Consider the following 72,089-nt stretch of genomic DNA (forward strand, 5'->3'; position numbering starts at 1 on the left):
GTTAGACATGACCTCTCATGTACGAAGCCATGTCTATCCAAATATTTATACATCCGGTCCCTTCCAATTACATCCCCACTGCTGACGGCAGGCTCGCCGACCTACAATTTCCTGGCTTATTCTTAGAGCCCTTCTTAAACAATAGATCAACCTTGGTGATCCTCCAGCCCTCAGGCTCCTCTCCTGTCACTAAGGATGATTTAAATAACTCTGCCAGGCCCCTGCAATTGCTGCACTTTCCTCCGCAGGGTCCGAGGGGACACATTGTCGGGCCCGGGGGATCTATCCACCCTAATTTGCCACAAGACAGCAAACACCTCCTCCTCAGTAATCTGTTTGGGCCTATGACCTTGCTGCTGCCTTGCCTCACTTCGATAGAATCTATGTCTGTCTCCCAAGTAAATACTGATGGGGAAAATCCATTTAAGATCTCCCCCAAAATCTCTTTTGGTTTCACTCATAGCTAACCGTTCTGATCTTTCAGAATCGGAATCAAGATTAATATCATTGGCATATGTTGTGAAACAGCAGCAGAACAATGCATAATTAATCAGCCAATCATGTGACAGCAACTCAATGCATTAAAGCATGCAGACATGGTCAAGAATGGGGAAGTAATGCGTTCTAAGTGACTTTGATTGTGAAATGATTGTTGGTACCAGACCAGGTGGTTTGAATATCTCAGAAACTGTTGTTCCCCTGGGGTTTTCAGGCACAACAGTCTCAAGGGTTTGTAGAGATTGGTGCGAAAAACAAAAAAACATCCAGTGAGTGACAGTCGTGTGGGCAAAAATATCTTGTCAATGAGAGAGGTCAGAGAATGGCAAGACTGGTTTAAGCTGACAGGAAGGCAATAGTTACAACAGTGGCGTGCAGAAGGGCATCTCTGGATTCACAACACATCACACCAGCAGAAGACCACACCGGGCTCCACTCCCCTACCTGATAAAGTGGCCACTGAGTGTATACTAATCTGAATTGGATGAGTAGGTGGGCTTCAGATAGGTCTGTAGTCCACGTTGCTGGACGCATTTAGTAAGCTAACCAACGTTCCTCTGCATACTTTGCATTAGACAAAAAATGAGGATGAGAATATTACAATGGGAGATATTAAATGGAGGAAAGAAACACCCTTGTAAAAAATCCACGGGTATGCACCTGGGCAAATATTCATGAACTATGGATTGTTTTGCCTTCTTTTAGCACCTCCCCACCCCCCGATTTCTTCCTTCAGTGCTCTCTTGCTACTTACAACTGGAAAGCTGGAAGGAAAAAAGAAGACAACAGAATGAGGATGAGAGATGGATTAACATCATGGTTAGAAACAGGGGAGGCAGCAACTACAATTCGGAGGGTCAGGGACCGTGATGGATGGAGAGGCACGATCGCCCACACTGAACAGCAAGGCACCTGAACTGTCTCCTCTTGCATTTCCTCATTTGCTGCTATCTGCCTAAAACCTGCAATACGGAGCCTTTTTTTCTTACTCAGGGCCACAATATCTCTTGAAAATGAAAGTCTGTAAAGCTGTTATCTTTACCTTTTATTTTGACAGGCACATTCAAGCTTTGTATTCTCAAAATTTCACTTACCAAGTACACCTTTGCTAGAAGACAGCCTGTCCCAATCCTTACCATCAAGATTGGCCTTTCTCCAATATATTTAGTATCATTTGTTATTTTTTGTATTTGTGCATTTTGTTTTCCTTTGTATATTAGTTGTTTGTCCATTTTTGTTTGTGTGTTGTTTTTTATTGATTGTGTTGTATTTCTTTGCACCAGTGTGAATGCCCGCAAGGCACTGAATCTATGTATGTACTTCGATAATAAATTTACTTTTGAACTTTTTTTCATCTTTCCTGTAGGTGGGTGACTGAAACTGTACACAAAGTTAGGGAAAAGATGGAGAGTGTCGCCATGGAAACACAAAGAGGGTTTACTGCTTGGGATGACTCACCTAGAATAGTGATGAAACAGAGAAAGATTATCAGCAAGATGGTGACGGTAACGCTTGCGATGAGGGGGCTGCGGTTGTTGTTGCAATTGATTGGGTTCCGGTCTTGGTCACAGGGACACACTCTAATTTTTAGAGTGGTGGTGCTGTTGTAGCTTGGTGATCCATTGTCGGAAACAAAGATGGGGACGAAATACTCTCGAACCTCATTTTGATCGAAGCCTGCCTGGTTCACGGTGATGTTGGCAGTGTTATCTGGAGAGCAACAGAGAGAGGAGAAAATAATGAACGTAGGAATGAACGTTTGTTTTAAGAAAATTGAACGTAGACTTCTAAAAGGACCACCATCTTGCCGTAGCGTTTGGAGGTGTGCATGCTTCAATGACCAGGAGAGCTATGTTGGCTGGAGTCAGAGCCTGGTGCTTTGGCTCTTGGTCAGGTCATCCACGCCAGACAGCTCAAAGGTTGGAGGCCAGATGAAGAGTGCTCCACCAGTCCTCAGATTCAGCTCAGGGCTCACACCCCCGAGTGGTCAAAAAACAGTGGTTATGGAAACAGCAGAGAAGAATCCTTCTGTACAGACAGATGGAGGACCTTCATTGGTCCCTAAACATCAGCAGTGTAACAGGCAGTAAACAAATGTTGAACATACAACAGTCAAGACACAGCAGGCCATTCGGTTCACAATGTGGTGCTGAGCTTTTAACCTACTCTCCGATCAATCTAACCCTTCCTTCCTCCATAATCCTCCATTTTTCAATCACCCATGTGGTAGCAGAATCTCTTAAATGACCCTAATGTATCTGCTTCTACCACCTCCCCTGGCAGGACTGTCCTCTCACCCATCAAACCCTGTGTAAAGGACATACCTCTGACATACTTCCCTATGCTTTCCTCTGGTCACTTTAAAATGATACCCCCTTGTATTAGCCATTCCTGTCCTGGGAAGTCATTTCTGTCTATTGATTTCTCTATCACCTTGTACACCTCTATCAAGTGACCTCACATCCTCCATCACTCCAAACAGAAAAGCCCTAGCTTGCACAACATTCCTCATAAGACTTGCTCTCTAATCCAGTCAGCGTCCTGGTAAATCTCCTCTACACACTCTCTGAAACTTCCACATCCTTCCTGTAATGAGGTGCCAGAACTGAACACAATATTCCCAGTGTGGTCTAGCCAGAGTCTTACCTTGTGATACTGTCTCACAGCTCTTGAACTCCATCCCCTGACTAATGCCATATGCTCTCTTCACAACCCTATCAAGTTGCACAGCAACTTTGAGGGATAAGGCCATAAGACCATAAAGGTGTAAGGGCAGAATTAGGCCATTTGGCCCATCAAGTCTGCTGTGCCATTTCATCGTGGCTGATTCATTATTCCTCCCCATCTCCTGCCTTCTCCCAATATCCCTTCATGCCCCGACCAATCAAGAATCTATCAACCTCTGTCTTAAATATACATAAGGACTTGGTCTCCACAACTGCCTGTGGCAAAGAATTCCACAGATACACCACTCTCTGGCTAAAGAAACTCCTTCTCATCTCTGTTCTAAAAGTACATTATTCTGAGGCTGTTTTCTCTGGCCTTAGGCTCCCCCACCATAGGATCCATCCTCTCCACATCCACTCTATCACGGCCTTTCACCATTTGATAGGTTTCAATGAGGTCACCCTCATTCTTCTGATTTCCAGTGAATACAGGCCCAGAGCCATCAAGTGCTTTTCATATGACAAGTCATTCAATGCTGGAACAAAATGGACATGGATTCTGTTCCTCCACTCTGCCAAGAAAACGGCCACTCACCCTATATTTTGCCTTCAAATTTGACCTTCCAAAATGACCCACTTCACACGTTTTCAGTTTACCCTGTTACATGTTTGGGCTTTCTCATGGTGTTGAATAATAATCAGGTTGTTGTTCTCACACCGACCATGGAAGACATTGTGGGCTGCAGGCTCTGTCCTATGTGATCAAGATGCTAAATTGAACTAATCCCATCTGGTCATGGTCCATATCCCGCCATTCTCTGCCTCCTCATGTGTCTGTTTAAATGTGCTGCTCCCATCACCTCTCCTGGCAGCACGTTCCAAACACCCACCACTCTCTGTGTAAATATCTTTCCTCAGAAATGTCCGCTCTCACCTTAAGGCTGTCATAGAATCATACAGTGCTACAGCCGAGAAACAGGCCCATCCATTCCATGCCGAACTGTTATTCTGCCTAGTTGCAAGGACTTGCCCATGGACCGCAGCCTTCCATACCCCTCCCATCCATGTACCTATCCAAACTTCCTTTAAATGTTGCAATTAAACCTGCACCCACCAGTTCTGCTGGCAGTTTGTTCCACACCCGACCAGCCCCTGAGTGAAAACGTTCCCCCCAGACTCAGAACCAGGTTTGATATCACTGGCATATGTTGTGAAATTTGTTGTTTTATGGCAGCAGTACATTGTAATTCGTCATAATAAAAACTGCAAATTACAGTACGTATCTCTCTTTTTAAAAAGGTAAATTAACTAAATAGTGCAAAAAGAGAAAAAATGTCAATTCAGAAATCTGATGGCAGAGAGGAAGATGCTGTTCCTGATTCGCTGAGTGTGTGACCCTTTCACCTTTAACCTATGATCTCTAGTTCTAAACTCACCTAACCTGTAATGTTCCCTCTAATATTTGTATCTTCATCCTGGGAAAACGACACTATCTGTGCCTCCTGTAATGTATATACCTCAGTCTTGCCTCCCCTCAGCCTTGGATGCTCCAGGGAAAGCTTTTCAGATTTGTCCAATCTCTCCGTATCGGTGACGCTCTCTAATCCAAGCAGCACTCTTCAAAGTCTCCACATCCTTCCTGTAATGGGGTGACCAGGAACTGCGGTGTGGCCTGTTTTAGACGGCTGCAACATGACTTCCTGGCTTGTAGCATCGCAGTTAGCACAACGCTACGCAGTGCCACCGACACAAACTCAAACCCCACCGTTGTCTGCAAAGAGTTTGTACGTTCTCCCCATGACTGCACGGGTTTCCTCCCACAGTCTGAACACGTACCAGTTGGTACGCTGTGGGCATGCTGCGTTGGCGCCGCAAGAAAGGAGACACTTGTGGGCGGCCCCCGGCACTTCATCAGACTGTGTTGGTCGTTGACACAAACAACACATTTCACAGATGTTTCGATATAGATGTGACAAATAAAGCTAATATTTAATATAATCTTTAATTGAGGCCTAATCAAAGTTTTATACAACTGAAACATGATTTCCCAACATTTATACTCTATAATCAATGAAAGCAAGAATATTGTATACCTTGTACACAAAATCGATGATCTCAGAGCTCGGGTGCTGAGTCAGAGGGACATTAGGACCACGTGTGTCCTTTGTTTCACAGAATCCTGGTTTACCCCTTCTGTACCAGATGCAGCAATTCAGATTGGTGGGTTTACTATACACCATCAGGATAGATCTATAGTTTCTCAAAAGCAGAGGTGGAGGAGTATGCCTCATGATCAACTCTTCTTGGTGCACAAATATATCAGAGCCATCCCAATTCTGCTCACCAGACCTGGAATATCTAGCAGTAAAGTGCCGTCCTTTTTACCCACCACCGGAGTTCTCTGGGGTCATTCTGGTAGCAGTATACATTCCACCTCAGGCCAATGTCAATCAGGCTTTAGATGATCTGAGCAATGGGATCAACATGCACGAAACAGCACACCCTAACATCTTCACCATCGTCTTGGGGGATTTTAACCAGGCCAGGAAAAAAATCACTAAGCAATTACCATCTGCAGATCACTTGCAATACCAGAGGAGACAACACACTGGACCATTGCTAGACCACCATCAAGATTGCCTACTGTGCTATTTCACGCCCTCACTTAGGGAAGTCTGATCACCTGGCTGTACTTCTACTCCCTGAGTACAGGCAGAGACTGAAGACAGCAGCACCAGTAGTGAGGACCAAGGAGGGATGGACAAGGGAAGCACAGGAACACCTACAGGACTGCTTTGAATCAGCGAACTGGACTGTATTCAGGATTCATCCAGGAATCTGGATGAGCATGCTGCAGTTGTTACCGACTTCATTAAAACCTGTGTGGATGAGTGTGTGCCTATAAAGACTTACTGTACATTCCCAAACCAAAAGTCGTGGATGAACCAGGAGGTATGTCACCTACTGAAGGCAAGATCTGCGGCTTTCAAGTCTGGCGACCCAGTCCTGTACCAGAAAACCAGGTATGATTTGTGTAGGGATATTTCAAGGGTGAAGAGACAATTTTGAATGAGATTGGAGGCGACATTGGATGCACAGCAACTCTGGCAGGGTTTGCAAGACATTACTTCCTACAAAGCAAAACCCAATAGTATGAATGGCAGTGATGCTTCACGACCAGGTGAGCTCAACGCCCTCTATGCCCGCTTTGAAAGGAAGAACACAACTACAGCTGTGAAGATCCCTGCTGCACCTGATGACCCTGTGACCTCTGTCTCAGAGGCCGATGTTAGGCTGTCTTTAAATAGGGTGAACCTTCACAAGGCAGAAGGTCCCGATGGAGTACCTGGTAAGGCTCTGAAAACCTGTGCCAACTAACTGGCGGGAGTATTCAAGGACATTTTCAACCTCTCACTACTATGGGCGGAAGTTCCCACTTGCTTTAAGAAGGCAACAATTATACCAGTGGCTAAGAAGAATAATGTGGGCTGCCTTAATGACTATCGCCCGGTAGCAGTTGTTACGTACCCGTGACACGTGACAGTGGTACCCTTGTCACGTGACTGGGGTTGAAGTTATACTGGACATGAGGTAATGGTGGAGTGATGTCATTTTCCCGCCAGTAGAGGTCATGTGACAGGTTTTTTCTACAGGGTATAAAAGGAAGACCCACCCTGTCAGGTGGGGCAGTTCGTGGCTGGATTTGCCAAGATGACTTCATATCACTGTGTGATTTAATGTGATGACGCAGTTTAGTTAAAAATGAAGTTTTATATAATGCCTAAAGTTTAAAAGGTCAGAGCCAACGGTTTCTTTGCTAAGGGAGAGTGAAGTTTGGAAAATGGAGATCGAGGAAAATCGATTTTCGATGGATTGACTTCGACCTTGTGTGATCCTCATTCGGAAGGATTTCGTTTACTATTCTCATGATAGTCTCCGCTGGAAAAAGCGGGAGATTGAGAATATTGTGGAAGGAAGGTCAGTCACTTTAAGTTGTTATATCTAATAAAATTCGACGTGGGAGTTCGACGCTGGGAATCGAAGGACATCGACGTGGAAGAGAATTTACATCGCTTTAAAAAGTCTCTCCTTTTAAAAGTACCGTGAGCTTTTGAACTGTCGGCATAACGCTTTAAAAAAAACTGAGTTCTTTTCAATACCGCTTTAAAGACTGTTTGGGACTGCAACGCTATTAAGGACTGTTTGAGCAGCTGAGCTCGGATCATTGTTTGGGTTTGTTTACTTTTAAAGGGGGTTTGTTATCAGTGTTTAATAAACGTGTTATTTGTTATAAAAACCCTTCGTCAAACTCATCTATAATTATTGTTGCCTGAATACGTAACACAGTCACATTGACAGTGATGAAATGCTTTGAGAGGTTGGTCATAACTAGGCTGAACTCCTGCCTCAGCAAAGACCTGGACCCATTGCAATTTGTCTATCATCACAATAGGTCAACAGCAGACGCAATCTCAGTGGCTCTCCACACGGCTTTAGACCACCTGGACAACACAAACACCTACATCAGGATGCTGTTCATCAACTATAGCTCAGCATTTAATACCATCATTCCCACAATCCTAATTAAGAAGTTGCAGAACCTGGGCCTCTGTACCTCCCTCTGCAATTGGATCCTCAACTTCCTAACTGGAAGACCACAATTTGTGCGGATTGGTGATAACATCTCCTCCTCGATGACGATCAACACTGAGCACCTCAGGGATGTGTGCTTAGCCCACTGCTCTACTCTCTCTATACCCATGACTGTGTGGCTAGGCATAGCTCAAATACCATCTATAAATTTGCTGATGATACAACCATTGCTGGTAGAATCTCAGATGCTGACGAGAGGGTGTACAGGAGTGAGGTATGCCAATGAGTGAGTGGTGCCGCAGCAACAACCTGACTCTCAACGTCAGTAAGACAAAAGAGCTGATTGTGGACTTCAGGAAGGGTAAGACGAAGGAACACATACCAATCCTCATAAAGGGATCAGAAGCGGAGAGAGTGAGCAGTTTCAAGTTACTGGGTGTCAAGATCTCTGAGGGTCTAACCTGGCCCCAACATATCTATTCAGTTATAAAGAAGGCAAGACAGCAACTATACTTCATTAGGAGTTTGAAGAGATTTGGTATGTCAACAAATACACTCAAAAACTTCTATAGATGTACTGTGGAGAGCATTCTGACAGGCTACTGCTATGTGGGGGGGGGGGGGACGTGGTTGGGGCTACTGCACAGGACCAAAAGAAGCTGCAGAAGGCTGTAAATTTAGTCATCTCCATCTTGGGTACTAGCCTACAAAGTACCCAGGACATCTTCAAAAAGCGGTGTCTCAGAAAGGCAGCAATTATTTTAAAGGACCTCCAGCACCCAGGGCATGCCCTTTTCACACTGTTACTATTAGGTAGGAGGAGAAGCCTGAAGGCACACACTCAGCGATTCAGGAACAGCTTCTTCCCCTTTCCCAGCTGATTCCTAAACAGGCATTAAATCCTTGAACACTACCTCACTTTTTAAATATATATTATTTCTGGGTTTTGCACGATTTTTAATCTTTTCAATATAACCATATAACAATCACAGCACGGAAACAGGCCATTCCGGCCTTCCTAGTCCGTGCCGAATTCTTAATCTCACCTAGTCCCAAGTATCCGCACTCAGCCCATAACCCTCCACTCCTTTCCTGTCCATATACCTATCCAATTTTACCTTAAATGACACAACTGAACTGGCCTCTACTACTTCTACAGGAAGCTCATTCCACAGTATATACGTATACTGTGATTTATCTATTTATTTATTTATTATTATTACTTCTTCTTCTTCTTCTTCTTCTTCTTCTTCTTCTTCTTCTTCTTCTTCTTCTTCTTCTTCTTCTTCTTCTTCTTCTTCTTCTTCTTCTTCTTCTTCTTCTTCTTCTTCTTCTTCTTCTTCTTCTTCTTCTTCTTCTTCTTCTTCTTCTTCTTCTTCTTCTTCTTCTTCTTCTTCTTCTTCTTCTTCTTCTTCTTCTTCTTCTTCTTCTTCTTCTTCTTCTTCTTCTTCTTCTTCTTCTTTAATATGTATTGCATTGAACTACTGCTGCTAAGTTAACAAATTTCACGATACGTGCTGGTGATAATAAACCAGATTCTGATTCTGATCCTGATCCAGGTCTGTGAATAATACAGAGATGTGTCAGGGACTGTGATTGGAGGGAGGATGAGCTGGGAACTGTGACTGGAGCAGAGATGAGACAGGGACTGTGATTGGAGGGAGGATGAGCTGGGAACTGTGACTGGAGCAGAGATGAGACAGGGACTGTGATTGGAGAGAGAATGAGCTGGGAACTGTGACTGGAGCAGAGATGAGTCAGGGACTGTGATTGGAGAGTGGATAAGCTGGGAACTGTGACTGAAGTAGAAATGAGTCAGAGATTGTGATTCGAGAGAGGATGATGAGGCATTGTTCACGTGGATAGCCAGAGGTTATTTTCCCAGGGCTAAAGTGGCTAACACGAGGGGGCATAGTTTTAAGGTGCTTGGAAATAGATACAAGGGGGATATCAGAGATAAGTTTTCCACACAGAGAGGTGGGTGCGTGGAATGCACTGCCAGTGACAGTGGTAGAGGCAGATACAATAGGGTCTTTCAAGAGACTCTTAGATAGGTATATGCAGCTTAGAAAAATAGAGGGCTATGTGGTAGGGAAATTCTAAGCAGTTTCTAGAGTAGGTTACATGGTTGGCTCAACATTGTGGGCTGAAGGGCCTGTAATGTGCTATAGATTGCTATTATTCTATAAAGGCAATGTTCCAGCAACTCCCTTTTAATTACACAGGTATCCTTCCTAGTACTCACCTATGGCATTTACTTATCTGGTCTTGCCCTATCAGAGATATTCCATTGCTGTCTGCACCCCCTCCAACTTCTCTGCTTCTGAAAACCAGCATTTTCTTACTTTCCCGGTTCTGATGAAGGTCCCACACCTGAAAAGTCAACTGTTACATCCACTGTAGCCGCTGCGTGGCCCACCGAGTGTTTCCAGAACTGTCAGCCTTTGTTTCAGGCCTCCACAGACCAGGATTACACAGCACAGTTGAATATACACTAGAATTACATCAAACAATCACATCCCATAGTTTGATCTCAGTTCCCAGTGTAATCTACTCACCGCTGTTGTTTTTCACAGAGAAGTTGCTGACCTTCAGTGGAATACTGAAGGAGAATTTAACATTTGATGTCATTTCATCCTTATCAACAGCAGAGATAATTTCAATTACCTGAAAATCAAATTGCAACGTTAAATCCACTCAGGTGCAGCATGTTTCAATATAGTACTGACAGCTTCTATCCAGCGACTTGTGGTGGACTGTTAAGTAATGTACAAGAAATAGTTTAATCAGTAACTCTGTATGTGTGAGCTGAGATTCCCAGAAATAAATTCTCAGTAATATATCATGTATAACAGGCTCCCAGATATATACACTCAACAGCCACTGGGGCTTTCCTCTTTGGAATGAAGGAGGATGAGAGGTGACTTGATATTTCAAAAGTTCTAAGTCAATAAAATATGTTTACACTCAGTGTCCACTTTATTATGTACACCTGCTCATTAATGCAAATATCAGCCAATCATGTGGCAGCAACTCAGTGCATAAAAGCATGTAGACATGGTCAAGAGGTTCAGTTGTTGTTCAGACCAAACGTCAGAACAGGGAAGAATTCTAACATAAGTGACTTTGACCGAGTCAGTCAAATCAGTCAAGGTGGCTTACACTCAGTAGATCCAAGAAACATAATAGAATCAACGAAAGACCACACCCATCAGTACAAACAACCAATGTGCAAAGGACAATAAACTGCAAATACAAAAGAGGAAAAAATAATAATTAATAAATACATGAGATGAAGAGTCCTTGAAAGTGAGTCCATAGGTTGTGGGAACAGTTCAGTGTTGAGGTGAGTGATGTTGAGTGAAGGTATCCCCTCTGGTTTAAGAACCTGATGGCTGAGGGTTAATAGCTGTTCCTGAATCAGGTGGTGTGGGTCGTGTGGATCCTGTACCTTCTTCCTGATGCCAGCAGCAAGAAGAGAGCATGGCCTGGTTGGTGGAGGGCCCCAGTGATGGGTGCTGCTTTCCTGCAACAATGCTCTGTGTAGATCTGCTCAGTGGTGGGGAGGACTGGGCCATATCCACTGCATTTTGTAGGATTTTCCATTCAAGGGCAATGGTGTTTCCATACCAGGCTGTGATGCAACCAGTCAATATACTCTCCAACATATATCTATAGAGGTCTGGTTAAAGGATTGCTACCTGTGCCACATGCTAGTGAGGCCAAAACTAGGAAGATTAAACAGTTCAATACGTGGCTAAGGAGTTGGTGTAGGAGGGAGGGCATAAGATTTTGGATCATTGGGCTCTCTTCCAGGGAAGGTGGGACCTACACAGGAGACATAGTGATTCAAGTTTGGACTGGAATTGCCACTTTGCCCATGAGATTGCTTTCTAGAGATCGTATCTGGACCCCTTGTCTCTTAACTTGGATTACCAGACCTTAATGCCACTGATCTGGCCCTTAGCAGATTGCCGATCTCACGGTTCATCCAGAGCTTCTGGTTGGGGAAGACGGAATAATTTTGTGGACACACATTCGTCCACATCTGTTTCTTTATAAAGTCCGTGACAACCGTGGTGTACTCGTTCAGACCCTCTGATGAACCCACCGACTCAGTGCCGCTCCTCTGCCTCCCGTTGTCCTTATCTCTGGAGCTTTGCTTTTTAACCTCTGCCTGTATGCAGGTAGGACAGCCCTGTGATCAGACTTCCTAAAATGTGGCCTAGGCACGGTGCGGTAAGCATTTCTTATCGTAGTACCGCAGTGGTCCAGTGTTGGGATTCTTGGAGCTGCAGGTTACATGCTAATAAAAATCGGGCAGAAATTCCTTCAAACAGGTCTGACTGAAATCCCTGACAATGATTTGAAGTGCACGGGGTGAACTGTTTTTTGTTTGGTGACGGCAGCATTGAATATCTTGATTGTCTGGTTAACGTCGGCTTTTGGCAGTAAGTAAACTATGGTCAGGATCATGGAGGAGGAACTCTCTTGCTAAGAAGATTAGTCAGCACTTCACATTAAATGTTACAGATCAGAAGAGCAAGACCACCAGGTTTGAGCACCACTGTTTATCACGAAACACAGACTCCCACCTTTTGCCTTCTCTGAATCATCAGTCTGGTCCATCCCATGTATTGAGAAGCTTTGGGGTCTTACTGATGCATCTGGTGTGTCCAGAGTGAGCCATGCCTCCGGAAAACACAGAACCAGCAATTCCTCATTTCCCTCCGATACAGCTATCTTGTCCTTACGTCCTCAATCTTGTTGAAAGCTTCAAGTTCCAAGGAGTGAACATAACCAACAGCTTGTCCAACCCCGTAGAAGCCATGGCCCAGAAGCTCACCAGCACCCCTGTTTCCTCAGGAAGCTAAAGCAATTTGGCATGTCCCCATCAACCCTCACCAATTTTTATCAAAACACCTTAGAAAGCATCCTATTCAGATGCCCATCACCTCAAGAAACTACAGAGTTGTGGACACAGCTCAGCACATCACAGGAGCCATCTACACCTGTTGCTACTTGGTGAAGCAGCCAGCATAATCAAAGACCCATCGCACCCGGCACATACTCTTCTTCTCTCCTCTCTCATCAGGGACAACTTCTACCCCAGTTACTAGACTATTGAATGATAAAATGGACTTCGGACCTCACGACCTACCTCATGGTCTTGCACCTCATTGTCTACCTAGACTATATCTTCCCAGTAAATCTAACACTGTATTTTCAATTCTGTTATTGTCTGCCCATCAGATTCAGATCCTGTACCACCTCAGTGTATTGATCTGTGCATTGAAAACATCAGTATGGCTGGCATGCAAAGCAAAGATTTTCACAGTACCTCGGTACAGGCAACAATAATAATGAGATAATTAAACCAATTAACCTTTAGACCAGGGGTTCCCAACCTGGGGAACACAGACCCTTTGGTTATTGATAGGGGTTCATGGCATAGCTCCTGCACTAACCCATTGGGGTATCATTTCCTACACTCCCTTGAAACTTACCAAATTCACTGCAAAATTTATTGTATTACTGTACTGTATTTTCCTAAAATCATGCAAACTGAAAGAATAGACACGAGGTACTGCAGATGGTGAAAATCTACAGCAATACACACAATGGATGGAGAAGCTCAACAGGTCAGGCAGCATCTGTGGATGGGAATAAACAGTCGACATTTCAGGCAGAGGCCCTTGTTGGATTAGTAATTGGCATGACATCCAATAATCTGGTAATTCTGCCAGAGCGCTACCAACAAGGTCTAAGCATAATATATTATCGAAGATTTATTGTGAGCAGAGATGAGGCAAAATCAGGTGCAGGGGAGTAAAGTGCGGGGAAGACCAACTGAAAGAGACAGATAGGAGCAAGGGCAAAGGGAGAGAGTGTGTGAGATGGAGAGGTGAGTGGCTGGTTGTAGATCTTGCACTACCCAATCAAAAAAAGGAAGAGGAAAGATTAGCTTTATTTGTCACATGTACATCGAAGCTTCGAGACATAAAGTGAAATGTGTCATTTTGCATCAGCAACAAACACATTACTTTATGAACACAATCTATCTATGTGCTGGGGGCAGCCCCCAAGAGTCGTCAGGCTTCCAACTCCAAATAAGAATGCCCACAGCTTACTAACTCTAACCTGTATGTCTTTGGAACGTTGGAGGAACCAGGAGCACCCAAATGAAAGCCAAAAGACATACAGGGGCTGAAACTGAACCTTGATCTATGACTGTTAGCACTCTAAAGCATTACACTAACACTCTGCTACCGTGACATCCCTCTATCATGCTGTCCTGTGCAGCTGGTTGGAGAGTGCAGTTCTAGTACCACACTACAGGAAGCATGTGGAGGCTTTGGAGAGGGTGTAGAAGAGGTTCACCAGGCTGTTGCCTGGATTAGAGAGTAATTGGGGATCACTGGTGGTTTACAGCAATGTGCTAACACGGCGCTACCATTCCACACAAGTTCCACTTACAGTTCCAATTGGGTCGTTCTCACACACTTGGGGAGAGTAACTGTCTGCAAGCGTTGGTGCGTTGTCATTTACATCCTGAACTTCAATACGTACGGACGTACTGGATACCGAATCTGTAAAACAAATGAAGAGAAGCATTCTGAAATGTCCAGACATCTGCAGTAACAACAGGCACATTGTTTGATGTCTTTTCCTTAGACAATTGTAACGGAGATCAAAATAATAGTTACTCCAGAACCGATGCAGCACAAAAAAACACAATACCATAAAGAACACAATAATTATAAATACATAAGATAGCTTATATGCAGTATTGTGCAAAAATCTTAGATATATATAAGGTTAGGGTTCCAGGGCGTAAGCCCGGGCAAGGCTTTTTTTTGTGGAAGACCAGCAGTTGCCCAAGCTGCAAGTCTCCCCTCTCCACACCACCGATGTTGTCCAAGGGAAGGGCATTAGAGCACAGTACTATACATAGATAGATTATATGTTCATAAAGTAATGTGCTAGTAATGTCTTTCCTCCAGACTTGGGTTCCGACATTGCCTGCGCACATCGTGACAGAGTGTACTCGTCAGCAAGCCCAGCTCCCAGCCCCAACAAGCAGAACGACTTCGAATTTCTGGCTATTTCTCCCCTCCCCCTTCTCTCTTTTTACATTCCCCACTCTGATTACTCACTTCCCTCTTCTCTTCCCCTCACTTGCCTGGTTCTTCTCCTCCTTCCCTTTCTTCCACGTTCCACTGTCCTCTCCTATTAAACACTTCTTCTTCAGCCCTTTACCTCTTCCACCTATCACCTCCAAGCTTCTTACTTCAACCTCACCTCCCTCACCCATCCACCTTTCCCCTCACCTGGTCTCACCTGCTCCTCCCCTTTCCCTCCTTATTCTGGCTTATGTTCCATTCCTTTCCAGTCCTCATGAAGGGTTTCAGCCTGAAATGTTGACTGTTTCCTCCTCTCCAGACATGCTGCCTGACTTGCTGAGTTCCTCCAGCATTTTGTGTGTTACTTTGAATTTCCAGCATCTGAAGAATCTCTTTTCTTTGTAATAAATCTGATTCTGATGGGAAGATGTCAAAATCCATCCTTGGTCAGTGAGACTGTCTACCTGACACGGGGAACTGCTTCATCAAACAGGTTCATTCTCTTGCCACAAAGGCCAGGTTCTCCTGGCGGCCACCCATTTCATCTTGACTTCCCATGCCCACACTGACATGTCGATTCAGGGCCTCCTCTGCTGCCATGATGAGGCCAAGTTGGAGGAGAAGACACCTGATATTCCATTTTGGTAGCCTCCAACTTAATGGCACGAACTTCAATTTCTCTGACTGCCGGTAATTCCTCCCATCTCCCGTTCTGCAGAGTCTCTCGTGTTAATGAATACGAGTAACCACTCTCACATGAGAGAAGTGTTATATCATGACAAGGACATGATGGGCCCGTTTTCAGAGAGATATATATCTCAATGTCTCTCTGGTGTCTGGACAAGTGAGCATTGAATCAGAATCAGGTTTTAATATCACTGAGGTATGTCATGAAATTTATGGAGAGGAATAAACAGTCGATGTTTCCAGGTGAGACTTGAGCTCTGATGAAGGGTCTCACCCAAAATATCAACTGTTTATTCCTCTCCATTGATGCTGCCTGACCTGCTGAGTTCCTCCGGCATATTGTGTGTGTTATGATGGATTTCCAATATCTGCAGAGTCTCTTGTGTCACGAAATTTGTTGTTTTGCGGTAACCATACAGTACAAGACAAAAGTTAGTCCCAAAATAAATAACGAGCCAATTTCCATGGCTTAGGGACTGTTCAGACTCCAGCATGGAAGATGTTTAGCAGTAAACACCAAATGTTTATGTTCTCAATATTTATTTATTATTATTACTATTATTATTATGAGTATTTACTGTGAATGCTCAAAAGAAAATGAATCGTAGGGTTGTATATGGTGACATATAGGTACTTTGATAATAAATTTACTTTGAATTTTGAGTAGGGAAAACCACTTACTACTCTTGCCCGCTTCACTGGCAGCCACTGTGATGCTGTACGACACGGCCTCTTCTCGATCCAGTGGCTCTCTGGTGTAAATTATTCCATTATCATCAATTCTGAATAGGTTCAACCCATTCTGTAAAGAATACCTGGGAACAAATAACACTGTCAAAACTAAAAATGGTTAAATTATATATCTAACAAGCCATAATGTAAAGAAACAAGGTCACAGTGTGTTATCTTTGAATGTAATTGATGAATGTTGGGATTTATATATACTGTATACATGAGGCTGTCATTTATTGATTACAGCTCAGTGCTCAACATAATCATTCCCTCAGTTCCAATCAGCAAGCTCCAAAACCTGGGCCTCTGTACCTCCCTCTCAACTGGATCTTTGACTTCCTCATTGGGAGATCATTGTTGGAAATCACATCTCCTCCTTGCTGACAATTAACACTGGTACCCCTCAGGAATGCTGCTTAGCTCACTGTTCCACTCTCTTTATACTCACGACTGATTTATATACAACAATAGGTAACTGGGTGAAAATAATGTGGCTTCAGTTGAAAAGCTGATGAATTTGATAGTGCTAATGAAGGCTGGGAGTCGTATATGGAGAGAATGGAACTGTATTGTAATGTGAACAACGTGGAGGAGCAAAATAAAACCCTACTCTTCTTAGCTTAATGGGCCCAAGAACGTACAATCTAATATTGCAACCTAGTAACCCCTGAAAAGCCAACAAGCAAGATGTTTGACAAAATTGTGACAAGTTTACAAATGTGACAATTTTAAAGTAGCTGAGAAATTTAGATTTTACAAAAGGAATCAGCCAAAGGATGAAAGCATTTCTGAATATATTGCAGATCTGTGCAAACTTTCCCAGTACTGTGACTTCAGAGATGGACTTTCTGATGCATTAAGGGACAGGACTGTATGTGGCATGCATAGTCAAAGCACTCCAAAGAGGCTACTGTCCGAAAGCGACCCAACCTCAGAACAGGCATTGACCATTGCGATATCGTTAGATACTGCAGCAAAGGATGCAGCAGAACTACAGAAAAGGAGGTTAGAATGTGAAATGCACAAACTGTCCCTGAATTGTGCAAAAAGCCAAAAACGTTATTCATATGGCAAATCCCCCCTCGATGCGAATGACTATTGGTTCAAAGAAAATGTCTGCAGGAAGTGTCACAGACAAGGTCATATAGAGAGAGTGTGCAAGATAAACAATAAGCACAAGCAAGTGAAAAGTCTCAAACACAAAACTAAGCAGATGCATGAAGTTACTGAATGTAAAACAGAATTAGACAACATAGAGTCTGACAAAGGTGAACTGTCATGCCTAGAACTGCTTAGTATTACTAAAGCAGATCACAAAATGATCAGGGCTGCAATAGATATGTCCGTTGTAAAACTGAAAATGGAACTGAATATAGAGTCAGCTTTGTCCGTAATGCTCAAAGCTGACTACAACAGACTATTTTCTAAGATCCCATCAGAGAAGACCTCAGTGATGCTAAAGACTTACACAGGTGAAAAAGAGTCTCGCAAAGGCAAACTGAAAGTAAATGTGAAGGCCAAACACAGCAGTTAGAGCTTTATATGTTGAAAAGTGGAGGGCCAGCATGTTTCGGACGTGAATGGTTGAGAAAATTTCAACTAGACTGGCACTCAGTCAAAGTTTGCAGTGTGACATCAACAGGTAAATGCAGCCCAAACAGTAGCACTAAGCAGAGACTGGTCAGCTGCTTAATGCTAATGAGGAGTTTGAGAAGGAGTTTGGTAAACTCAAAGGCATCAAGGCCAGAATTCAACCACATGAAACAGCAACACCAAAATTCCATAAAGCGTGTCCAGTGCCTTACGCACTACGTCCTAAAGTGGATGCTAAACTGCAGAGCTTGGAGGCGTCTGGAATTCTCTCCAAGGCTGAGTGGAGTGATTGGGCTATGCCCATTGTCCCAGTGGTCAAGAAAGGGAAGGCCAGAGCCATTCACGTTATGTGGGGATTTCAAAGTGAGCATCAGGCCAGTGCTGCGTACCGTGCAGTATCCTCTGCCTCAGATAGAAGACATTTTTGCATCTTTGGCAGACAGGGAGAGGTTTTCAAAGATTGACTTGTCACAAGACTATCTGCAAATGGAGATCAAGGAGTCAAGCAGAAAGTTCCTCGCAATCAACACTCACAAGGGACTGTTACAGTATATTTGTCTTGTCTTTGGTGTCGCATCAGCTCCAGTAATTTGGCAAAGAGAATGGACCAAGTGCTCCAAGATATCCCAGGAACACAATGTTACCTTGATGAAGAAAACCCACAGAACCTTGGTAGAGTGCTTACTAGGCTGAGAGAATAAGGTCTAAATGCAAAGAGAGAGAATGTGAGTTTTTCAAGAATGAAATCTCATATTGTGGGCATATCATTGACAAGCCTGGCTTACAGAAGTCACAAGAGAAGACTGAAGCAGTGCTGTAGGCACCCAAACTGGAAAGTGTGTCACCACTCAGGTCATACACGGGCCTTGTAAACTACTACACCTGGTTTCTCCCAAGCATTGCTACAGTGCTGTACCCATTGAACACACTGTTACAGACAGGAGCAAAGTGGGAATGGTCAGAGAGATGTGACAAAGCATTCAACGAAACAAAGAGACTAATAACATTTGATGAACTGCTCACCCATTATTACCCATCTCTGCCCATCAGACTGGCGTGTGATGCGTCCCCTTATGGCACTGGAGCCAGTTTATCACACACTGTGAAAGATGGATCTGAACACCTGATTGTGTTTGTTTTAAGATCACTGACAAGTGTAGAACACAACTAAGCATAATTTGACTGAGAGGCCCTTAGTCTTGTATGGGGAATAAAGAAATTCCACCACTACCTCTATGGACTAAAGTTTACACTAGTAACAGACCATCAGCCCCTTGCGACCACTTTCAGACCCTGAAAGGGAATTTCAGTAACGACTGCTACCTGGTTACAACGCTGGCCACTATTCCTAAGAGCTCATTCTTATGACATCTTCTTCGGCTGTCCATCGATTTTTGGTGATGACTGAGGCCTGGGCAAAGTTGTATGAAAGACCTGCAGTTGCCCAAGCTGCAAGTCTCCCCTCTCCACGCCATCGATGTTGTCCAAGGGAAGGGCATTAGCACCCATACAGCTTGGCACCGGTGTCGTCGCAGAGCAGTGTGTGGTTAAGTGCCTTGCTCAAGGACACAATACATTGCCTCAGCTAAGGCTTGAACTAGCGACCTTCAGATCACTAAACCAATGCCTTAACCACTCTGTGACATAGAGTTCATGGGTACCAAACTACACAGAAACACTGATGGCTTGTCACATCCTCCACTATACCAACTAAAGAAGAGAAGTCTTCATACTCTGACCCAATTGAGGTGTTCCACACAGCATTGGTGGACCAGTGGCCTGTAACAAATTCCAAAATACAAAGCGAAACAAAGTATGACCTGACATTGTCAAAAGTGTACGAAATCGCCATGCAAGGATGGCTAGCTCATGGTAACTCTATGCTTACAGAATTCTCAATGAGATGAGAACAACTGTTGGTATGTCAAAGAACACTGATGTGTGGATCTCATGCTGTGGTTCCCTCTAAACCAGAGTGTTAGAGAATCTGCATGAAGGACTCAGTCAAGATGAGGAGTTTCACCCGGGGCTACGTGTGGTGGCCAGGAATTGATAAACAGATTGAAGACTTGGCCAAAAGCTGTTCAGGATGCCAATAAGTTCAAAGTGCATCCTAACAGACACTGTTACACCCGTGGGACTGGACAACTTCACCATGGCAAAGAGTACATATTAACTTTGCTGGGCCATTCATGGACTCCATGTTTCTGATTGTTGTGGATGCTCATTCGTAGTGGCCAGAGCTTCTACCAATAAAGTCAACCACCTCAGTAAAGACTGTCTCTGCTATGGGGACTATCTTCAGTAGAAATGACTTACCAGAATAAATTGTGAGTGACAATGGACCACAATACACATCAGAAGAATTACAACTGTTCTTGAAGAAAAATGGCATCAGGCGTTTCAAGTCATTTCCTCACCACACAGCAATGAATGAGTTAGCTGAAGGTTTATCCAAATATTAAAGAAGTCCATTAAAGCATTGGACAAGGAGGACATTTCTCTACATCAGAAGGTGGACAACTTCCTTTTTCTGTATCGGAGCTCTGTTCATGCGACAACAAATCAAAAACCTGCAATGCTGCTCATGAACAAGAATCTGAAATCTCGCGTAGACATCCTGAAACCAGATCTATGGAGGGAAGTGCAGAATAAACAGTTCAAACAGTTCCCAAGTGAAGCAGCAAGGAGCTTCGAGATTGGACAGGAAGTCCTAGCGCATGATTACCGAGAAGTCAAGTGGCACCCGGTAGGATAGCTATGAGAACTGGGCACTGATCTACACACTGGATACTGGACATCAGACATGGAGACGTCATGTACCAGATACAGGATGCTCAACCAAAGAACACAAGTGAGCTGATTGCCTCCAACAAGATGGACAGATTACAGCACCGGACTTGCCTCTCAGTGATGGTCGTGTCACTGACAGCAACGTGACACGGAAACCGAGAACGTTGTCTTGGACAAGATACCTACCAAACCTGATGCCACACCACAGGTCCAGAGGCACTTCCCTTAAAGAACCCAAAAGACTGAATCTTTAGTATAGTGAAGTTAGTTATGGACTGTTACTGTGAAAGCGTGTTTATTTGGAATAAGGGTTTATGAAAGGGAAATTGAATGTTTTGAACATAGACGGTTTTATGTTGCACTAATCTAAAGGGGAACAAGTTTAATACATGGAACTATTTCTTTTAGAGTAATAACCCTGGCCGCCCAGCATTACATAATGATCTGTTGTCTGCGAATGTGCATTGTGCTCTCTCTCTCACTGCAATTTGAACACACCAGTTAGAGTCATCTCCCATGTGTGTGCACAGACACAACACAACTGACAATACTTCAATGACTGAGTAACGTGCACAAACTGCTGGAGGAACTCAGCAGATCAGGCAGCATCTCAAAGAGGGGAATAAATAGTCTACATTTCAGGCCAAAACCCTTCATCAAGACCGGAAAGGAAAATGGAGGATGCCTAAATAAGGTGGGGGAGGGGAGGAGGCCAGGCCAGAAGGTGACAGGTGAAGCCAGGTGGGTGGGGGAAGGGGGATGAAATAAGAAGCTGGGAGGTGATTGGTGGAAAAGGCAAGGTGGAAGAAGGAATCTGATAGGAGAGGAGATTAGGCCATGAGAGAAAGGGGAAGAGGAGGGGCACCAGAGTGAGGTGATGGGCCACTGAGGAGAAGAAAAAAGGGAGCAGGGTAGGGAACAGAAGATGAGGGAAGGAGAGGGAAAACATTACCAAAACGAGAAATTGATGTTCATGCCATCAGGTTGGAGACTACTCAGACAGATTATGAGGTGGCTCCTCCTGCTTGAGAGTGGCCTCATCACGGCAGAAGAGGAGGCTATGGACTAACGTGTCTGAACAGGAACTGGGAGAGGAAATGGCCACAAGGAAATTCTGCTTTTTTCTGATGAAGTGGAGGTGTTCGACAAAGTGGTCCCCCAGTTTACAGTGCCTATAAAAAAGTATTCACCCCCCCTTTGGAAGTTTTCATGTTTTATTGTTTTACATTAAATCACAATGGATTTAATTCGGCTTTTTGACACTAATCAAAGTGAATCTTCTGTGCCAACATGAAAACAAATTTCTACAAATTGGTCTAAATTTATTCCAATTAATAAATATAAAATAATTGATTGCATAATTACTCACCCTCTTCAATTCAGTGTTTTTAGTAGATGTACTTTTGTCAGCAATTATAGCCTTGACTCTGTGTGGATAGGTCTCTATCAGCTTTGCACATCTGGACACTGCAATTTTTCCCCCTTTCTTCTTTACAAAACTGCTCAAGCTCTGTCAGATTGCATGGGGATCGTGAGTGAACAGCACTTCTCAAGTCCAGCTACAAATTCTCAATTGGATTGAGATCTGGACTCTGAATTGGCCACTCCAGGACATTAACTTTATTGTTTTTAAGGTATTCCCTTGTAGGTTTGGCTTTATGCTTGGGATTACTGTCTTACTGGAAAACAAACCTTCCCCCAAGTTGCATTTCTCTCAGACTGCATCAGATTTTCCTCCAGGATTTTCCTGTATTTTACTGCATTCATTTTACCCTCTACCCTCACAAGCCTTCCAGGCCCTGCTGCAGTGAAGCATCCCCACAGCCTGATGCAGCCGCCACCATGCTTCACAGTAGAGGTGGTGTGTTTTGGATGATGTGCAGTGTTTGGCTTATGGCAAACTTAGTGTTTAGTCTGATTTTGGTTTCGTCGACCATAGAACCTTCTTCCAGCTAACTTCAGAGTCTCCCACATGCCTTCTGACAAACTCTAGCTGAGATTTCATAAGTTTTTTTCAGCAGTGACTTTCTCTTTGCCTCTCTCCCATAAAGCTGCAACTGGTGAAACACCCGGGCAATAGTTGTTGTGTGCGCAGTCTCTCCCATCTCAGCCAGTGAAGCTTGTAACCCCTCCAGAATTGTCACAGGTCTCTTGGCCTCCCTCACTAGTCCCCTTCTTGCACGGTCACTCAGTTTTTGAGGACAGCCTCCTCTCGGCAGATTTACAGCTGTGCTATATTCTGTCCATTTCTTGATGACTGAATTAACCAAAGGATATTCAATGTCTTGGAAATGTTCTTGTATTCATCTCCTTACTTGTGCTTTTCAATAACCTTTACGTGGAGTTGCTTGTAGTGTTCTTGTCTTCATGGTGTAGTTTTTGCCAGGATACTGACTCACCAGCAGTTGGACCTTCCAGACACAGGTGTTTGAGCAGTTTTGTAAAGAAGAATAGGAAAAAATTGCAGAGTCCAGGTGTGCAAAGCTGATAGAGACCTATCCACACAGACTCAAGGCTGTAATTGCTGCCAAAGGTGCATCTACTAAACACTGACTTGAATGGGGTGAGTAATTATGCAATCAATTATTTTGTGTTTAGTAGTAGTAACAAATTGAGACCAATATGTAAAAAATTGTTTCACTTTGACATGAAAGAGTCTTTTCTGTTGATCAGCGTCAAACAAGTCAAATCAAATCCAATGTGATTCAATGTTGTAAAACAATAAAACATGAAAACTTGCAAGGGGGCGTGAATACTTTTCATAGGCACTGTACGTCGGGTCTCACCAATGTAGAGGAGATCGGACCAGGAGTCAGACAGCTGTCTGTAAGGAGTTTGTACATTCTCCCCGTGACTGTGTGAGTTTCCAGGTGCTCTGGTTTCCTCTCACAGACCAATGGTGTGCAGGCTAGTAGGTTAATTGGTCACATGGGTGCAACTGGGTAGCATGGGCTTGTTGGGCCAGAAGGACCCATTACTGTGCTGTATCTCAAAATAACTCTGGAGTACATTAAAGACTGGAATCTAATTGGTGGATTTTGGGTTTCATATATAGAACGATAGATCTCTGGAAGAGAGTTCCAGATGGGGTCTCCAGGTGATGAATCGGTGGAATTCATGGCCACAGATGGCTGTGGAGGCTCTGTCTTTAAAGCAGAGGATGAGAGGTTCTCGATTAGTCAGGGTGGCAAAGGTTACGGGTAGAAGGGAAGAGAATGGGGCTGAGAGGGAAAATAAATCAGCCATGATGGAATGGTGGAGTAGCATGATGGGCTGAATGGCCTATTTCTGCTTCTATGTCTTATGGTTTCACAAGTTTTAATCCAATGTTTCTGGTGAATTAATAAAGTACACTATCAGACTCCATTTTTGTTTTCCCTCTAGCTGTTTCCCCTTTCCAGTCCTGACAAAGGGTCTCAGTCCGAAACATTGACTCTTTGTTCCTCTCCACAGCTGCTGCCTGACCTGTTGAGTTCCTCCAGCATTTTGTGTGCGAGACTCCATTTCAATGTTTTTTTATATTCCAGTGTGCTTCCTGGATGTATAGAACTGAATGGCCACTCTGCTTAGCAACGGCATGAAGTAATATCCTTCCCCTTTAGTGGAAACGCACATTTCCTGGATCTAACTCTGATTTTTAATTGTTTTATTTTAAATGTAAATTTGCCATTTCACTCCCAGTGCAGTTGACAGTGGCCATGGTTCAGAGGGTGAGGGGACAGGGTCATTGTCTCTATCTCCGACATGGTTGTTTCCAACAGCACGCTGTAAAATGAAGCTGTCTTGACTAAATCTTCCTGAAGGATCAACAAATGGGCCTGTACTCACTGGAGTTTAGAAGAATGAAGGAGGATCTCAGTGAAACCTATCGAATATCGAAAGGCCTAGATAGAGTGGACTGTGCGAGGATGTTTCCTGTAGTCTAGGACCAGAGGGCACAGCCTAAGAATAGAGGATGTCCATTTAGAACAGAGATGGAGAGGAATTTCTTTTGCCAGACAGTAATGAATCTCTGGAATTCATTGCCACAGACGACTGTGGAGGACAAGTCATTGGGTATATTTACAGTGGAGGACGAGCAGTTAGAATGTCAAAGGTTATGGCAAGAAGGCAGGAGAATGGGGTGAGGGATAATAAATCGCTGTGATGGAATGACAGAGCTCTCTCGATGGGCTGAATTCTGCTCCTTTCTCTTACTGTCTAATGATTCAGTAAGTCAGTACGTGCCTGTGCAGAGAGAAAGGGTCAGTGATCTGTGGGGGACCTTTCATCACGTTCCTCCTGCTCTTCCCACCCATTTCCCTTTTACTGTCTCTGCACGTTGTTTTCAACTTTACAATGACTAATTCCAGTTCTGGTGAAAGGCCATCGACCTGAAACGTAATCATCTCCCTTCTCCCCCCACCCCCCCAACCCCTCTCCCTCCCTCTCCCTCTCCCTCTCCCTCTCTCTCTTCCTTTTTGAAATTTAAAATTGTCAACATATTCCAGCTCTGATGAAAGGTTGCCAGCCTGAAACATAAACAACATCAGCATCCTCCTCCTCCTCCTCCCCTCCCCTGCCTCATTCTCTCTGCCTGTGTCTGAACTATGGAATACCTACAGCACCTTCTGTTGCTATTTTGGATATTTTATTTACTAATATTTTCATCAGAAAGTGATGGTGAACCATGGACAGTACAATAGGTTGCTAGGCCATTTCAGTCAGCATGTGGGTGTAGACCAGAGTTGTATAGTGGCCAATAATAATAACTGCAACTCCACGCAGCACCTTAAGTACGTTGCTTGTTTCCCTGTGATTCACCTTCTGTGAGAATATTGTCTTCTTAAAGAAGAAAGAGCCATTTACATCAGGCAGGAAGTACAGGAGCCTGAAGACCCAATGTTCAATGACAGCTTCTTCCTCTCTTACATCAGGTTCTGAACCACACACACAAAATGCTGGAGGAACTCGGCAGATCAGGCAGCATCTATGGGGGGGGGGGGGGGGGGGGGGAATAAACAGTTGACGTTCGGGCTGAGTCTCTTCATCAGGATTACTTCCCTCCATAGATGCTGCCTGACCTGCTGAGATCCTCAAGCATTTTGTGTGTGCTGCTCAAGATTGCCAGCATCTACAGATTTTCTCTTGTGTTCATAACCTCTTGTGCTCAGGTTCCGAATCCCTTGTGCTCAGGTTCTTGAAATGACCTGAAAAACTCTGGGACAAGATTTCTTTTTCTCTCTCTCAACCTGAACTAGTTTGATTAAGGTTCACAGCGATTTGCCCTGCTATATGATGAACTGAGACTGAGGCAGTAGGCTGATTTCAGTTGCTCCGGGATTCGGGTCTAAATTGCTTCAGAATGCTGTTGCTTGATTTTACTGTTTGCATGATTTTTCTCCTCTTTCTCTGCACATTGGGTGTTGGTCTTTTTTTTAAATTGTCCTTTCGGGTTTCTTGCTTTGTGTAAGCAGACCAATCTCAAGGTTATACAATTTATACATTGATAATAAATGTGCTTTGAACTTTGATGTTTAACTTGGTTAATTTGAGGTTCCTTAAGGTTGTCATAGCCGGGCTAGAGGGCAGTGGGAAACTTAAATGCTCTCAATGCCCTACCTCTCGAATAGCCTCTGACAACCAAATCCAGTTCCTGGCCTTCACGTGTGCGGAACTGTCTCTACTGACTGGAGAAGCGGCAAAGGTGGGTTACTGGTGCCTTAAATCCAGTTGCTTCAGGCAGATGGGGCTCATCAGCTGTCGTTGGCAGCTCATCTAGATGAAGGAAAACTCTGATCTCGAACTTCCATTCCCTTGTGTCTATACCCTCTCATGGGGAAAGCTTCAGGAGTAAACCCTGAGGAAAAATCCAGAGCTGGAGTCCCTAAGACGGTCCTACGTTGAGTTCTATGCCGACTGGCAAACTCCTGTGACACCGCTGGTGCCAAGCTGTATCGGTCTCCACCATTTCTTTTGAATTCATCAGCTGCGTGGAGACGGAGGGCTTGCTGCACTGGTGACAGCTTGTACGCCATACTGCTCTGGCTTGCATATCACGTAGACAGATGGGACGTAGCATCCAAGGTTGACCCCAACCAACAGAGGGCCTCAAGGTAATTTAAGTTTATGTTAACTTTCAGTTGTCATGTCTGCAGTGCAGAGTGATAGAAAACTACAGAACAGAAACTGCCCCTTTGGCCTTTCCAGTCCATGTCAGACTTTTTAAACTGCCTAGTCCCATTGACCTGCACCTAGACCAATAGTGTTCTGCTGGTGGAGAAAGGCAACTTTCCTGGCAATTATACCCTGGGTGTGAATGCCCAAGACAAGAACTTGCACTTAAAAGTTGACTGCATCGTGGTTTAACCTCTCACCTGATGCGATTCTTTGCCTGATCCGGGTCTCTTGCAGAAACAAGTCCCACTCGAGTGGACTTGGGCCGGTTCTCACGCACCTTGAAGCTGTACGGAGAACGGATGAACACTGGAGGCTCGTCAACGTCCAGCACCTCGATCACCAGTGTGGTGCTGTTCTTGTACCTTTTCCCCTTCACTGGCGTGGGGTTCTCTGCTTCCACTCGGACATGGTGTAGTCGCTTGGTCTCAAAGTCCAGGGGCTGTTAGGATCGAAAGCAGTGATCAGCTCAGCTCAACTCAATGAAGGGGAAAGATTTGTACTGCAGGTGAACAAATTCCCTAAAGAGACAACTATGAACGTTTCCCTCAGCGTTAGAGAGGGTCCAGATGAAATTTACGAAAATGATCCCTGGAATGAAAGGGTTAATGTATGAGGAGTGTTTGATGGCTCTGGGCCTGTAGTTGCTGGAGTTTAGAAGAATGAGGAGCATCTCATTGAAACTTATTGACTATTGAAAGGCCTCAACAGAGTGGATGTGGAGAGGGTGCTACCTATAGTGAGTGAGTCCAGGACCAAAGGGCACAGCCTCAGAATAGAAGGATGTCCCTTTCCAGCAGGGATGAAGAGGATGGTGAATCTTTGGAATTCATTTCCACAGACAACTGTGGAGGCCAAGTCATTGGGTATATTTAAAATAGAGGTTGATAGGTTCTTGATTAGTAAGTGTGCCAAAAGTTATGGGGAAAGCGGAAGAATGGGGTTTGAGAGGGATAATAAATCAGCCATGATGGAATGGCAAAGCAGACTTAATGGGCTGAATGGCCTAACTCTGCTCCCATGTCCCCTGGTCTTCTGGCTAGGCCAGGGAAGCAGGGTTGTGTGACACTTTGGTCCTGCTGCTCTCAAAGTGTGTGGATTTCCGGTTGGAAGAGGAGGCTCACCAGGATACCACCTGGACCAGGGAGTACAAACAATAAGGAGAGGTTGGACAGAATTGGGTCATTTTTTTTCTGGGATATCAGAGGCTGAGGGAAGACCTGACAGATTATATGTACAATTATGAAGCAAGACCAGGGTAGAAAAATGTTTTGTCTTCCCAGAGTAGATACATCAAGTACTAGGAGAGTCTAGATTGAAGGTGAGACGGGGAAAGTTAATGGGAAATGTATGGGGCAACTCTGTTTTACTCAGAGAGTGTTGGGTGACTGGAACAGGCTGCCAGCGAGGTGGTAGAAGCAGATGCAATGCGTCATTTAAGAGGCATTTACACAGACAAATGACGGTGAAGTAAGTGGAGGCATATGGATCATGTGCAGTCAGATGGGATTAGTTTCATTTGGAATCATGGCTAGCACAGTCATGATGGGTTGAAGGGCCTGTTCCCGTGCTGTACTGTTCTATGTTAGTCATGTAGTCATTGAGCCATAGAACAATACAGCGCAGAAACAGGACCTTCAGCCCATCTCACTGTGCTGGCCTGGTCTTCTGCCTCATCACATCATCCTGCACCCTGACCATAGCCCTCCATACCCCCCCATCCACACATCAATCCAAATTCACAGAATCAGATTTATTATCACCTACCTTCTTTCTGTATCACGTGAAATCTCTTGTTTTGTGACAGCAGAACAGTGCAATACATTAAAAGTTACTAAAAGCTACAATAAGAAATATAAAGTATCTCTTGTGTGTTATAATTGAACCCACATCCACCACTTCCGTTGGCAGGTCATTCCACAATTACACCACCCTCTGAATGAAGAAGTTCCTCTCTAACTCTCCATAAGTATTTCCCCTCTCACCATAAACCCATGACCTGCAGTTCTGGTCTTGCCCAACCTCAGGGGAATTTATTCTATCTGCACCCTTGTAATTTTGTATACCTCTATAAGATCGTCTCTCATTTTCCTACACTCCAGGGAATAAAATCCTAACTTACTCAACCATTCCCTATAACTCAGGTCCTCAAGTCCCAGCAACATCAATTTAAATATGTCCCAGGTGTAGGGGAAAAGTTACATCAGGGCAGGACATGTCAAACAATTGGGCTTTGTTTGTATAACAGAGGGAGCTAGGGATATGGCTACAGTACTGTGCAAAAGTTTTTGGCACATGTAAAAACATTCTGTAAAGCTAAGATACTTTCAAAAATAATGAAATGAAAGGCTTCCAAATATTGAAAAGACTATAAAGAGCAATAAATAGTAAAAATCTAAATCAAGTTAATATTTGGGGTGACCACCCATTGCCTTCAAAACTGCATCAGTTCTCTTAGGTACACTGTTGTACAGTTTTATAAGAAAATCGGCTGTAAGGTTGTTCACAGTTCTTCTGCAGACTCTGGCTGTCTCTCCAGGTAATCCAGACAGGGACCTGTGGAGGCCATGCCATCTGAAGCTATATAAAAAATCTAGGGTCCCTAAGACTTTTGCACAGTACTGTGAATAGTTCCCTGAATACGGAGAACGAGGTAGACAAGGTGCTGAAGGTTGCGTTTGGTGTGCTTGCCTACTTCAGATGGGGCTCTGAGTACAAGGATGAAGGAATCATGATACTGTTTTGGTTAGACCACTTCTGGAGTGTTGTGTTCAGTTCTGGTCACCCCATTACAGAAAGGGTATGAAGGCTTTAGAAAGGCTGCAGAAGAGGTTCACCAGGACGCTGTCTGGATTAGAGAGTATTAGCCATAAGGAGAGGTTGGACAAAATTGGGTTGATTTCTCTGCAGTGTCCAAGACTGAGGAGTGGATTGATAGAAGTGAATTAAATTAGGAAAGGCACACACGAGAGGATTACCTGCGTCTCAACCCCCCCCCCCCCGCCCCCGCTGTTTGTGACATTTACCAGGAGCGTTGCTGATAAGGGGCCCAGAGCATCGTTGAGGATCCCTACCACGCATCCCACAATCTCGCTGACCCACTACCACCAGGAAAGAAGTACAGGGACACCAGGACCAAGACTGCTGGACTGGGTATGTTGTTTGATTTGTTGCATATACGTTTTGTGGGTGCAGTGATGGGAAAAATTAACGGAAGAAAAAGTTAGGGTAATAGCACATGACATTCATGAGTTACATCAAGGAGACGGACAGACAAAAGTTTTGAAGACTTTGTTAGAACTTCTCAGTTTAAAGACCGATGGAAGACCATGGATCACCCACATCATACCACATGGCAGAAAATGATGATTTTGTGCATTTTGAATTATTTTTTATTAACTTATTTATGGTAAAATTTTGTTTCATGTGCTGTGCATGATGTATGTTTTGTGGGTGCACCATGATCCGGCGGAACATTGTTTCATTTGGTTGTATATATGTACAGTCAGATGACAATAAACTTGAACTTGATAGGGTGGACGGCTTATCTTTTTCCCAGAATAGCAGAGTCTAAAATGAGAGGACATAGCTTTACGGTCTCATAGCCCCGCCATGAGCAAACCACATCGCAAACAAAAAAAATCACCTCTTAGTGCTTCCAATAACCCATGCAGCCCATCTAGTCAACGCTAATGTCCAAGGTAGTTTTTCCCATTTTGGGTTTAGTCAGAGAGTGGGGAATCTGTGGAATTCGTTGCCACAGGTGGCTGTGGAGGCAGAGTTATTGGGTATATTTAAGGCAGAGGTTGATAGATTCTTGATTAGCCAGAGCAGGAAGGGATACGGGGAGAAGTCAGGAGACTGGGGCTGAGAAGATCAGCCATGATGAAAGGGCGAAGCAGACTTGATGGGTGAAATGGCCCAATTCTGCTCCTCTTATGGTCTTATCATACTAGAGTAATCATCACTTTGCATCTCCCTCAAGCTCCCCTTAAATATATCTCCACTTGCACGTCCCACCCTGTGGGACGAATACCATATTCCCCACACTCTTTGGGCAAAGAAATCTCTTCTGAATTCCCCACTGGGATTCCTGGTGACTCTCTTTCATTGATGGTTTCCTGCTGTGGTCTTCAGTTGAACACATTCCCTCTGAACTAACACCATCAAAATCTCCCTTCATTTCAAGATCTCTATGAAATTGTCTCTTAGCATCCCAGAGCAAGGAGCCTTTTCACATTCTCAGATTTCCAGTGTCATAAATCTTTGTATCCAAGTACAGAGAAACTGTAGGATAGAGCTCCCTCTACACAGTCCGAGAGCAGGGATAGCACTCATTAGAGACAGAGTAAAGCTCTCTCTACACCGCCTTGTCATCGAATCTCAGGGCAGAGACAGCATTCATTTGATAAAGGATAAATCTTCCTCTACACTGTCCTGTTACACGGTCTCTGGGCAAAGACAGTAAAGAATAAGTTTTAGAATTTTATCATTAATGAAAATTTACCTTTTGTAGCATTATCACACACTCCTGTGTACGTGGATGGGTTGTGATCTGAAGCATATTGTTAGGTTCAATTGTGTACAAGATCTTCGCATTCTCTCCTTCATCGAGATCCTTTGCCTCCACTCGTCCAAATTCAACTCCAACCGAGGTGTTTTCTGGCACCTTATAGATATATTCGCCTGCTCAGACAACAAAACTCCACTTTATACAGACCCATAAAAGAGACCTCTTGACCTAAAATGTCAACTGTCCATTCCCCACCATAGTTGTTGCCTGACCCGTTGAGTTTCTTCAGCATTTTATGTGTTGCTGACATTAATCCGGGCTGGGGCTTGACTGGAAAATACTAAGTACTTGTTTAATGACGGTAAGTGGGTTACGGGGCAGGAGACACTGATCATCACTCTGTGTGTAGTTTTCCATTCATTCTATTGTACTTCTGATTCCTTGTTCCACTGTAAATGCCTGCAAGAAAATGAATCTCAAGACATTACTGTACATGGTCCAATGGTTCAATTTAATATCAAAGAATGTCTAGTTTACAACTTGAAATTCCTACTCTTCACAGAATGAAGAAACAGAAAAAATATCCCCGAAGAATGAATGACTGAAAACGTTAGACCCCCAAAGCCCTTCATCCCCCTCCCATGCAAAAGCAGCAGCAAATGCATCAACCCTCCGCCCTCTCCCTCCCCCCACTTGCTCCAGCAAATGCATCACCCCCCCACCCACCAAACAAGCAGCAGCAAAGCCCCCAGAGACCGTAATCTAGAGTCCAGCAAGAACTACTGTCCATCCCAACACGTCGACATCTCAGACAGGCTCTCTCGCACTAGAGGGGAGAGACAGATATCACTCCTGCAACAGCAAGAGGGGAGAGCAACAGTTGGCTGTTTCGATGTTGCAATCTGCCATGGCGCTAGTCTGTCATATATGTAGTTCGATAATAAATTACTTTGTATCATCACTGCCTGTGGCGCAGTAGCGTAGTGGTTAGCTCATTGCTTTACAGTGCCAACGATCACTGATTAGGGTTTAAATTCTGTCACTCTGTGTAGGGAGTCTGAATATTCTCCCTGTGTCTTTGTGTGTTTCCTCCGGGTGCTCCAGTTTCCTCCTACACTCCAAAGGTATATGTTTCGAGTTAGTGAGCTGTGGGCATGCTGTGTTGGTGTCGGAATCATGGCAAAGTGTGGGCTACTCCCAGCATCCCCGCTGACTGGGCACAAAACAACTCATGTTTCAGTATTTCAATGAACATGTGATAAATATAGCTAATCTTTATCACTTGATTAAAAGCCCTAATTCCAATGCTAACAAATCCCAATGCAATGGGTAAATTTAAAGCAGAGGTTGATAGGTTCCTCTTTGTTTTATGGGGAGAAGGCAAGAAATAGGCTTATGTGGGATAAATAATCAGTCATGATGGAATGGTGGAGCAGAATCGATGGGCCAAATGGCCTAATTCTGCTCCTACATCTTATAGTCAAAGTGAATACACCAGTAGTGATGTGTATCTCTATCAGACCAAAACTAACCCTGACCCACACAACAGCTTTGACTTTCCACAAAACAAAATATTGTTGGTTCAGAATTTCTCGAGAATGCTGGGCAAGTTTAGCCGATTGACAAACTCGCTTCATTCTCATCCTTAACCTTCTTTTGTGGTGAGGGAACAGTCTGAATTGTTGAGCTCACAGTTCCACTGAAGGTTCATCTCACCGCACCCTCTCGATATTCATTACGGTCTGCATCATTAGAGGTCCAATCTCTACACATCTCCACACCAGAGGTCCAGTGTCCACATCTTGGTGCAGCTCATGTCTTCTGTGTTGGCACTCACACACAGAAAGTCTCCTCCCAACTGAATATAAGGCTTCTAAGCCTTTTCCTACCTCACTTCCCATCAATATCCTTACCCTTGTATTCTAGACCCCTTGAAATGAATGCTAACATGGCATTTGCCTTCCTCACCATTGATTCGACCTGCAAGTTAACCTTTAGGCTGTTCTGCACAAGGACTCCCAAGTCTCTCTGCATCTCAGATTTTCAGATTTTCTCACTGTTTAGAAAATGGTCTGTACCTTTATTTCTCCTACCAAATGACCATGCATTTTCCAACATTGTATTTCATTTGCCAATTTTTCTCCCATTCTCCTAATCTGTCTAAGTCCTTCTGCAGCCTACCTGTTTCCTCAACACTACCTGCCCCTCCACCAATCTTTGCATCATCTGCAAACTTGGCAATAAAGCCAACTATTCCATTGTCTAAATCATTTATATACAGCATGAAAAGAAGTGGTCCCAAGATCGACCACTGCGGAACACCGCTAGTCACTGGCACTCAACCAGAAAAGGATTCTTTTATTCCCACTCGCTGCCTCCTACCAATCAGCCAATGCTCTAACCATGTTAGTAACTTTCCTGTAATACCATGGGATCTTAACTTGGTAAGCAGCCTCATGTGTGGCACCTTGTCAAAGGTCTTCTGAAAGTCCATATATACAATATCCACTGCATTCCCTTTATCTATCCTTCTTGTAATCTCCTCAAAGAATTCCAACAGATTCATCAGGCAGGACTTTTCCTGAAGGAAACCATGTTGACGTACTATCTTGTCCTGTGTCACCGAGTTCTCCATCACTTTATTCTTAACAATTGACTCTAATATTTTCCCAACAACTGAGGTCAGGCTAACTGGTCTATAATTTCCTTTCTGCTACCTTCCTCCTTTCTTAAAGAGTGGAGTAGCATTTTCAATTTTCCAGTCCTTTGACACCATGTCAGGGTCCAATGAGTTTTGAAAGTCAATTTCTTATGCCACCACAATCTAACGCTACCTCTTTCAGAACCCTAGGGTGCAGTTCATCTGGTTTGGGTGACCTATGTACCTTTAGGTCTTTCAGTTTTTTGAGTACCTTTTCTCTTGTAACAGTGACTGCACCCACTTCTCTTCCGTTACACACTACAACATCAAGCATACTGTTTGTGTCTTCCACAGTGAAGACTGACGCAAAATACTCATTTAGTTCAGCAGCCATCTCCTTGTCCCGTTATTATTTCTCCTGCCTCATTTTCTAGCAATCTTATATCCACTTTAATTTCTCTTTTATTTTAACATACTTGAAAAAACTTTTACTATCCACTTTGATATTATTTGCTAGCTTGCTTTCATATTTCATCTTTTCCCTTCTAATGAGTTTTTTAGTTGCTCTCTGTAGGTTTTTAAAACTTATCTTCCCACTAATTTTTGCTGTGTTGTATGCCCTCTCTTTTGCTCTTACACTAGCTTTGACTTCCCTTGTCAGCCACGGTTGTACTATTTTGCCATTTGAGTATTTCTTCATTTTTGGAATACACATGTCCTGCACCTTCCTCATTTTCCCCAGAAACTCACACCATTGCTGCTCTGCTGACATCCCTGCCAGCAGCTCCTTCCAATTTACTTTGGCCAACTCCTCTCTCATACCACTGTAATACTGACTTTACATCAGACTTTACTTTCTCCCTATCAAATTTCAAGTTCAACACAATCATATTGTGATCACTAGTTCCTAAGGGTTCCTTTACCTTAAGCTCCCTAATTGCCTCTGGTTCTTTACAATCCACCCATCCAGTATAGCTGATCCCCTAGTAGGCTCAATGACAAACTGCTCTGGAAAGCTATCTCTTCTGTGTTCAACAAACTCACTGTCTTGAGATCCATTACCAGCCTGATTTTTCCAATCAACCTACATGTTAAAGTCTCCCATGACTACCATAACACTGCCCTTGTGACTCGCCTTTTCTATTTCCTGTTGTGACCTGTGGTCCACCTCCCAGCCACTGTTGGAAGGCCTGTCATCGAAGTTCTTTTACACTTGCTGTTTCTTAACTCAACCCACAAGGGTTCAACATCTTCCAATCCTATGTCACATCTTTCTACTGCTTTGATGCCATTCTTTACCAGCAGAGCCACACCACCCCCTCTGTCTACCTTCCTATCCCTCCTATATAACATGTAACCTTGGAAATTCAGCTCCCAGCTAGAAGCCACGATTGAGTGACGGCCACCACATCAGCCCTGGAAATCTGTAATAGGGCAACAAGGCTGAGGCTTTATAAGGCACTGGTGAGGCCTCACCTTGAGTACTGTGAACAGTTTTGGGCCCCTCATCATAGAAAACATGTGCTGGCATTGGAGAGGGTCCAGAGAAGGTTCACAAGGATGATTCCAGGAATGAAAGGGTTATCATATGAGGAACGTTTGATGGCTCTGCGTCGTACTTGCTGGAATTCAGAAGGATGGGGGGAGATCTCATTGAAACCCTTCGAATGTTGAAAGGCCTAGACAGAGTAGATGTGGAAAGGGTGTTTTCCATGGTGGGAGAGACTAGAACAAGAGGGCACAGCCTCAGGATAGATGGATTTCCTTTCATAAAAGAGGTGCAGAGAAATTTCTTCAGTCAGATGGTGGTGAATTTGTGGAATTTGTTGCCACATGCAGCTGTGGAGGCCGGGTCATTGGGTGTATTTGAGGCAGAGATTGATAGGTTTTTGATTGGACATGGCATCAAAGGTTACGGGGAGAAGGCTGGCAACTGGGACTGAGGAGGATATAGAAAAAAAAGGATCAGCCATGATGGGCCAGATGGCCTGATTCTGCTCCTATGTCTTATGGTCTAATATCCTTAAAGCAGAGAACTTAGATTGGATATCAAAAGTGGAACATGAAAAATCTGTTGACGTGAAATGTCCTTTTGAACACAAAACACAGAACAGTACAGGTTCATCAGCCCAGAATGTTGTGATGGCCTTTTAATCTATTCCAAGATCAATCTAACATTTCTCTCTCACATAACCCTCCATTTTTTATTTATCCATATGCCTAGCTAAGACTTTCTTAAATATCCTTAATATTGATTTTTCATCTTATGTTCTCGATATTTATTGCTTATTTATTGATATTATTGCTTCTTCTTTTTGTATTTGCACAATTTGTTGTTTTCTGCACTCTGGTTGAAAGTCCTTTGTGACAAAGTTTACAGATGATACAAAGATAGGTGGAGGGGTGGTGCTGAAGAAGCAATGTCATTGAAGCAGGACTTGGAAGAATGGAAATTGGAAGAATGGGCAAAAATTGTCAGATGGAATACAGTGTTGGGAAATGTATGAGAATACATTTTGGTAAAAGGAACAATAGTATGGACTATTATCTAACTGGGGAGAAAATTCAAACATCAGGAGTCCTTGTGCAAGACTCCCAGGTGACCTTTAAGAACAGAGGTAAAGAGGAATTTTCTTAGCTAGAGGGTGGTGAATCTGTGAAATGCTCTACCATAGACTGTGGTGGAGCCCAAGTCTGTGGGTATACTTAAAGCAGAAGTTGATTGGTCAGGGCATCAAAGGATGTGGTGAGAAGGCAGGTGTATGGGGTTGAGTGGGATCCAGGATCGGCCATGACGGAAAGGTGGAGCAGACTCGCTGGGCTGAATGGCCTAATTCTGCTCCTGTGTCTTATGGCCCCAGTTTGTTGGCCACTCATTGATTCTGTTATAGTTACTATTCTGTAGGTTTGCTGAGCATGCCCACAGGAAAATGAATGTCAGGGTTGTAGCTGCTGATATATATGTACTTCTATAATACATTTACTTTGTACTTAGTGTCTGCCTCTAGCACTAGCCCGGGAGTCCATTCTCTGCACTCACCACTCTCTGTGGAAAAAAAACACCTACCTCTGATATTCCAATCACCTTAAAAGAATGTCAACTGTTATTAGCCATTGCCACCGTGGGACAAAGGCATTGGTTTCTACTCTATGTAGCTTATCATCTTGTATACCTCTATCGAATTGCCTCTCATCATCCTTTGCTTTAAAAGACCTAGCTCACTTAACCTTAAGGCAGGCTCTCCAATGTTTGAGGTGTGGTATGACCAGATTTTTATAGAGCTGCAATATTACCTTGTGGCTCATGAACTTAGTCCCCTGATGAATCAGGACCAACACACCAAGTCTTCTTAACAACCCTATCAACTTGCACGGCAAATTTGAGAGATCTATGAACTTGGACCCCAAGATCCCTCATACCTCCACACTGCTAAGAATTCTCAGTCTGAAATACTTCCTGACTTGTTGGTTGCTTCCAGCATTTTCTGCTTTTATCTTTCCTCATTGATTTTGGAATGCTGGGGTATTAATTGGGCTTTGACAGCCTGAGTTCTATGGTATTTCTCAGCTGTGGATACAAATTATTTCAGCAGTGGAACTAAAGTTAAGGTCTGCCGTGCATGAGGAGATGCTGCATGCTATGTCCCTGACTTTGGTCACCAGTAGTCAGAAATAGATCTTACTTTTCTCGAAGTAGGGTGCGTTGTCATTGATGTCGGTCAGAGAGATTTACACAGTTGCTGAAGAACTCTTTCCTCCTATTTCAAATTCCATGTCCTTGGCCTGTACTACCAGCTGATAATTTTTCTTCGTTTCTCTGTCCAGTTCTGAGTTGTGTACATATATGATTCCTAGGTTTAAAAAAAAAGAATAAATTAATTAAGAGCATCCTTTTATGATTCTGAATGTGGGATTCTTCACAGGCAAAACTTTCTGCAAAGGAGGGCCATCTTTATGTAAAAACTTCAGAAAGTTCTCAAGAAGTTTCAACATTCTCACCAGTTGGCAGGGCCACTGTCTCCCACCAGCAGAGACCCAGGTTCAGCCCCGGCCTCTGTTTGTGTGGAGTTGGCACAAGTTGGCCAAGAAGCCTGACACCAGCCCAGGCAACGCAGCCTGTTTAATTGGCGCCCCATTCAATACGCATCCCTCCCTCATCACCAGTGTATATTATTGATAAACTACTGCAGTCACTCACCCACTATCTCCCCAAACCAGCAACCTTTCACCAAGAAGGACAAAGTCAGCGTGTGCATGGAACACACGTTCACTCCAAGTTAAACAGCATCCTACCTTGGGAAGGTATCATTCACTGCTGGCATCGTTATCGATATTAACTGAAATAACTGTGCCTAGAATGCATGCTCACAAACGGCACAGACATACTTCATTTACTCGTGCACAAGGAGCACAGCATGGTCCCTGTCATCCACACTGTTCAGAAGCCAGGACAGAAGATGCCGGAGGAGGTGTAGTGCGACGTCCATGCTGGGTTGGGGGGGGGCTGGCCTCTTTTGTTGCTGTTGCCCTCCATTATTCGATTGGTGAAATGATAAGCTGGATTGCATGCGTGCGTGCTCCATGGTATGGTTAATTGCTATCTTATACGTGTTATGTGTGCTTTGTGCTGTGTGCGTCTGGTACTGTGTTTTGCACCTTGGCCGCGGAGGAACGCTGTTTCGTTTCGCTGTATTCATTGGTATTCATGTATTTGTTGTTCCACTGCACCAGGCAGCAACCTTGCCATTTCTTTAGCATTTGTCTGCTCTTTTATGCGGCCAGGTTGCTAGTTCGACGCTCAGCACAGATGGAAAGCATGCAAGGAGACAGCCAGATCAGTCACCTCAAACTCTGGTGTGGAACCCACAACACCACCAGCTAGTTCATGTATGGTTCAATGATAATTAAACTGGAATTTGAATTTGAACTTGAAAACTGCTATTTCTATACAGAATTAGCTTATCAGTTATGGATTTTGACCATTTGGCAAATTATGTATGCTTGAATTCTTTACTTGCAAGATCAATCGCCATTCACAGTAGAAATGTAAAAAGTCGATAGAAACTACAAGCTGACAACCAGTGACGTTTTGGAGTTGGTAAAGCAATTGTCCCTGAGTTGTTGGGTGCATTTCACATCCTTCCATTCTTACTTGGATGTTGTCTTTAACCCTTGCCTTACCACAACTTCCACACTGGGTCTAAATCCAGGACTCTACTGCCCAATAACACCAGGGGAGCACCTCCACTTCAAAGTTCAAAGTACCTTTAATCTCAAAGTATTTATACTGTATACAACCGAGAGATTCATCTCCTTACAGGCAGCCACAAAACAATGAAACCCAAGGAAACCATTAAAAAAATATACCATCAAACACCCAAAGGGCAGAAAAAAACAAATTGTGCAAACTGAAATTCATGAAAGCAAGTCCACATTTGCGAAGCCAGATATCACTGCAGCAAATCCAGTAGCCTGTTAGTTGCAGGTGACAGCTTCAGTTCAGCATGGAGGTGAGTAAACCTTGTGGAGCAGCAAGCTGAACTGGCCTCCAGTCGCAATCTTTTCAATCTGGCCCAAAGAACGCAGCTCACCATCTTCTCAAGGGTACCCAGCATAGACAATAAATGCTGGCCTTGCCAGCAATATCTACCTTCTGTGAATGAAGTAACTGATGCCTCACTAACCAACTAACATGTAGCAATGTCTTGCAGACTGCAGTGTGATAATTATCCTGGCTATTTAGCTACTGATTGTATAAAAACTTGGCCATGGGCACAGAGGAAAGCACAACAGGCAACAAGGTCAGCTTTAGGCAGGGAGAGTGAAAGCTCGGAGCAGCTGGTTGTGGCTGGCTGGCTCGAGGAATGAACAAGAACTGTGGATGAGAACTGCATTTAAATAGGCTGCAGGTGTGTTCACCCTATCTATGTCCCAATGATTGTTACACCAGATTAAATCACCCCTCATTCTGCTGTGGTCTAAGGAATAAAGTCTCAGCATACTCTACCTCTCTCCATAACTCATCTCCTTATTGTGCCTATAACATCAAATATAGAACTTAGACCATTACAGCACAGTACAGGTTCTTTGGCCCCAAGGCAATGGCTGTTAACCTACTCTAAAGACCAATTTAACTCTTCCCTCTCACATAGCCCTCCATTTTTCTATCGTTCAGATGCCTATCTACAAGTTACATCTATCTAATGTATCAGAATCAGGTTTAATATCATCATCATTTGTTGTTTTGTGGCATCAGTACTTTAAAATATATAGTAATAAAAACTATAAATTACAATAAGAATATATAAAAAAAATAAAGTAAATAAGTAGTGGAAAAAGAGATGGAAAATACTGAGGAAGTGTTTGTCTCTACCACTCTGTGTAAAAAAACTTATCTCTGACATCCCCTTGATACGTTCCTCCAATCACCTCAAAATTATACCCCCTCATATTGGCCATTTCCACTCTGGGAGAAAAGTCTGTCCATCCCCTTGATCTTATCATCTTATACACCTCTATCAAGTCACCGCTCATGCTGCTTTGCTCCAAAGAGGAAAGCCCTCATTCAGCAAACCTACCCTCATTTAAGAATGCTCTCTAGTCCAGACAACATGCTGCACCTTCCCTCGTTCACCTGGAGCAGTGCTAGCTGAAGGTCGTTTGTGTACCTGTGACCTATGCCTGCTCATTGCCCCTCAGTATCAGTGTAAGTACAGATTGTACACCGAGGTACTGTATCAGTCACAGCTAAGAAGACACGTGGGTGTCATGGTAGCATAGTGGTTTATGCAACACTATTACAGCTTGGTGTGTGGCAGTTCAGAGTTCAATTCCGGCATCCTTCATAAGAAATTTTGTACGTTCTCCCTGTGACTGCGTGGGTTTCTTCACACAGTCCAAAGATTTACCAGTTACTGGGTTAACTGGTCAATGAAAATTGTCCTGTGATTAAACTAGTTTTAAATTGGTGGGTTGTTGGGCAGTGCAGAGAGGTTTAAATGGCTGGGAAATAATGTCAAAATTGGTATTGTCTAGTCTGTTTTAGATAGTCCCTTATTCACTGTATTGAATCAGACATGTCCTCTAATCCAGGCAGTACCCTGGTAAATCTCCTCTGCATCCCCTCGAAATGCAGCAGCTTATGATCCCTGCCTTATAACATGACAACCAGAACTGAACACAATATTGCCAGTGTGGAAACATCCTCGTAAATCTCCTCTGCACCTTTTCCAAATCAATGGCATCTTTCCTATAGCACGGTGACCAAAGCTGTGCACAATACTTCAAGATACATCTATTACCGAAGTATGTATGCAGTGTACATCTCTGAAATTCGTCTTCGCCACACAGCTACAAAATAAAAAAAATTCAAAGAAACACATCGACATTCCCAAGTGCAAAAAGCAAATCATGCTGACAGCACCAAGAACAGCAAAACCCCAAAACCCCATCCCCATCCTCCCCATGGAATGTGTGGGTTTCCTCCGGGTGCTCCAGTTTCCTCCCACAGTCCAAAGCACCAGTTATTAGGTTAATTGGTCATTGTAAATTCTCCCATGATTATGCTTGGGTTAAATCAGGGGTTGCAGGACAGCGTGGCTTGAAAGCCCCGGGGGCCTAGTCTGCACTGTATCTCTAAATCAATAGTTCCAGTTCATTTCTTGCTCATCAGACAGAAATGCTCTGATCAGATCATGTGTACTACTTACCAGTGTGTGCATCCATGATGAAATCTTTCTGCTTGCTCAGAATTTTGTACGTTACTTTGGCATTTTTGTAAACTGTTGGATCATCTGGATCATGAGCACTGACAGTCAGAACAGAGGTTCCTGTGGTGGGCGAAGAAATCAAATCAGAACTGCCATAAGCTGATGATAGTCAGATCAGAACTGCCACATGTCAGACACCTCTGGCACAGGAAAATACTCAACGCATATATACCACACTCCCATCTTCTATCATTTCTGGTCAAAATATAAATGATTTCTGTTGAGGTTCCAGGTGTGAATATCACCAATAGCCTCTCCAGGTCCAACCATATTGATGTCATGGCAAGAGAGTTCCCCAACACCTTTACTTCCTGAGGAGGATAAAGAAGTGAGGCGTGTCTGTGTCAATACAAGACTACTGAACAATCCCCGAGTACAATAAGACACAATGCCTATAAAACGTATTCACTCTCCCCCCTCCCCCCCAGGAGGTTTTCATGTTTTATTGTTTTACAACGTTGAATCACAGTGGATTTAATTTGGCTTTTGACACTGATCAACAGAAAAGGACTTTTTCGTGTCAATGTGAAAACAGCTGATCCAAGTTAATTACAAATATAAAACACAAAATAATTGATTGCATAATTACTCACCCCTTCAAGTCAGTATTTAGTAGATGCACCTTTGGCAGCAATTACAGCCTTGAGTCTGTGTGGATAGGTCTCTATCAGTTTTGCACATCTGGACACTGCAATTTTTCCCCATTCTTCTTTACCAAACTGCTGAAGCTCTGTCAGATTGCATAGAACGTGAGTGAACAGCCACTTTCAAGTCCAGCCACAAATTCTCAATTGGATTGAGGTCTGGACTCTGACTTGGCCACTCCAGGACATTAACTTTGTTAGTTTTTAAGCCATTCCTGTGTAACTTTGGCTTTATGCTTGGGGTCATTGTCTTGCAGAAAAACAAATCTCCCAAGTCACAGTTCTCTTGCAGACTTCATCAGGTTCTCCACCAGGATTTTCCTATATTTTGCTGCATTAATTTTACCCTCTACCTTTACAAGATTTCCAGGGTCTCCTACAGTGAAGTATCCCACAGCCTGATGCAGTCACCACCATGTTTCACTGTGTGTTTTTGATGGTGTTTGGCTTACGGCAAAAACAGTGATAATCAAATAGCCAAAAAGCTCAATTTTGGTTTCTTCAGACTAAAGAACCTTCTTCCAGCTAACTTCAGGGTCTCCTCTGGCTAACTCTAGCTGAGATTTCATGTGAGCTTTTATCAACACTGGCTTTCTCTTATCCACTCTCCCATAAAGCTGTGACTGGTGAAGCACCCGGGCAGCAGTTGTATGAGCGATCTCTCCCATCTCAGCCAGTGAAGCCTGCAACTTCTCCGGCTTTGTCTTGGGTCTTCTGGTGGCCTCCCTCACTAGTCCCCTTCTTGCACGGTCGCTCGGTGTTTGAGGATGACCTGCTGAAGGGAGATTTACAGCTGTGCCATATTCTTTCCATTTCTTGGTGATTGAATTAACTGTACTCAAAGGGATATTCAGTGACTTGGAAATTTTCTTGTATCCATCTGCTGACTTGTACTTCTCAATAACATAGAAACATAGAAAAACTATTTTGTGGAGTTGCTTGGAGTGTTCTTTTGTCCTGATGGTGTAGTTTTTGCCAGGATCCTGACTCACCAGCAGCTGGACCTTCCAGGTGTAGGTGTACATTTACTACAATCAACTGAAGCATCTTGACCGCACACAGATTAATATATAGATAGGACACCTTAGCTAATCATGTGACTTCTAAAACCTATCGGCCCCACCAGTGATGATTTGGTGTGTCATATTAAGGGGAGAGGGGTAAATACTTATACAATCAATTATTTGTGTTTCATATTTGTAATTAATTTGGATCACTTTGTAGAGATCTGTTTTCACTTTGACATTAAAGACTTTTTTTTTGTTGATCAGTGTCAAAACAGCCAAATGAAGTCCAATGTGATTCAACGTTGTAAAAACAATAAAACATGAACACTTCTAAGGGGTTGAACACTTTTTATAGGCATTGTAGATTCTTGACCTCATAATCTACCCCGTTATGATCTTGCAGCTTATTTCCTGCACTTTCTCTGTAACTGTAACACTTTATTCTGCATTTTATTGTTTCACCTTGCATTACCTCAATGCACTGTGTACTGAATTGATCTGTATGAACAGTGTGCAGGATAAGCTTTTCCACGGTACTGTGGAGGTTAAAACAATTTGGCATGTCCCTGTTGACCTTTATCATTTTTTATCAAGGCACCACAGAAAACACCCTATCTGGGTGTATTAAGGGTCGGCACAGCAGCTGCTCTGCACGTGACTGCAAGAAACTGCAGAGTTGTGGACACAGCTCAGGGCATTACAGAATCCAACCTTCCCTTATGAACTCATTCCACACTTCTCAGTGCCTCAGTAAAGCAGCCAGAGGAATCAAAGGCCCCACCCACCTTGGTCATGCCCTCTTCTCCCCTCTCCCATCCGGCAGAAGATACAAAAGCCTGACAGCACCATCAATAACTCTCTCTGAGACGTAAAGGCGAGATATCGGCTTTTATTGACTGGAAGAAGGAACAAGCAGTGAGTGACCACTATACTACATCCTGGAGACAGAGAGGGTGGGCTCAGACCTCCATCACCTTTATACAGGGGTCTGTGGGAGGAGCCACAGGAGCAGTCAGCGGGGGGGGTGTGTCCAGACAGGTATGTGTAGTTCACCACAGCCTGACAGCACGTATTTCCAGCTTCAAGGACAGTTTCTATCCTACTGTAACATACAGGCCTCCAAACAGGAGCCAGGATGTGGGGTATAAATTACAAGGGGAGATAGAAAGGCATGTAAAAAAGGACAATGTTATGATAGTAATGTGGGATTTCAATGTGGGAAAATTAGGTTGGTGCTGGGTCCCAAGAGAGGGAATTTGCAGAGTGCCTATGAGATGGCTTTTCAGAGCAACTTGTGGTTGAGCCCATTAGGGGAAAGGCCATTCTGGATTGGGTGCTGGGCAATAAACTGGAATTGATCAGAGAGCTTAAGGTAAAGGGACCCTTAGGGATCTTTGATTACAATATGATAGAAATCACGCTGCAGTTTGAGAGGGAGAAGGAATTCTCAGATGCATCAGTATTACAACGGAGTAAAAGGAATTACAGAGGAATGAGAGAGGAGCTGGCCAAAATTGATTGGAAGGGGATGATGGCAGAAAGCCATGGCTGGAGTTTCTGGGGCAATTCAGAAGGCGTGGGATAGATATATCTCAAAGATGAAGGAGTATTCTAAAAGAGAGGCTGAGGCAATCATGTCTGACAAAGGAAATCAAAGACAGCATAAAAGGAATAGAGGAGACATAATAGAGTAAAACTTAGTGGGAAGTTAGATAATTGGGTATCTTTTAAAAGTTAACAGAAACAACCTGAAAAAGTTATGGTGAGAGAAAAGATGAAATATGAATGAATGCAAATTAGCCAATATAAAAGAGGATACCAACATTTTTTTCCAGATATACAGTATAAAGAGTAGAAGAGGTATGAGTGGATACCAGACCACTGGAAAATGATGCTGGAGAGATAGTAATGGGAGATAAAGAAATGGCAGATGAACTTAAGTATTTTGCATCATTCTTCACTTTGGAAGACACCAGCAGAATGCGGGAGGTTGGAGAGTGCTAGGGGCAGAAGTGAGTGTGGTTGCTATTACTAGGGAGAAGGTGAAAGGTCTGAAGGCAGATAAGTCATCTGGACTAGATGGACGACACCCCAGGTTTCTGAATGTGTTAGCTAGAGAGATTGTGGAAGCATTAGTAATGATCTTTCAAGAATCACTAGATTCTGGAATGGTCCCAGATGACTGGAAAATTGCAAATGTCACTCCACATTTAATAAGGGAGGTGGACAGAAGAAAGGAAATTATAGGCCAGTGAAGTCTGACTTCAGTGGTTGGCAAGATGTTGGAGTGCATTATGGAGGCTGAGGTTTTGGGGAGTTTGGAAGCACATGGTTAAATACGCCAAAGTCAGCATGGCTTGAGGGGAAATCCTGCCTGACAAAACTGTTGGAATTCTTTGAAGAAATAGCAAGCAAGATAGACAAAGGAGAGTCAGTGGATGTTGTTACCTTGGATTTTCAGAAGACCTTTGACAAGGTGCTGCACATCAGGCTGCTTAAGAAGATAAAAACACATGGTATTACATGGGTAGGAAGTAGATGATCGACTGGCTGGCAGGAGGCAGAATTGGAATAAAGTTGGCCTTTTCTGGTTGGCTGCCGGTGATTAGAAGTGTCCTGCAGGGGTCAATATTGGAACCACTTCTTTTCATGTTGCACGTCAATGATTGTACGTCCATAAAGTGACACTAGGTTGTGTGTGAGGCGACTGGCAGTAAATAATAAAGTAGTGGTGGAGGAGTTGATCAGCCTTACTGCTTGGGGAAAGGAACTGCTTTTGCATCTGTTGTTTCTGGCATGGATGCTTGTGGCCTCCTCCCTAATGGGAGTGGGACAAACAGTCCATGAGCAGGGTGGGTGGGATCCTTCATGATGTTACTGGCCCTTTTCTGGCACCTTTCTGTATATATGAAAGGGTTAATATACAAGGAGCATTTGATGTTCTGGGTTTGTACTCTCTAGAGTTTGGAAAATGAGGGAGAATCTCATTGAAGTCTCTCGAAAGGCCTAGATAGGGTGGATGTGGAGAGGATATTTCCTAGAGGGTGAATCTAGGGCCAGAAGGCACTGCCTCATAAGAGAGGGGCATCCATTTAGAACAAGGATGTCTTCTATTATTGAGGTGGAATTTCTTTAACTAGAGGGTAATGAATCTGTGGAATTCATTGCCCTTGTACAGCTGTGGTGGCAAAGTTATTGAGTATACTTAAAGTGGAGGTTGATAGGTTCTTGATTAGCCAGGGTGTCAAAGGGAAGAAGGCAGAAGAATGGGTTGAGCGGGATAATAAATCAGCCCTGATGGAATGGTGGAGCAGACTTGATGGGTCAATTGCCTAATTCCGCTCCTATATCTTATGGTCTTATGATCTAAGGTAGGCTCTTGACCTCACACCCTCATTTCCACTTTTCTCCTTAGCATTTACCTGGACTGTGGCTGTAGCTGTTACACTTTATTCTGCATTCTGTTATTATTTTACCTTGTTCTACCTCAATGCACTTTGTAAAGATCCGATCTGTATAAATATAATGCAAGGAAAGTTTTTCACTGTATCTTGGCACATGTAACAATAATAAAACAATTTCAATATGAACCTGTCTGAGATGATTGGTATCACTATCAGAACCAGAATCAGGTTTATTATCACTGACATCTGATGTGAAATTTGTTCTTTTGTGTTAACAGAGAAAAAATGCTATTTGTTACACAAATAAATATTTCCAATAATAGCAAGGTAGGGCTCACGGGTTCATGGGCCATTCAGAAATCTGATGGCGACAGGGCTTGAAGCTGCTAGCTTACTGACTGGGTTGAAACAATTCTGATTATTGCCGTACCTGTGGCTACAGATTTCAGCTCTAGTAGTTCTAAATGGGAACATTGATGATCCCCACAGGAATTATACAAAAATAGTCATTCCACTCCTGTGATACTTATTTTAAACTGGAGGAGAGGTGAGTGCATTGGGAAAGGAGATCCTTAGACTTCCACAGTTGTCAGCTGTTGATGGGTCCAACGCCTTCCTGGGTCTCCATAGCCCAGCCACTTCTCTGATGTTCTCTCTAGACAAGGGATTCCCAACCTGGGGTCCACAAACCCCTCAGTTATGGTAGGCATCTATGGCATAAAAAGGGTTACAAACCTCTGCTCTAGACCCTGTCCAATGCCAGCAGTTCCCCTCTTAGATAAGGGGTCAAAACTGCTCAGAATACTCCAAAAACGGTCTGAACAATAAAAGCCTCAGGAAGGAGCTGTACTCGCTTTTGAACCTATAATTTCCCTGCCCTGGGAATTGATGGAGGGGCAGGTAGATCAAGCTTCATTTGCTCTCTGACCGCTGTGGATGTGGCCAGGTCCTTACCATTGCTGGACATTTCAGCGACGGTTCCATTGAACGGATCTTTGATGAATATGGGTGCATTATCATTGACGTCCAGTACTTGAATGGTAAAGTTGTGACAGGGCCAACTGGCTGCGAAGTTTTCTTGTCAATCACAGTTCCTTGTAATTTGTAACGATCCTTCGTCTCCCGATCCAGCTCTCTATAGACAACAATATCGCCAGTGTCGGGGTCCACCTTAAATATAGTGCCGGCTCCCTCACCCTGGATTTGATATCTAGTTTGTCCTTCCTTGTGCCAAACTGACTGGATTTGGAAAATAGAATTTTAAAAAACTGAAGTTCAGTGTAAATTTATTATCAAATATTTTTATCAAAGTGCCATAGGACACTCAAAGCTGCTGCATAGGTTGACTGTGGTTAAGAAGGCATACAGTGTATTGGACTTCACCAACTGTGGGATTGAGTTTAAGAGCCGTGAGGTAATGTTTCAACTTTATAGGACCCTGGTCAGACCCCACTTGGAGTACTGTACTCAGTTCTGGTCATCTCACTATAGGAAGGATTTGGAAACTATAGAAAAGGTGCAGAGGAGATTTACAAGGATGTTGCCTGGATTGGGGAGCATGCTTTATGAGAATAGGTTGAGTGAACTTGGCCTTTTCTTCTTAGAGCGACGGAGGATGAGAGGTGACCTGATAGAGGTGTATAAGATGATGAGAGACATTGATCATGTGGATAGTCAGAGGCTTTTTCCCAAGGCTGAAATGGCCAACACGAGAGGACACAGTTTTAAGGTGCTTGGAAGTACAGTAGGTACAGAGGAGATGTCAGGGGTAAGTTTTTTACGCAGAGAGTGTTGAGTGCATGGAATGGGCTGCCAGCGATGGTGGTGGAGGCGGATACGATAGGGTCTTTTAAGAGACTCCTGGATAGGTACATGGAGCTTAGAAAAATAGAGGACTATGGGTAACCTTCGGTAATTTCTAAAGTAAGTACATGTTCGGTACAGCATTGTGGGCCAAAGGGCCTGTATTGTGCTGTAGGTTTTCTATGTTTCTACTGATACAGTATTTCACCATATACAACCCTGCAATCCATTTTCTTGTGGGCAAATACAAGGAACACAATAGAATCAGTGAGAGACCCGACAACAGGACGGATAAGCAACCAATGTGCAAAAACAACAAATTGTACAAGTACAGAAAGGGAATAAATAAATAAATATCAAAGAGCCCTTGGAAGTGATGAGGCAAGTGAAATTGAGTGAAGTTATCCCTCTGATTGAAGAACCAAATGGTTGAGGAGTAATAACTGTTCCTGAATCTGGTGGTGTAGGTCCTTCAGCTCCTGTACCTCCCTCCTGATGGCAGCAGCAAGAAGAGAGCAAGGTCTGGATGGTGGGTGTCCTTGATGATGGATGCTGCTTTCCTGTGACAACGCTCTGTGTAGATGTGCTCAATGGTGGAGAGGCTTTACCATGAGTCACATCCACTACTTTTTAAATGCAAGAGATTTTGCAAATGCTGAAAATCTAGAGCAGCACACACACACACACACACACACACACACACACACACACACACACACACACACACACACACACACACACACACACACACACACACACACACACACACACACACACACACACACACACACACACACACACACACACACACACACACACACACCTGGAGGAACTCAGCAGGACAGGCAAACCTTCTTGATCTGCTGAGATCCTCCAGCACTTTCTATGTTGCACTACATTTCGTAGACATTTCCATTTGTTGGAAACCATTGTTTTTGAATAATACTTTTACCAAGATTTGTCCTTTTTAATAGACTTATGTATTTTTCACAGTGTGTGGTGATTCATCCCCACTTACTTGCATAAAGCAGTATAGCAGCTAAACTAACGGTTTATCACCTTCCTCTATTTTCCATTGGCTAAGTATCAGCACATTACCCACATGACATAATTGTGCAACTGTTGATTGGTTTAGTTTATCGAAGGAATTTTTCTCATCTATAAGAATGTTGGATTTTTTCAGAGGCACCATCATTTTGTAGGCTTGTTTGTAGTCTAAAATAAACGATTGTACGAATTAAGACTGCACATCATTCCTGAGTTCTGGAAGAACCCTAAGGGTCAGGAAATAAACAGAGATCTAGCAAGTTCAAGGGCTTTGGTGTTTCCATACAAGGCCACAATGCAACCTGTCAATATACTCTCCAACACGGTAGAAGATGTCAACATTTTAGACGACATGCCGAACCTTCACAAACTTCTAAGAATGTAAGTGCTTTCTTTGTAATGGCACTGATGTGCTGGAACCTGGGTAGCTCATCTGAAATGAAAGACCTGGGAATTTGAAGCCGCTGACTCTCTCCACCTCTGATGAGGACTGGCTCATGGGGCTCTGACCTCCTGCTCCTGACCTCATTGAAGGTGTACTTTGTCATTGTTATCTGCAGGTCAGTGTACAAAACCAGTTGACTCCAGGCCAGTGTCAGATTTTTTCCTGACAAAAAGATCTGCATCTATGCTTGCATTGAGGAACCAATTATTGTCTGTATAAGTTCATTAATCAGAGTCCCAACTACTTGTGTCAAGTGTCTCCCAACACTGCACTCTTCCATTAGAAAATATAAATTGTTTACACAGACATGATTCCTAAACCTACTACAGCTTATAAATGACAAAGAAAGTAGTTTGTTTACTGACATTATCTCTTGTTAGGTATTTATGTGTTTTTCAATTTGCTATTTCATCTTTCCATACCATAAATAGTCTCTTGCTCTACAAATCCAACTCACTCCCTTTCTCCTACAGACAATGCCGTTTCTTTCTACAGGGGCACAATTGAGAGCATCCTGACTGGCTGCATCACTGCCTGGTATGGGAACTGTACCTCCCTCAATCGCAGGACTCTGCAGAGAGTGGTGCGGACAGCCCAACTCATCTGTAGATGTGAACTGCCCACTATTCAGGACATTTACAAAGACAGGTGCGTAAAATGGGCCCGAAGGATCACTGGGGACCTGAGTCACCCCAAACACAAACTGTTCCAGCTGCCACCATCCGGGAACCAGTACCACAGCATAAAAGCCAGGACCAACAGGCTCCGGGACAGCTTCTTCCACCAGACAATCAGACTGATTAATTCACATTGCTACAATTCGATTTCTATGCTATATGGCTGTCCTGTTGTACATACTATTTATTACAAATTACTATAAATTGCACTTTGCACATTTAGATGGAGATGTAATGTAAAGATTTTTATTCCTCATGTTGATGTAAGTAATAAAGTCAATTCAATTCAATTCAAAAATTGCATGCAAAACAGCTGTTACACTGCAAAAGCGGTGACCTCCTCTGTTCCATCCACCAAAAGCGGAATTTCCTGGTGAGTGTCTCCGCTCCATTGCCAATAGTGGATTTTCTCAGTGCCCAACTATTTTAATTCCTATCCCCATTCCTGTTCAGGGCCTCCTCTTGTGCCACCTTCAGGGTGGAGCAGGAACACCTTATATTCCGTCTGGGTAGCCTGCAACCGGATGACATGAATATAGATTCCTCCGGTAATCTTTCCCTTCTATGTCCCTCTTCTTCTATTCCCTACTCTGACCTCTTACCTCTTCTCTTCACCTGCCTATCACCTCCCCTTGGTACCCTCCTTCTTCCCCATCTCCCATGGTCCACTCTCCTCTCCTATCAGATTCCTTCTTCGCAACCCTTTACCTTTCCCACCCACCTGGCTTCACCCGTCACCTTCTAGCTATCCTCCTTCCCTTACCCCTAACCTTTTTATTCTGGCATCTTCTCCCCAGTCCTGATACAGGGTCTCGGCCCAAAATGTCGACTACTTTTTAACTTTCATACATGCTGCCTGACCTGTTGAGTTCCTTCAGAATTTTGTGTGTGTTTTTCCACTGCCCCTCAATACAAATGAGAATCATAAACTGATTTACCCATTTACCAACTTACTCTTGACTGAACAGGAGCAGCGGGATGGGGTTGAGTAGACTCACCTTTCCAATCTGTGTGGGCTCTTTAACGCCCTCCCAGCAGTGCATTTTGTTCCAAATCCAGTCGGATGGAGACTTGCTGTTATTACTGCTCAGTCCGAAGCCTTTCCCTGCTGCATAGCCCACAGAGGAGATCACCAGCAGTACCGAGACACCCGCTCTGAACATGCTGATTACAAACCTGAAACAACACAGGGCAGAGGTTACTTTAAACTATACAGTGGTTGCCAGAGGTCACAATGGAACCGTGTGTTTTTCTCTCATCCGTTTTGTTGAAATGGGCATCATTGGAAAGGCCAATATGTAGATTCTTCCCTGTCCTCTCCTACTCTCCACTTTAAATAGGGATCACGCTCTATATGACTCCCTTGCCCACTCGTCCCTCCCATGGCAGCATTTAGAACATAGAACAGTAGAGCTCAGGAATAGGCCATCTGGCCCACGATGTTGTCCCCTACCAGCCAAAAACACCCAAACGCGAATCCCTCCTACCTGTCATTATCCCTCCATCTTCCTTACATCCATGTGCCTATCCAAATGTCTCTTAAAAGTTTGTAATGTCTCTACCACCATACCAGGCAGAGCATTCCAGGTATCCATGACTCGCTGAGTAAAAAATGTCACTTCCCCTTTGAGCCTACCCCCCTCACCTTCAATGCATGCCCTATGGCACTGGACATTTCAACCCTGGGAAACAGATACTCTTTGTCCACCCTGCCTATGCCTCCCATAATTTTATAAACCTCTATCAGTATCAGCATCAGTAAATAAAGTTCCCAAGCTTCTCCCAGCTCAGGTGATTAGATGATACAGTCTTACGATGGTATGTTCAGTTCTGGAATTTGAATTGAGTAGAGTTGGAGAGAGAGAGAGAGAGTTGTTTTGTCTTCCTAATGCCGATACCGTCGAATCTTCCACGTCGTCCTCCTGCTCCCGAAACTTATTAAAGTCACCGACTGTGATCACAAAAAGGAGACCGTCATCTGTGGTGAAGTTATCAACCCAGGCGAGGGTTGAACACACCGATAGCTCCCCACCGGTCACTCCTTTGTCCACACTGTGAGCAAAAACCCCACCTTTGTCGTGGGCACACAAAGCTCAACCGGTGTCAGTGTCTTCCTTGGTGTCTGGCATGTCGTGAGTCTGATTACAAAGCCAGCTGACCTTGTATATATTCCACAAGTGTGAACACCAGCCGTCCATCATATAGACAGCATTCAGTTTCCAAGGCAACTCACAGACTTTCTGTTGCTCTCTCTCCCTGAAATAGCACACACGCTGTCTGCTCCCTCTCTCTCTTTTTAAAGGAACAGTCCACTTTGGATAATCCTTCAGATCTCGTCACACCTCTGAACCTCTGATGTTTGAACCTTCTCCCCATTTGGATAATAGTCTGCACTATTGTTCCTTTTACCAAAATGCATTACCATACATTTCCAACACTTAATTCCATCTGCCACTTCATTGCCCATTCTTCCAATTTGTTCAAGTCCTGCTGCAATCACATTGCTTCCTCAGCACTACCTCCCCCTCCACTTATTTTGGTCTATTCTGTAAATTTTGTCACAAAGCCATCAATTCCATTACTTAGATCATTGACAAACAATTTGAAAAGCAGTGGCCCCAATACTGACCCCTGAGGAACATCACTAGTCACTGGCAGCCTACCTTATATGCCCTTTCCTTAGCTTTTAGACAGTCCTTAACTTCCTTTGTCAGCCACAGCTGCCTACCCCTGTCATTTGGGAACAACTTCTTCTGTGGAACATATCTGTTCTGCGTCTTGAGAATTATTCCCAGAAACTTCAGCCGTCTCTGCTCTGCTGTTATCCTCTTCCAATCCACCTGGGAAAGCTCTACTAAAGTGCATGACCACACACTTCCTGACACTGAATTCCATTGCGAATTCTTTGACCATTCTCCCAATGTCTAAGTCCCTCCATAACCCCTACAGAAATTAACCAACAAAACAGAACTGAGGGGAAGTGCAGAATCTTGAAGAACTGAAGTCACGCATGGCACACAGAACTCAGAGTTTCTCCAGACAAGGATCCACGACCACCAGGCATTTTAGATACAAAACGCAAACGATCCAAGGAACACTGTGTACCCACAAGGTTACACTGAGAAAATACAACCTATAGACTGACTGAAAAAAAAATCCCTTGTTTTTTTTTCCATTAAAGACAACCCCTGGTTGTGACAGATCTCCCCCACCCCACCCTTAATGGCCCCGTTATGGCCTCCGACCATTATGGTTTCAAAGCGTGCGAACCCTCTGGAAGGTTCGCGAGCCTCGCACCGTTTCCGAGAAGTGCCTGCGCGCTGTGATCCCCGTGGCGAGGTTAGCACTTACCCAAACGCAGTGACAGCCGCGCTCTTTTCCATGAAACAGTCTCCAAAGTTATTTAAAGTTCAGCACCTTACCGCAGATCCCAACGCTGCTCCCTGGACTGTCGCCGTGACGCTGCGGGGTCCGCCCAGATGTTCCGGGCAGAAGCTGCCCTCGGGTTTTCCACTGAATCCTTGCTCTTACTTTTAAATTTTATTTTCTTTTGCCTCTAGGTCCCAGTACGTTCTGGAAACTCAAGTTTGACTTGACAGGTGTTATAGGATATCTCTGGCCAAATTAAATGGTCATACAAGAAACAAAGTCTCGAAGAGTGCGTTTCAAAATTTTGGTTAGTCCTTTCGGCCTGACCATTCGTTTGCGGGTGAAAACCGGAGGAAAGGCTAGAAGTAGCTCCGATAAGTTTTCAAAACGCTTGCCAAACTTGGACGCAAGTTGTGGACTATTGTAATGTGAGTGTTATTAAAAGTAATACTAATCGGGAAGCTGTTGGTAACAAGAGGCGGGATCCGGGGTTGGCGGGGTCTTTACTGCCGCTCTTTTCACTCCCGGCCTGCATTGTATATAGTTCCCCCACCCAGGCCGCATGAGGTACCTGGAAGCCTCTGTGTTGTAAATATCATTTGCCGTCCCAGATAAAGATGTTCTTTTGGCCATCAAATTGTCAAGTCTTTTGTAAAGTATAAGTTACCACATGTTTTTGGTGGATGGGATCCAACCTGCCTCCCATCAGACCATCTAAGCTCAAACTCAGGACCTATACGGGGCAGCCCATACCTCATTTAGGGGTGTTATATGTGGATATTTCGGCCGGGGGCCAGAAGGCTGAAGCCAGGCTGGTGATAGCTAAGGGCAGTGGGCCCAGTCTTTTGGGCCGCGATTGGCTTTGCAAAATCCGGCTCAACTGGCATGAAATTAAGTATGCACGCACGACGGAGGACATTCTGCAGCGGTATAGTGACGTTTTCAGGGACGAGCTGGGCACGCTGAAGGGCGTGACCGTGAATCTCCATGTCAACCCTGAGGCCACACCATGTCTTTTTAAGCCCAGGTCAGTGACCTATGCCATGAAAGGCAAAGTTGAGGAGAAGCTGGAACGTTTACAGGGGCTGGACATCATTGAGCCCGTCCAGTTTTCAAGGTGGGCAGCTTCTATTGTTCCAGTTTTGAAGGCAGATAAAACGGTGAGATATGTGGGGACACAAGCTCATGGTAAATCAGGTCTCTAAGCTGGAGGAGTACCCATTGCCACGGGTGGATGACCTGTTTGCTACCCTGTCAGGGGGTAAGCTGTTCACAAAGCTGGACATGAGCCACGCCTATCAACAGCTGCTGGTCAACGAGGATTCAAAGGAGTACGTCACCATCAATACGCACAAGGAATTATTCAAATACAATCGCCTGGTGTTTGGAGTGGCGTCTAGCCCCGCCATTTTCCAAAGGATAATGGACTCTTTGCTGCAGGGGATTCCGCATGTAGAAGTGTATCTTGATGATATTTTGATCACAGAAGCCACGGAGGGGGAGCATCTGGCTAATTTAGAACAGGTGCTGAAGAGACTCTCAGATGCAGGGTTGCGGTTGAAACGCGGAAAATGTGTGTTCCTGGCTCCGAGTGTGACCTACCTAGGACACAAGATTACAGCTGAGGGGCTTTGCCCAGTGGAGGAAAAAGTGAGAGCTATCAAGGAGGCCCCAAGCCCCAAGAGTGTCACTGAACTCAGATCATTTTTGGGCATGGTGAATTATTATGGCAAGTTTCTTCCAGACCTCTCAAAGGTTTTGGCCCCACTGTATAAGCTGCTTCACAATGACACTAAGTGGCGGTGGGGTGAAGAGCAGGAGGAAGCTTTCAAGAAAGTGAAAGAACTCCTCCACTAAGCGAAGCTGCTTGTTCACTATGACCCAGACAAGGAGATCACCCTTTCATGCGACACTTCGCCCTATGGAGTCGGGGCAGTTCTCTCACACGTAATGGAGGACCGTTCAGAGAAGCCTATTGGTTTTGCTTCACGTACCCTGACGGCTGCTGAGAAGGGATATTCACAGCTAGACAAAGAAGGTCTGGCCATTGTTTTTGCAGTCAAACATTTTCATCAGTACCTCTATGGACGTGCATTCACAATTTATACGGACCATAAACCACTGATGAGCCTTTTTAGGGAGACCAGATGCATCCCACCACTAGCCTTAGCCAGGATACAGCGTTGGGCTCTCACATTGTCAGCCTACCAGTATACTACCGTGTACAGAGTGGGTGGGGATAATGCAAATGCCGATGCACTGAGTCGACTCCCTTTACCTGAGACACCTGTTACTACATATGTGCCTCCAGAGACTATGTTTTCATTGGAGAGGCTGTCCGAGACACCTGTAAAGGTGACCCAGATCAAGCAATGGACTGAGAGGGACCCAGTCCTGTCTCAAGTCAAGACTTTTCTTTCACAAGGTTGGCCCAGAGTTGTGGAAGGAGAGGAACTGAGGCCTTATGCCAAACGCAAGACCGAACTGAGTCTGCAGGATGGTTGCATTTTCTGGGGGGGCGAGGGTCATCGTGCCTCCCCCGGCTGTTCACAGATTGTGGAGGAAATTCATGAGACCCATCCAGGGGTGTCTCAAATGAAAAGCCTTGCAAGATCCTACGTCTGGTGGCCAAGAATGGATCAGGATCTGGAGAACAAGGTAAAATCATGCACGCAATGTCAGACCAATCAGAACATGCCACCACCAGCTCCTTTGCACCCATGGGAGTGGCCAGTCTACCCCTGGTCTAGGCTACATTTGGACTTTGCTGGCCCCTTTATGGGACAGATGTTTCTTGTAATGGCTGCGCATTCCAAGTGGATCGAAGCTCACATCATGAGCAACATCACAGCCCCCTCAACCAGGCAAGTGTTTGCAGTCCACGGGTTGCCTGACACTCTGGTCACTGATAATGGCCCGACGTTCACCAGTGAGCTGTTTGGTGAGTTCATGCGGCAGAATGGCATTTGTCACATTCGGACGGCCCCCTTTCCACCCAGCCTCAAATGGTTTGGCTGAGTGGGCTGTTCACAGTGAAGGAAGGCCTGAAGCGGATGACAGGGGACTCTCTTAGTACCCAGCTTTCACGTTTCCTGTTTAAATACCGCCTCACTCCACAGACTACGACTGCATGCACTCCAGCAGAGATGCTGATGGGGCGTAGGCCTAAGTCAAGATTGGACCTGCTGCGCCTGGACAAGAAGACAAAAGTGGAGAGAAAGCAGGAAAAGCAGAAGGAGGGACATGATCAACATGCGCGAGAGAGACAGTTAGAACCGGATGATAATGTCTATGTGAGAAACAATCAGCAATGGCTACCTGGGGTTATTCTTAAGCAGAGTGGCCAGTCTCCTATGTTGTTAAGCTGACTGATGGGCGTGTTTTCCGCAGACATCAGGACCATGTGCGCCTGCGTCATGATTCCAGCTCAGAGGTAGACAGTTCCATGGAGTTTCCAATGGTGAGACAGTCTACTGGGGAAGCATATCCACCAGTGACTTTGCTAGAGGAAGAGACACTGACAGAGTCCCCTGAAGAGGATGGACATTCTCATGTGGACACACAGACCCCTCTTGTGTCCCCAACACTAGATCCACCCAAAACATCCTCACCAGCGGTGCCTGCTGGGTCACCGGGGGTAGTGCGTAGATCACAGCACCCTCGCAAACCTCCTGACAGACTGAATCTTTGATTGGATAGTTTCTTTTGTTGCTAGATTGAATGTTGAATTTGCCATGTTCTTTTGGTGTTTTTGTATTGGTAACCTGTTGCTAACGATACCACTGTTTTTATTTCCCAGTTCTTCTATATTTGGGGAATGTTGGATTTTAAAGGGGGAGAAGTGTTGTAATGTGAGTATTATTAAAAGTAATTTAACACTAATCTGGAAGCTGTTGGTAGCAAGAGGCGGGATCCGGGGTTGGCGAGGTCTTTACTTCCACTCTTTTTACTCCCAGTATGCATTGTATACAGTTCCTCCACCCAGGCCGCACGAGGTACCTGGAAGCCTCTGTATTGTAAATATCATTTGCCGTCCCAGATAAAGATGTTCTTTTGGCCCTCAAATTGTCAAGTGGTGTTTTCGTAAAGTATAAGTTACCACATGGACCTCTGTCAGACAAAATGCAGGAAGGAAATCCATCTACCCAATGACCTGCTGCCATAAATGTTCCCTAGTTTCACGGGCTGTGGTCAATCTAATGAGGGAGAAAACTTCACTAGGCTTGGAAAATCGATCAGCCAAGACTGAAATAACAGTGGAGGAATGTGAAGGGGGCAGGGCAGTGATAAAATCCAGCGAGAGGTAGGACTAGGGCGGGAGGGGATGGGGAAGACCCTGGGGAGGAAAATTTCAATATTTGGAACGCACATACATGCCACAGGCTTGGACAAATGACTTGACCTCCCTATTAATACCAGGCCATAGTAACGTCTTCCTATGAATTCTAGGATGCGTGAAATCCCAGGGTGTACTGTTATCTTGGATGCGTGCTTCCATCTGAGGGCGTCGGGTGGCACAAAAAGACGACCTAAGGGAACGTTACCGGGAACTAGAGTACTCCCCTCGAGTGCTTGGCTGACGTGGGAGTCAATATCCCAAGTGACAAGAGCCAAAAGTTTATTCTCCGAAATTATCGATTCTGGCTTATCTATCGACTCAAGGAGATCAATTTGCTCAGAAGGGCGTCAGACTTTAGGTTCTTGGAACCCAGATTCTTCAAAACAGTTAAAAATTTCGCCCATTGGGCTTCTCGTGAGATAAGTCTCTTGGCATTCTGGACATAAGCTAAATTCTTACAGTCCGTCCAAACCAGAGTTTCTGAACCGGTGTTCCGCAGAATCCTAGGATTCAATGAGAGTTCGCTAGGGGTTCCACGAGAGATCGTGATTAAAAAATTTTGAACCGCACAACACACGATGCTAGTGCTGGCAGTGTGGGCAGTGACTGAGCGGCCCAGTTACTAATATCGTTAGAGGTCCTTCAGCCCATTATGGCAGTTGGCAGTAGGGCCGTGCTTATTTGCTTGGGTTTATTTGACGTGAGATAGGGGAGGCCATTAATAATTGGTGAGCGCTGTATTGCACGGAGGGGAGGACGGTAGGCTGAATATTTAATTGGAGGGGAGGACGTGAGCAAGTGGGACAGAAGCAAGTGCTGATAGCCACGTAAACTAAATTGCAGAATAGACTGGACATAAGGAACCTCCTTCCAGTATCATTGTAATCCGGTCATGATTAACACCCCCTCCCCCCATCAGCCGGTCCGCAAGAATATTGTCAATATTAAACCAGTCCGCAGTGCAAAAAAGGTTGGTGATCCCTGGATTAGGATAATGGTGATGTAGCAGTGCTCCTGCTGTGGAGAGCTGTTTCTGGGGAGAGGTTGTTTCCGGGTTTTACTTCTGGTCTTTTCTGCCTGGTGTGCATTTTTCAGTTTTTTTCCGGGATCTACCAGGAAAGTCTCAAAGATTGACCGGTCGATCGTGGTCGACTGGTTGGCGACCACTACTCTAGTGTGCAAATTTGTCTTGTGTGTATACACTTCCCTCTACATGTGAAGTTTCCTCTACCAGGAAGTTAGACGGGGGAGATCCAGTGGATATAGTGTACCTCGATTTTCAGAAGGCATTTGATAAGGTCCCACATAGAAGATTGGTGGGTAAAATCAAAGCTCAGGGCATCGGGGGGAAGGCATTGACATGGATAGAAAACTGGTTGGCAGATAGAAAGCAAAGGGTAGCGGTGAATGGATGTTTCTCGGAATGGCAGGTGGTGACTAGTGGGGTGCCACAGGGCTCAGTATTGGGACCACAGCTGTTTACCATTTACCTTAACGATTTGGATGAAGGCATAGAAAATAACATCAGCAAATTTGCTGATGATACTAAGCTGGGTGGCAGTGTGACATGTGATGAGGATGTTAGGAGAATTCAGGGTGACTTGGATAGGCTGGGTGAGTGGGCAGATACTTGGCAGATGGCGTTTAATGTGAATAAGTGTGAGGTTATCCACTTTGGGAGTAAGAACAGGAAGGCAGATTATTATCTGAACGGTATAGAGTTGGGTAAGGGAGTAATACAAAGAGATCTCGGAGTCCTTGTTCATCAGTCACTGAAAGTGAATGAGCAAGTGCAGCAGGCAGTGAAGAAGGCTAATGGAATGTTGGCCTTTATTACAAAGGGAATTGAGTACAAGAGCAAGGAAATCCTCTTGCATTTGTACAGAGCCCTGGTGAGACCACACCTGGAGTATTGTGTAAAGTTTTGGTCTCTAGGGTTAAGGAAGGACATCCTGGCTGTAGAGGAAGTGCATTGTAGATTCACGAGGTTAATTCCTGGGATGTCTGGACTGTCTTACGCAGAGAGGTTAGAGAGACTGGGCTTGTACACGCTGGAATTGAGATTGAGAGGGGATCTGATTGCAACATAAGATTATTAAGGGATTGGACAAGATAGAGGCAGGAAATATGTTCCAGATGCTGGGAGAGTCCAGTACCAGAGGGCATGGTTTGAGAATAAGGGGTAGGTCATTTAGGACAGAGTTAAGGAAAAACTTCTTCTCCCAGAGAGTTGTGGGGGTCTGGAATGCACTGCCTCGGAAGGTAGAGGAGGCCAATTCTCTGGATGCTTTCAAGAAGGAGCTAGATAGGTATCTTATGGATAGGGGAATCAAGGGATATGGGGAAAAGGCAGGAACCGGGTATTGATAGGAATTGATCAGCCATGATCTCAAAATGGCGGTGCAGGCTCGAAGGGCCGAATGGTCTACTTCTGCACCTATTGTCTATTGAGTGTCACTCTTTCAATAGTGTTTGTGTCTCTCATTCACTCTCCTAAGTTCCTCTCCTGTGCATACATTTCCCTTAACGTGTGTGTGTCAGAGAGAGGAAGAGTGTTCAAAGTTTAAAGTACATTTATTGTCGAAGTATGTGTACTACATACAACCTTACAGGCAGCCACCAAACAAAGAGACTCTAAAATATCCATTAAAAAATCATCAAACACCAAATAGGCAAATAAAAACAAATCATGCAAAGAATGAAAGTAAGAGAGAATGATTCACTGAGTAGAAGACAATTCTTGTCCTGTACTTCCCATCGCCAATACTCACTAATCCAGGTAACCTCACAATGAATCTCTTCTGCACCCTCTCCAAAGTCTCCACATCCTTTCTGTACTGCAGTGACAAATTGCACACAGTACTCCAATTGCAGCCTAACCAACACTTTATACACATGCTTATTGTACTTTGGAGATTTTTAAATTTATTATTATGTATTGCAATGTACTACTGAAGCAGAACCACGAATTTCATGACATCTGCCAGTGACATTAAACCTGATTCTGATTCTGATCACAAGCAAGGTTTTTGTTTATTGGCCATCCGGGATTATCGGGTGAAGATGGGGGTGATTCACCTTCCTAAACCACTGCAGTCCCTCGGGTGAAGGTGCTCCCACGGGTGCTATTGGACAGGGGACCCAGTGATGAAGGGCTGTCGGTCAGGGTGGTGTGTAACCCTGAGGGGGACCTGCAGGCACCGTATCTCTACTGCCTTTGCCTTAAGCTGGAGAGGGTGCATGAAAGATCCACAGGAATATTACAGGGCTTCAAAGTAAAATTACAAAATTCAAAGTAAATTTATTATCAACGCCCATAGATGTCACCGGATCCAACCCTGAGATCCATTTTCTGGTGGGCATTCAGAGTAAATACAAAGAAACACAATAGAATCAATGGAAAAACTTCACACAAGCAAAATTGGACAATCAATGTGCAAATGGCAACCAATTGTGCAAATACAAAAAACTGAAATAATAACAATAAATAAGAAAGTAGTAAGTATTGAGATGAGTTGCAGAGTCGTTGAAAGTGTGTCTATCGGTTGTGGAATCCGTTCAGTGTTGTAGTGAATGAAGTTAGCCACACTGATGGTTGAGGGGTAATAACCTGGTTGTGTGGGTCCTGAGACTCCTGTACCTCTTTCCTGATGGCAGCAGTGAGAAGGTGGTGGGATTGTTGATGGTGGATGCTGCTTTCCTGCGACCGCGCTCCGTGTAGATGTGCTCAATACTGTGCTGGACGAACTGTAAGGAGACATGGATAGGCTGGGACCATCTTTGCTGGAGTGAAGGAGGCTGCGTGGTAATATTTATAACATCATGAGAGGCACAGATAAGGTGGACAGCCACAGTCTTTTCCCCCAGGGTAAATCTAGAGGGTCAGGTCTAAGGTGAGAGGGGAAAGATTTATTGTGCAAATCATTGTGGACACTATCCCCTAGCAAAATATCTTTTCCAAAAGCTCCCATCTGGAAAGCACTGTAGGGCTATTAAAACAAAAACCTCACACCATCTTGAAAGTTTCTTGCCCAGGCAGTCAATCTAGTTAGCAGCCCACACTCCCATCTATCGATGACCCCAGTCACTGTACTGTGAACACGTTAAACCACTAACTGTAATGCTGTTTACATTGTTGGTATTTATATATTTATGCTAACTTTATTCCATTTCCATACTTTAACCTCTGACTTTATTAGCTTTTTATATATAGGACCATAAAACATTGGAGCAGGATTAGGCCATTTGGCCCATCGAGTCTGCACCATCATTCCATCATGGCTAATTTATTATCTATCCCTCTCCACCCCATTCTCCTGTCTTCTTCCCATAACCTTTGAAACCCTGACTAATCAAGAGCCTGTCAGGCTTCTCTTTCAATATACCCAGTGACTTGGCCTCTACATTTGTCTGTGACAAAATTTCCACAGACTCACAAACCTCTGAAATTCCTCCTTATCTTTGTTCTAAATGGATGTCCCTCTACTCTGAGGCCGTGCCCTCTGGTCCTAGACTCCCCCATTTTGGGAAATGTCCTCTCCACGTCCCTCTATTCTGAGACTGTGCCCTCTGGTCCTCGACTCCCCCTCTATTGGGAACATCCTCTCCATGTCCCTCTATTCTAAGGTTGTGCCCTCTGGTTCTAGACGCCCCTTCTATTGGAAACATGCTCTCCACATCCTTCTACATAATTTTTCATTTTTTATTCTTTAGAATTGTTGGAAGTTGTTTTAGTTGCATGTCACACCCTGATGACCACACCACAGTTAATTCCTAATCAATGTAAATGTATGTGGTGAATAAATTTGATCTTTGATTTAAAGGGCACCTGAGTGATAACTTTTTCACATTGAGTGGTGGCGTGTGGAACGAGCTGTCAGGGAAGTGCCAGAGGTGGGTACAGTTACGTTTAAAAGACACTTGGGCAGGTACGTAGAGAGAAAAGGTTTAGAGGCTTCTGATCCTGGCAGGACTGAGTTACAAAGCTGGAAATCCTTGACAGAGCAGAGACCGTGAGCATGGACGTTATGACTCTGAAAGACCAGCTTCGATGGACAGGACATGTCAATCGCACAGGGACCCAGATTCCCCAAACAGCTACTGTATGGTGAGCTATCTCTGGGCAAGAGGAACCAAGGTATGCCTCACAAGAGGTTCAGACATAGCTAACATCGCATATGTTGGACTCAGTCCAAGGCAGCTGGAACAGTGTGCACAAGACCAGACTGGATAGAATGCCTTGGTAATACTCACCCATGACAGTTGTGAGGTGGGGGGGGGGGGGGATGTCGATCAGACCAGTTGGCTGTCCTAGAGTGACAGAAACCTGGAAGAGCAATGCCTCCAGTTAACTCAGGACAGTTCCCCTGCGCTCATTGAGAATGCATTTCTCACTCCAGACTTGGACTCCACAGCCACCTTCGTGTCCAAAACAGGTGAGATGCACAAGAGTGACTGTTGTCGTCGGACATGATGGACGGCCATCAGGGGAACATGGGCTAGGTGGCAGATAAATGCGTAGCTGAAGAATTGGAGCAGGGGGCAGGGATTCAGATTTCTGGATAATTGGGATCTCATCTGGGGCAGGTGGGACTTGTACAAAAGGGACAGGTTGCACTTGAATTCGAGGAGGACTAATATTCTTGTGGGCCAGTATAGTAGAACCGTTGGGAGTGGTTTAAACTAATATAGCAGGGGGATGGGAACCAGTCTGATAGAGCTGAGGATGAGCCAGCAGGATTACAAGTAAATAATGGGTGTAACATGAATGTAAGGAAGAACAAGGAAGATTGAGTACAAATGCAGACAGAGCAAAGAGTTAAATTGTACCATAGAAGCAAAATTCAAAAGGGCAAAGAATGCAGGTCTGCATTTGGAATAAGGTGGCTGAACTCGTGGAGCAATTAGAGATTGGCTGGTGTGATGTTGTGGGAATCACTGAATCGTGGCTGAACGAAGGCCATAATTGGGAGCTTAACATCAAAGGATATACTTTGCATCAAGAGGACAGGCAGGTAGGTATAGGCAGTGGTGTGGCTCTGTTGGTAAGAGATGGAATTACATCTTTAGAAAGAGGTGACATAGGGTCAAAGAATGTTGAATCTCTGTGGGTTGAGTTAAGAAACTGCAAAGGTCAAAAAACTATTACAGGAATCATATGCAAACACGAGGAAATCTGCAGATGCTGGAAATTCAAGCAACACACACAAAATGCTGGTGGAACGCAGCAGGCCAGGCAGCATCTATAGGGAGAAGTGCTGTCGACGTCTCGGGTTGAGTCCTGACGAAGGGTCTCAGCCCGAAACATCAACAGTGCTTCTCCCTGTAGATGCTGCCTGGCCTGCTGCATTCATTTTGTGTGTGTTATAGGAATCATATGGAGGCCCCAAATCATAACCAAGATGTGGGGTTGAGATTGCAAAGACTAATGACACCATTGTAATGGGGAACTTTGATACGTAAGGGTATTGAGAAAATCAGGTCAGTGTCAGATTGCAAGAGAGGGAGTTTGTTGAATGCCTATGAAATGGCTTTTTAGAGCAGCTTGTGCTTGAACCTACTCGAGGAAAGGCCATCTTAGATGGGTTGTTGTGTAATAACCCAGATCTTATTAGGGATCTTAAAGTAAAGGAACCCTTAGGAGACAGTGATCATAATATGATTGAATTCATACTGCGATTGGAGGTGGAGAAGCATAACTCACATGTATCAGTATCACGATGGAATAAAGGGAATCACAGATGCCTGAGAGAGGAGCTTTCCCAGGTGGATTGGAGGAAGATACTGATGGAAATGATGACAGAGCAGAGATGGCTGAAGTTTCTGGGACTAGTTCACAAGGCACAGGACAGATATGTCCCTCAGAAAAAGAGGGTTCTCAAATGGCAGGGGGAGGCAATGGTTGACAAAAGAAGTTGAGGACCGCATAAAAACCAAGGAAAGGGCAAATAAGGTAGCAAAAGTGAGTGGGAAGTTGGATGATTGGAAAACTATTAAAATACAATAGAAGGGAACTAAAAAAGCTCTAAGAGTAAAGATGAAATATGAGGAAAAATAGCCAATAATATGAAACAGGATACTAAAAGTTTTTCAGTTATTGGGAGGTGAAAGTTGATTTTGGACCACTGGAAAATGATGTTGGTGAGGTGGTTGTGGGGGACAAAGAAATGGCAGACGAACTTACTAGGTTCTTTGCATCTGTCTTCAATGTGGACGGCACTATCAATGTGCCAGAGGTCCGTGAATGTCAGGAAGCGGGAGAGAGTGCCATTGCTACTGCAAGGGAAAAGTATTAGGCAAATGCAAAGGTCTTAAGGTAGATAAGTCAGCTGGACCAGATGGACTACGTCCCAGAATCCTGAGAGAGGTTGCTGAAGAGGTAACGGATGCATTGGGCATGATCTTACACGAATTACTTGATTCTGATATCGTCCCAGAGGGCTGGAAGAATGCAAATGTCAATCCACTATTTAAGAAGGGAGGAAGGCAAAAGAAAGGAAATTATAGGCCAGTTAGCCCAACCTCAGTGGTTGGGAAAATGTTGGGGTCTATTATTAAGGATGAGACGTCGGGGTACTTGGAGACTAATGTTAAAATAAGTCAAAGTCAGCATGGTTTCTGTAAAGGGAAACCTTGCCTGACAAATCTGTTAGCGTCGTCTGAGGAAGTAACAAGCAGGGTGGACAAAGGAGAGGCAGTGGATGTCATTTACTTGGATTTTCAGAAGGCATTTGATAAGGTGCCACACGAGGCTACTTAACAAGATAAAATCCTCTGGCGTTCCAGGAAAGATGGTGACCTGGTTAGAGAAATGGTTGACAGGCAGGAGGCAGTGAGTGGGAATAAAAGGGGCCTTTACTGGTTGGCTGCCAGTGACTAGTGGTGCTCCTTAGGGGTCAGTATTGGAACTACTACTTTTTACATTGTTTGACAATGATTTGGATAATGGAATTGATGGTTTGTGGCAAAGTTTACGGATGATACGAAGATAGGTGGAGGGGTTGGTAGTGTTGAAAAAGCAATGCGATGCAGCAGGACTTCACCATATTGGAAGAATGGCCAAAAAAGTGGCAGATGGAATATAGTGTTAGGAAATATATGATAATTCATTTTGGTAAAAAGAACAATAGTGCAGACTATTATCTAAATGGGGAGAAGGTTCAAACATCAGAGGTGCAGAGGGACTTGGGAGTCCTTGTACAAGACTCCCAGAAGGTTAATTTTCAGGTTGAGTCTGTGGTAAAGAAGGCAAAGGCAATGTTGGCATTTATTTCAAGGGAAATAGAATACATCAGCAAGGAGATAATGCTGAGGCGTTATAAGACACTAGTCAGGCCACACTTGGAGTATTGTCAACAATTTTGGGCCCCATATCTCAGAAAGGATGTGTTGTCATTGGAGGTTCACGAGGATGATTCCAGGAATGAAGGGTTAACACATGAGGAGTATTTGGCAGCTTTGGGCCTGTACTCACTGGAATTTAGAAGAATGCGAGAGGATCTCATTGAAACCTACCGAATGCTGAAAGGACTAGATAATGTGGAGGTGGAGAGGATGTTTCCTAGGGTGGGAATATCCAGAACTGAAAGCACAGCCTCAAAATTGAGGGGTGACCTTTTACATCAGAGGTAAGGAGGTCGTTTTTTAGCCAGAGAGTAGTGAACCTGTGGAATGCTCTGCCACAGACTGTGTTGGAGGCTGACTCTGTGGGTATATTAAAGGTGGAAGTTGATAGTTTCCTGATTGGTCAGGGCATCAAAGGATATGAGGAGGGCTTGAGTGGGATCTGGGATCAGCCATAATAGAATGGCAGGGCAGGCTTGATGGGCTGAATGGCCTAATTCTGCTCCTTTGTCTTATGGTTTTATGGTCTTATATAAGCAAATAGGACACAATGGATGACCATAAGTGGAACAGGGGCCAGATATAAACAAATGGGACTATCTTACATGACCATCGTGGTCAGCATGGATGAATTGGGCCGAAGGGCCTGAGTCTGTGCTTTATGACTCTGTAGTCGAGGTGGTGGGTTTGGGAAGTGCTTGGTGGGATGAAGGCAATGAATACCAGTGGGAGGATCTGTTGATGAAAACCTCTCCCACAGCAGCAGAAAGGGTCTTTATTGAGAGACACAGTTCGGTAACAGGTCCTTCCACCCATGTGACCAACTACCCTACTAACCCGTAGGTCTCTGGAATGTGCAAGGAAATCCATGTGGTCACAGGGAGAACGTAAGAACTCCTTACGGAATTGAATGGTGGGAGCCGAACCTGGATCACTGGCACCGTAACCGTGGTTGTCCATCATATCCGACAATGACAGGAGACCAGTGAGGGAGAGTTTTAAAGTGAAAAGCCGTTGTACTGGGGCAGTTCCACACTCTCGGCCTCGGGAGTCCGAGTCCCGTGGTACGACTAGGCATGTTTGCAGTGGATGACCATGACGTCTTCTGTGCCTTGTCATGCCTTTCGCTCTCCACGAAGCGTTGCAGAACCGCCTTCCTGGCCATTGGATCTCATTGTAGACCTCATCCACCCAGTCCGCCAGAGCTGTCTTCACATGTTAGGAGAGACACGTCCCTGTCTCACTGGGGTACGAGGCCCACCGGCTACCCTCATCTGGTTTAGCTTGCCTGTCGAAGTGGTGTACCGGGGGTGTGGCAGCTGTTGCATGCAAACAGTTACTTAGGGCCACAGGTGAGAGTTGAGTGTCTGGTGGGGACCAAAGGTGAGTGAGCTGGCCCAGAATGGACCCAACAAGCCCCTTCATCAGAGGTGCTACCCTTCCCTGGACACCCCATACACCCCGGTTACACTAACTGCTATGCTAATGTGCCATCTATGGTCTGTTTGCAGATCTTCCCTGTTTCCCATCCCCTTCCCAATGTTCATAGTCTGTCTGCAGATCTTCCCAGTTTCCCATCCCCATCCTGATGTTCCATAGTTTGTCTGCAGATCTTCCCAGTTTCCCATCCCCATCCTGATGTTCATAGTCTGTCTGCAGATCTTCCCAGTTTCCCATCCCCATCCTGATGTTCATAGTCTGTCTGCAGATCTTCCTGGTTTCTCATTCCCATCCTGATGTTCCATAGTCTGTCTGCAGATCTTCCCAGTTTCCCATCCCCATCCTGGTGTTCATAGTCTGACATCCAGTAGGAAAGCACCTCCACGAACTCAGCACTTACACTGATCAGAGCTCATGACTCCTGCACCCATGGGAGACCAGAGCACCAAACGTTTTTCAGGAGGAACTAAACAGGTCGAGCAGCACCTATGGGGGTGGGTTGGGGTGGGAGAAGGTTGTTTGTCACTCCAGATTCCAGCATCTGTAGTCCTGTGCAGCTCTTATGTGGGACCAGTGCTGGGTGGACAGACAACAGTTTAAGGATAGCATGAACATTAATTTCTATTGGTAGATTATTTTATTTACTGTATTTACTTTTTCTTTTCCCCTCCTCCTTGTTCAATTCTGTCCTCTGGCCTCTTACCTCTTCTCCTCATCTCCCCCAGTGCCCCTCCTCCTTCCCGTTCTCCCATGCCCCACTTTCCTCTCCCATTCTGTTGCTTTTATTATTTTCTCTTTCCATGACCATGATTGTTCCTGGCAAACTTTTCAACAAAAATATTTTGCCATTGCCTTCTTCTGGGCAGCATCTTTACAAGATGGGTAACCCCAGCCATCATCAATACCCTTCAGAGATTGTCTGTCTGACGTTAGTGGTCACATAACAAAGGTTTGTGATATGTACCAGCTGCCCATACGACCCTCCATCACCTGCTCCCATGGTTTCTCGTGACCCTGATCAGGGGCTAAGCAGGTACTACACCTTGCTCAAAGGTGACCTTCAGGCTAGTGGAGGAAAGCAGTGCCTTACACCTCCTTTGGTTGAGACGCATCTCCACCCTGGCCTTCCCACTAACATTACCCAACAGGGTCTTGCTTAGGGGGAACAGTAGGACGTTGGAGCCTCTGCACACTTGCTGCTCTGCGAACAGGAGGAATAAGTGGAAAAGAGGAGAGTGGTGCATATGTTGTTAATCCGGCTGCACCTTCCTCCCCCTCATCTCTCTATCCCTGCTCCCTCAGGCACAGGCAAGAGGAAGGAAGTGTGAGTCCGCTGGCCGGTCACTGGAACTTCCATCGCCGCCAAACACAATTGAGAAAGATTTGACGGAAGTAGTGAAAGGCTTCATCTTCTTCTTAAGCCCATCACCCCTACTGGCTGCCAATAGAAGCTCGCCAGAGTCCTCTCTCCCGGGATGAAGGTTAGTCATCTTTATGGCTTTCACTTTCACCACACAACTTCATATGTCTTCCTGTGAAAGTATTTCCTCTTCCAGGGATGAAGTCCTTGGAGCTTCGATTGACGTTTCTGGGATTCCTGGCCCTATGCCCAACCCTCCTCCTTTCACAGCTGGGTTTGGGACCATCCATGGAGGAGTTAATGAAAGGTTTGGAGACCATAAATAACACAGGACATGGCCCCAGTGGCTGGAGGGCACAGATTTACTGTGACTTCCAAACCGACCGGAGCCGACGTGAGCCTAGACAATGCAAGCAGGCTTTTCCCCTGAGATTGGGCGAGACTAGAATGAGAGGTCATGGGTTGAGGATGAAAGGTGAAATGTTTAAGGGGAACACATGATTGCATGGGTTTTCTCTGAGTGCTCTAGTTTCCTCCCACAGTCCAAAGACAGACCGGTTAGTGGGTTAATCGGTCATTGTAAATTGTCCTCTGATTAGGCTCGGGATGAGTAGGTGGGTTGCTGGGCAGCAGTTCAGTGGGCTGGAGAGGCCCGTTGCATGTTGTATCTCTAAATAAGTAAAATCTTCACTCAGAGGGTGGTGCGACGGTGGAACGAGCTGCCAGTGGAAGTGGTGAATATACGTTTGATTTCACATTTAAGAGAAGTTTGGATGGGTACATGGATGGGAAGGGGATGGAGGACTATGGTCCAGGTGTGGATCAATGGGACTAGACAAAATAATAGTTTGGCATGGAGTAGATGGGCCAAAAGGCCTGTTTCTGTGCTGTAGTCCTCTATGACAAAAGGAGGAGTTGGAGAGGGCGTGGTGGAATTTGAGGGGAAATATTGTGTACAGAGTGAGGATATATTTTGGAACTCACTATGTGTAAAGTTAGTGGAAACAAATCAGTGTAAAATTAAACTTCTGGACTTTGTGAGGCTCCTTAACAGCGATGCCCCCTGGTATTTGACAATTCCATCCTGAGAAACCAAAGACGTTCATGTTTGCTGGATGTCAGTCTCATCTGCACTATTATCAATAATCCATCACTAATAATAATGAAGATGTTAATGTATTTATAGAGCACTTTTCATACAGATGATGCAGTTCAAAGTACTTTGCATGGGATAGAAATACAAATATGAAAAATGAAATAAAAATAGAAATAAATGTAAAAGTAAACATGAAAATAAAAGATAAAATGACACTAGTTCAAAGCAAAGTTAAACATCATTGAGCTGATGTTTAAAAGTGTCGATTGAGTCTGCATTCCTTTGGTATTGAATTGCACAGTTTAGGAGTGTAGCTCAAAAAAGCTGAGCTGCCAGTTATCTTTTGAGGGAGCTTTTTTAAATTTAAGAGACCAGCAGAAGAGCAGGAAGCTCAAGCAGGATTATGAAACAAAACTGATTCTCTGATGTACTCTGGTCCCAGACCATTGAGAGCTTTAAAAACAAATCAGAGAACTTTAAAAATCAATTCTAAAAGATACAGGAAGCCAATGCAGAGTAGCTAGAATGGGAATGCTATTCGCTCATCCTGGTTTTAGTTGAAAGTCTAGCAGTGGTGTTCTGAATGAGTTGAAGTTTCCCAACAGATTGCTTTGGAAGACCGGTAAAAAGTGCATTGCGGTAGTCTAGTCTATTCGATATAAAGGTGTGAGTTAGTTTTTCCAGCATCATTATGTGAGAGAAATGGATGTACCTTTGCAATATTTCTAAAGTTTAGAAATGCTGCTTTGGTCTCTCTCTTTATATGGGATTTAAAATTCAAATCTGAATGAAAAATAACACATAGGCTCGTTACTTCTGATTTTACAAGGGGAACCAAGTTTCCACGTTTATCAAGAAGTTTATCTCTCCTGGCTTTGTTAAGGAGCCTTACCATCTGGGACATGTCCTAAGACTCAGCCAGCTCCATCATGGGTACAACCATCGAGGACATCTTCAAACAGCTCAGGAATGCAGCATCCACTGAAGTTCCTGACCGACCAGGACTTGCTCCCTTCTCAACACTGCTGTCAGGGAGAAGGTTCAGGACCCTGAAGACCCACACTCAAAATTTTACGATCAGCTTCATCCCCTCCACCATCAGTTTTCTGAACAGTTTATATACTATATGTGTGTGTGTGTGTGTGTGTGTATATATACATACATACATACACACACAATACATATACTTTTATATAGACCATAAGATACAGGAGAAGAATTAGAACATTTGGCCTATCAAATCTGCTCACCATTTCATCATGGCTGATCCATTTTCCCCAATCTCCTGACTTCTCCCTGAATCCCTTCATGCCCTGACTAATCAAGAATCTATCAACCTCTGCCTTAAAT

At 44.3% G+C, this 72,089-nt stretch overlaps 1 pseudogene; it reads right to left on the reverse strand.

Annotated features, from left to right (window-relative positions):
* Nucleotides 1-1,248: 1,248 nt before the first annotated feature.
* Nucleotides 1,249-54,175, reverse strand: LOC140740490 (cadherin-5-like; annotated as a pseudogene).
* Nucleotides 54,176-72,089: the final 17,914 nt, after the last annotated feature.

The sequence above is a fragment of the Hemitrygon akajei genome, chromosome 17 (assembly GCF_048418815.1).
Source record: "Hemitrygon akajei chromosome 17, sHemAka1.3, whole genome shotgun sequence".
NCBI classification, from domain to species: domain Eukaryota; kingdom Metazoa; phylum Chordata; class Chondrichthyes; order Myliobatiformes; family Dasyatidae; genus Hemitrygon; species Hemitrygon akajei.